This window comes from Oncorhynchus keta, chromosome 5 (assembly GCF_023373465.1).
Source record: "Oncorhynchus keta strain PuntledgeMale-10-30-2019 chromosome 5, Oket_V2, whole genome shotgun sequence".
Classification (NCBI taxonomy): Eukaryota; Metazoa; Chordata; class Actinopteri; order Salmoniformes; family Salmonidae; genus Oncorhynchus; species Oncorhynchus keta.
In genome coordinates this window covers 13,319,792-13,391,880 of record NC_068425.1, presented here as the reverse complement: position 1 = coordinate 13,391,880, position 72,089 = coordinate 13,319,792, and the positions used below count along the sequence as shown (strand labels likewise).

Genomic DNA, 72,089 nt, shown 5'->3' with positions numbered 1-72,089 from the left:
GTTATAATCTCTACCCGGCACAGCCAGAAGAGGACTGGCCACCCCACATAGCCCGGTTCCTCTCTAGGTTTCTTCCTAGGTTTTGGCCTTTCTAGGGAGTTTTTCCTAGCCACCGTGCTTTTACACCTGCATTGTTTGCTGTTTGGGGTTTTAGGCTGGGTTTCTGTACAGCACTTTGAGATATCAGCTGATGTACGAAGGGCTATATAAATAAATTTGATTTGATTTGATTTGATTTGATTTAGCTCACTAAGCAAATTCCGTATAAGAAAGTCACGAGGATGGATATTACTGTATTCAGTAGTGACTACCCACAGACGTCAATACATTTGAGTCATTCTTATCCAGAGTGACTGCACACATTTTTGTACTGGTCCCCTATGGGAATCAAACCCACAACCCAGGCCTTACAATCGCTGTGCCCTTACCAACTGAGCCACACAGGGCCCTCAGTCAACATCTATTCCATGTGGGTTCAACGTAATTTAATTGAAATGACACGGAAACAACGATTCAACCAGTGTGTGCCCAGTAGCTAGAATCAACAAACACAGCAACACAAGTTGGGTTATTCTTACTTTTCTGCTCTGCCAGGCCTGTATTATAAATGCCAAGCACATGCACCTGCCTATAACATCCATAATATATCACACTCTCCAGTAGCCAGAGCTCAAGGTTCTGTCCAGAGCTCAGTTGGTACAGAAAATGAGGCTTTGGCCTTGGACATCCTGATCCACACATGAGGACATTCATCCTAGCAGTCATTACCAGACATATCCATCTAGGCACTTCTGTTGATAGGATTTTGTTCAGTGACTTTAACTAGGCTTTACTGCACATTATGGATGAAGAACAAAGGCCGCAGAACATCTAGGCTTTATAGTAAAGAACAGGTATCTGAGGCATGGAGAATGAAAGAGAACATTTGAAATGAGACTGAAACAATTGGTGTCTGCTCCCGTGTTTGAATCTTTATGAAAAGAACTTGTATCCCTGAAACTAAAATAGTATGGAGTTTGTAATGTCATACAGCATTGATTTTGTGCTCAGAACAACTCCCGCAAATCCGTAAACAGAATCGTAAATCAATTCAGTTGTAAACCCTGAGAGCTATTTCTTAGCCTGAAATTACATCATTATGAGGCATTTCTATTCATGTGGTGAAACACCAAGAAACTCACTTTCTCCCTCCGAGAATAAGACAACTATTTAATGTAGCTATCTTTTTAATAATGCATTGCTCCTTGTTATAGACACACTGGCCAAACTTCTCTTTTATAAGCAGCGCTTGTTTTTCTGTTCATGAGTGGAAATATGGGAGTGAGTGTGTCCATGAAAAGACAGTCGGCTTCAAATGAGAAATCCACCACTATGGAATATTACCTGATACACGCACAGAGTACAATATAAAACACTTGTGTGGCCAGAGGTCTTAGCACTTGTAGTTTATTTTGGCAAAAAAGGGGGTCTTTGAGTGTTTGTCTCTGTGGTCAGACAATGTCGATGTCTTCATTTGTGTACATGGCGGGGTAATGTTTGCTTTGAATTTTTGCCGTAGTGGATCTGTTTGACGAGTCTCTCTGATGTAGTGAGGGCGTCATAGTCAGAGAATGTGCAGGGAATGCTGGAAGGTGGCAATACGAACAAAATCGAACACAATATAGAGAGGACAATATGTTCCTAAAACACCCATGCACACACAGACTATTTTGTAAAAATGTGCATGTACTATAATGGTCACTTTCACCAAAGGAAAGGTTTGTAGACTGTACTTTGGCTCTAGATTTATTTTCTTCTCTAATGCATCTGTTCAGGTAAAAATACAAAAAAATGCCAGGCGAAACTTTCGATCAATTTTCCTCTCTGTAGGTTTGCGTTGCCCTGGGGGAGCGTCAGAGAGAATCTGCAGGATGAGAAAAAAATAAGACAAAATCCTTGTGTCCATGACAACTTACAACTCATCTTCGATGAAGAGCGAGGTAAATAAAATCTTTCTCCCCAAGCCAGGACTTGACTGCTCCAACATTTCCCCCCTCCCGAATATTAATCCTGGCTCTCCTTGATACCACTGGCCAGCTGTTTGTCCTGTGATGCTCTCTTCTTTTTAAGAGTTACATGTCTTGGAGTGTTGTAGCTTCTCTTGTTTCTATTACAGATGCTGGCCAATGTGCCCGAAGAAGCGAAAAGAGAACCACTGAAATCAAGCGAAAATCTGAAAGTGAAATTTGTGTTACTGTGGCGCAATCAAGGCAAATGCAAGTGGCAGGCGACACCATGGATGTTCGTTGGGGTAGTGTGAATGGACAATCGGTCATTGTGGGAAGGGTTTGCTAAATCTGACCCTGGCTGCTACAAGACAAGCAAGTGTGAAATTCATATGAAAGGTAAGCAGCTGATAACGCTATACAACAAAGGCAATAATCATCTCTCCCCCTTTTCCCCAATGTTCTTTTCACTACTCTCGTCTGCTTATACCTCTTCTCAGTGGCTGTTGTGTGTTTTGTGGCATTTCGCAATCTTCACTATCCATTAAACACATGCTAGCTTTGATCTAAAAAGAACCAAACTTCAGGTTTTTATAACAAAGCACAGCTATTTCCACCACTCTCCATGGCTAGAGAGTTTATTTTTTTAACCAGACTGGATAAAACCAGACTGGATTGCGGAAGAGGACTCCGTACAGCTTTGTTTGTTCAAAGCCACTTTCATTTTTGTAATTGTCACCCCTAAGTCTTGTCACAAACTGTGGTCATATCCGCTAAGAGTAAGTGGGCTATTTCTAATGTTTACCCAGCAATTAGGAGCAAGTCACTCATGCCTGCGGGGTCTGTTGCTATAGTTACAATAGGATTCTGCAGACTATCATCTGGTCCTCGCATCCTCCAATGGGGTTGCAGTGAAGAAGCTGCAACATGAAGTAAAGATGCACATCTTTCAGCAATCCACTAGTAAGAAACAGAAACAGGTTCATGAGTATAAGAAAGTAATCTAGAGTGGCAAGCAGGCGACTGCGCCCAGTCATGGCGGACCAGAGAAATCAGAACCGACGACACACTCAGCAGGAGAGCCAGGTGAGAGCATCGACCATTTTGAGTCTTAACTGGTTATTGCACGAAAAAAAAGTACTTTACGGAACAAACAAAGAACTGTGACAGTAAACAAGATTAGCCTTAAAATCGAGTCTCCGACCATAAAAGGGGGAAACGAGTCATGTCAGTGGGGTGTCAGAATGGATGAAGAGCATCGTCGGGATGAAAGCAACAAAAACGTAGTCAAAGGCCTCTCAGAATTGTTTTGGTTTCAAATGGCGCGATCATAGAACTCCAGCTGAGCCCTTGTTTACTTACGATATGTTTTTTTGCTCTCGATTTTTGTACATCGGAAGAACGGAAGAACAACAAAGTCGGATTGGTTGGATCAAGTGTTTGTGTCTCTAATACCTTTGTTATCCGTAAAATATGTGACTGAGACAGTACGGGTGACAACAAATTGGCCTAGATCAATCAAAGTCCTCTAAATCTCATTACTCGGAACATCTGACAGAAAGATGTGTTCAATAGACTCTATTGAGGAGCTTTGAATTCGGCCTTCCACACATCAAAGGCCGCAGTGCTGAGATTAATTATTGTTTGGAATCGCTATTTTTTTGGAGAAAAACTAGAAATGTGGTCAGTGAATGTGCGGCGAGGTAAAGGAGAGCGGCCAATGCTGCTTGTTTTGAGCTGCCCCCCTACCAGGCGGCACATGAGCCTGTCGATATGGCGGTTTGATGTCAGTCAGAAAAGAAGAACCCCCACAACAATCGCAGAGGGGGCCGGGACGGAGAGACAAGAACAGAGTAAGAGAGGGGAGAAAGGAAAGAACCATCGACAGATGAACTCAGTTGTGATTAAAGATGGCGGCTCTGCATACCGCAGACTGCGCAGCGCGGGACGTGATCCACAGCAAGACAATCGGAGCCGTCGGCATTTCAGCAGAACAAAAACAAGCATCGCGTAACAAGGTAAATTCAAATGGAAGTGGTAGTTATGCTGTCTGCACAGCGTTGAACCTTTGAGAGCGATGGCTGCTTTTGCATTGTTTATCGGTCCATTTCTTTGTCATTTCGAAACCGTTTCCGTTTTTTTTCTTTCCCAGATGATCTCACTACTGTCACGGGCCTCCTTGTTTGCCAAGGCAGAGCACATCAATTGTTTTGACTGCTTGAAGTGCATCTCAAGCCCAAAATACTGGGCATAATGACAAGCTTTCATGCCTAATTTCATGTGCATTTGTCCAACCCAACAGATCTTCTATGATCAGAGGACTTTCGCCATTGGGTGCACGGCCACCGCTACATGTCTCTTCAGGGTTCCATTCCATAACAAACAAAAAGCAGCCTGAATATGTAGTTATATTATATGCATGTTTCGAAGAGTAGAAACTATAAGTAGTAATATAAACTCAAGGCGGCAAATGGTTTAATCCTATGTGCCTAATCCACTCTTGGGTTTGTTAGTCACGATATATTCAGCAATGACAAAGAACATCAGCAGGACTCCAGAATACATTTTCGGACAGTCTTTCGGGGTATTGCTCTTTTAAGACGTTCAAACACTAAAAAGAGCAGCATATCAATACACCAAAGAGACACTCTTTCTTTTAAGTCCCTTCTATTCAAGCAACTTAATTATTCTTAACCAAAGCTTGACCAAAGCTTGCACTGTGGTTCACAGTATCCTCAGCCGAAGAAAAAAAACTCAGCCGCTGAAAACATTTGTGCGTGTTTTATTTCATTGAGTCTTGTTCTATACTTTTTTTTAACGAGAACCTTGAGACGTACATATTTTATTTGTCGCTTTTGTTCTTATGCCAACTTCATTTTTTTTGTGAGTGACATGAAAACGACTATTGTCAAGTGAAGAGGCCTCTCCAGAGATAAGCCTATTTCAAGCAAGGCCTACAAAGGGAGTGAAAATCCACATTGGCAGCTGGAACAAAAGGAAATAGAAAAGAAGAACCGGGGATGTATTAAGTTGTTACGATTATTCTATGAAAGGAAGCTTGCATCATTCAATTAGATGATTTCTGTTGTTGTTGATTGCCATCATCTTTTATCCTGTCACGAAGGAGAGGAAACACAAACCATTCTGATTAAGGTGATTTTGAATTCTTCGTCATTCGTTTTCATTGTCTGTATTTTAACCTCAAAACCCCATCATTTATCTTGGTTATCCTGATTCAGTCCGGTGATAATGCAAACAAATTAACAACGTCAAGTGACAAATGTGAAATTAAGGATTTGTTCATGTTTATTAAGAAAAAATGACTGTGTATCCATTGTATGTATGCTTCGTCCATCCGTCGCTGCATCTTAAAACTGTCCCTAGTGCAGCTAGAATGGTGGCAATGACTATTTTACAGTAGTATTGAGTCGATGCCTATTTCGAAAGATCTCTCTTACAGCCAACAGTGGTTCTCCAGTGCAGTGTGAAAGGAAGTCAAAGGAACATCTGCAGGTCGCATTCTGTTCCCTCTCAATCTCAATCGGCCGTTATGGCTGTCATTGCCTGTTTATTGAAAGCTTGAGCTGCATATTATTCAGTCACAGCCACTGAAATAGTCGGAACAGAACTTCAGCATTTTGAACGGGTACATGAATTCGTGACATACAGCTGAGAGATCAGAATGTCATTTGTCTTCGCTCCTGCTGATTAGGATGTAGGAGTGATTGCCCAGCATGTCCACAACGGAAGCAAGAAACTCCGAAATAAAAAGCAATGAATCAAGCAAAGTGTAAAGCACATGTGCACAGTATCGTCGTAAATGCCATACACAAAATAGGAGTTTATGTGTCTGGACTTTTGGCAAAGTGGTATATAGCATGTTGGGTTGGCAAGCATCATGTAAGTTCAGATCCTATTCTCAGTACTATCCACGTTTCTACAGCAGTGAATAATGTGTGACATGCTGAAGTCATTTAGAGAAATAACTCTGCAGTCAGTAAATTATCCCAAAAGGGAGTGAAATTGCAAAAGAAAGGCATGCCCATTGTTGCTTCATTACATTTCATGGGCTGTTATTCTGGGATGTGACCTTTAACATAGTCACTGTCAAACTTGCACATTGGTCGTTTTTCCCCTCACCAAGGAGACTTTACTGTCTTTAAGCAAACACAGCTCTCAGATGTGCAAATTGGATAAAATGGGCAGGACCGGGGGGAGAGCCCTGAGATTTATTTTGGATTTACAGGAAATGTGTCTGGAAAATGAGAAGCTAAGCAATCTTAAGGAGAGGAGGTGAGGAGGAGGAGACGAAATTGAAATACCACTTGCTATGCAGAAAGCTCATTTAATTTAATCACAGTCTAGGACAGTGCATGAATTCCCTGCGTGGCCCAGGCTCCATTCTTGTGTGATATAACTCACTGGAGGGATCCATGTAGAAGCATTTTCATCTGCTGTAGGTGAGCAGATGGCTGGGTCACAGACAACGGAGAACGTTAAAGACACCTAGAGGCTTGGTTTAGGTTACCTTATCATCTTCGGCAGCTGTGAATTGCAGCACAGGAAATCAAGTGCGCCATAGCCCATAGGTGGCAAATGTTTAAGCTGCTGTTAATTCAGATACGAACATTTTGACTCCTGGTTGATGAGAGACATAAATAAAGATGGAGTATTCCATTGTGTGTGCCTGTTCGTTCTATTCACTTGTAACAATGGATCTTAGTTCAGTGAATATCTGACAATGGGCTCAATTCAATCAAGCTCACATTGCAGTAGCATGAACATGCTTTTCCACATTAGCCCCCCCCCCCCCACACCATACAGGTAAATGTTTACAATATTCAAAACAAGACTTGTAGTCTTTGGTGGAGAAAAAAACGATGCAATTCAATGTCCGGTCTGATTGAGTCCCAAGTTTTACTTGGATTTTTCCACTAATGCTAAAAGGCCCCATGTTAAATTATAACTCAATTCATAACACGTACTATGTTGACGGTAAAGCAGTAGGATGATTATTTGACCATCAATATTCTCTTGCAATAAAGCAGTATGGTGTTTTGCATGCACAGCACAGCAACTTTGTAAACCTTGCACTTTCCACACCGCATGCATACAATATGTTGATAGTGTACCAACAGATAATACATATTACTTGGACCGTTACAATGGATTGAAGGAATCCTCCATGCGTATAATATAAACATTGCATTATTGTACCCAAGGGTTTGTCTCCTGATAATTCAGAGAGGAAGACAAATTAAAGCATAGCTGAAACCAAGATATATTCCTCTGTATTGCATCACTTTGCATTGTTTCATGTGTACAGAAAAACCGTCAACATTTGAGACGTCATTGAACAAAGGCATTCAAAAGGAAATCCTTCTCATGTACAGTACATGTCCCTGTTTCAGGAGCTAACTACCACCACGATGTAATGATGTCAGGTTAATGTGTAACGTAGAGGGTATGATAGGGTTGGGATTACCACCCTGAACATTGTATCTGATGTCCTGACCTCCTTACTCATGATATGCTCTAGCTCTGCTACATGCAATGATAGGATATTTGACGATTTAACTTGTTTGTTGATCTTAAAGTGATTATATTACAAGCACCAAAAGGATAACTTTTTCCAATTATACTTATGTATAATAACGTGTAATATTGTTATGTGAAGTTATGTGAATACTTATAAAGGAAGTGACATCATTAGTTACAAGTGGAGATAGTTGGATGGCATGGTGTCAATAAGAAAGAGAGAGCAAATGCTTGGTTAATGAATGTTTTTTTTTTGGTTAGATAATAATACACTGCAGTGGATGACATCATTGTACACGATGGGATCTATTTTGACAAACTAACCTCTGACATAAATCTAAGCGCACTCAAGTTGTGTGTGTGTCAGAAATATTTTTTATATTTTGACAGTGGGAATTATGGGCGCATGTTGTAGGTGTTATGAGGGCTTGACCACTCACTGGCCAATGAAAAACTGCTCCAAAGCCTTTTGTGGTTGCTTTAAGTTGTGTATTTACGGTGTTTGGTGTTCCGTTGTCATAAACTCCGGCGGGAGAAAATGGATGTTCGTCCTATCCGTGAAAGATAGCGCTAGTAGTTTATTAAATAGCATAGAATATAAATAATATACAGTAGTAACCCTATAATAGTCATAGTTATAACACATGTTTATGTATCCACATTTTCATATGCTTTTTAAAAAAGGTAATATCCTTCAACGTGGGAATGTTGCATTCAAATTTCGGTAGCCTATAGCCCAAATTGCATTGCATATCCGAACAAGAGACATTGACTACCAAATGTTATAATAAGATTAGCCTACCTTCGCAGTGATATGGCCTGTATGGTGACTTTGCCATGTGAAGAATTTTACAGTTAAACAAACAGTCAAATATTAGCCTCCCTATAGGCCGCGGGGTGGGTTGCCTCCCACAATGTAACCACCTCGGGTCGGGGTTACCAAACTATGCTAATATTAACACAATAGCGGATTCAGCAACACGGACAACATTCAGAAATCCTGCGATTTGACATCAGCAGAGGACAGTGGAAGATTCATTTGTCAACAAAATGATAAACGAGAATCAAGCAGACTTAACTACTTGATGTTTCTAAATAGGCTTCCTACACATAACTTGATGTTTCTAAATAGGCTTACTGACATATTTCATTCAATGGGCATCGCACGTGTCTAAAGTTTTTTTTTACAGGAGCTGGACATAAATATTATCGAAAAACTGCTGCCAAAAGTGATATTTTAATATACCATTGGCGATATGCTATTCTATTGATTAGGATACCGGGTGCCTCCACAGGCTAAATCCATGCCATAGACAACAGCCCTACTGCTAAAACCAGTTTTTGGTCTGTCTCTAATATCACCTCAGCGTAAACGAGCTGATATAAAACAGGTAAATTACCGACCCTGGCGCAATGCTTTGAAAAGAGCAGAGTGCCTGCTTTAAGAGCTTGAAATGGCAAAATATTGTGCATTTGAGAATCGCGCTGGGTTAACTGCAGCCGAAAATAGAGCCCTACACCATTACGAGGCTGTCGTCGTGACATGTGCTGTGTCACGTACCATTCTGTTCCTTAGCTGAGTTTATGGTCAGGGATGCCCTTGAAAGCTAGTTAATAACACTTGAGACAGATAGACTGTGACATGGTGTCATGATTTTAAAGGTCAAGGAGAGACCTTTAAACTCCCTAAGTACAGTGGGGAGAACAAGTATTGCATACACTGCCGATTTAGCAGGTTTTCCTACTTACAAAGCATGTAGAGGTCTGTAATTTTTATCATAGGTACACTTCAACTGTGAGAGACGGAATCTATAACAAAAATCCAGAAAATAACATTGTATGATTTTTAAGTAATTCATTTTATTGCACGACATAAGTATTTGATACATCAGAAAAGCAGAACTTAATATTTGGTACAGAAACCTTTGTTTGCAATTACAGAGATCATGTGTTCCATGTAGTTCTTGACCAGGTTGGCACACACTGCAGCAGGGATTTTGGCCCAATCCTCCATACAGACCTTCTCCAGATCCTTCAGGTTTCGGGGCTGTCACTGGGCAATACGGACTTTCAGCTCCCTCCAAAGATTTTCTATTGGGTTCAGGTCTGGAGACTGGCTAGGCCATTCCAGGACCTTGAGATGCTTCTTACGGAGCCACTCCTTAGTTGCCCTGGCTGTGTGTTTCGGGTCGCTGTCATGCTGGAAGACCCAGCCACGACCCATCTTCAATGCTCTTACTAAGGGTAGGAGGTTGTTGGCCAAGATCTCGCGATACATGGCCCCATCCATCCTCCCCTCAATACGGTGCAGTCGTCCTGTCCCCTTTGCAGAAAAGCATCCCCAAAGAATGATGTTTCCACCTCCATGCTTCATGGTTGGGATGGTGTTCTTGGGGTTGTACTCATCCTTCTTCTTCCTCCATACACGGCGAGTGGAGTTGAGACAAAAATAGAGCTTTTTGGTCTAATCAGACCACATGACCTTCTCCCATTCCTCCTCTGGATCATCCAGATGGTCATTGGCAAACTTCAGACGGTCCTGGACATGCGCCGGCTTGAGCAAGGGGACCTTGCATGCGCTGCAGGATTTTAATCCATGACGGCATAGTGTGTTACTAATGGTTTTCTTTGAGACTGTGGTCCCAGCTCTCTTCAGGTCATTGACCAGGTCCTGCCGTGTAGTTCTGGGCTGATCCCTCACCTTCCTCATGATCATTGATGCCCCACGAGGTGAGATCTTGCATGGAGCCCCAGACCGAGGGTGATTGACCGTCATCTTGAACTTCTTCCATTTTCTAATAATTGCGCCAACAGTTGTTGCCTTCTCACCAAGCTACTTGTCTATTGTCCTGTAGCATCTCAGCCTTGTGCAGGTCTACTTTTTTTTCCTGATGTCCTTACACAGCTCTCTGGTCTTGGCCATTGTGGAGAGGTTGGAGTCTGTTTGATTGAGTGTGTGGACAGGTGTCTTTTATACAGGTAACGAGTGGAGAACAGGAGGGCTTCTTTAAAAAAACGAACAGGTCTGTGAGAGCCGGAATTCTTACTGGTTGGTAGGTGATCAAATACTTATGTCATGCAATCAAATGTAAATTAATTACTTAAAAATCATACAATGTGATTTTCTGGATTTTTGTTTTAGATTCCGTCTCTCACAGTTGAAGTGTAACTATGATAAAAAATTACAGACCTCTACATGCTTTGTAAGTAGGAAAACCTGCAAAATCGGCAGTGTATCAAATACTTGTTCTCCCCACTGTACATGGTAATGGTGGTACGTAAAAATCATTTGCCACCCCAAACTTGATGTGTACCCCTTCTTTATTTTTGTTGATGCACTGTGCTTTCCCTTGCATATCAACTGTGTATTCCAACCAAACATTGTAAGGCAGATGACAAGATTTGCCATACCTGCAAAGCAAATGTGATTTCGTATAACACAATGGTTTGTTGGACCTTCACTGTACCTTTGCTGCTGAGGAATTGGCATTGGTCAGAAAAGTTAGACTGATGCCGGTTACACTTGTGATTACACACTCAGTGGAGTTTTCCTTATTCAAACTTTTTCTAAGGGCAGCTCTGCCTTGAGGGCGGGACAGAAGACAGCCCTTACTGTCAATAACACACCCACCCCTCACTAGCTTGTCAGCTGCCTTGTAGAGGGGGCAGGTACTAGCAGCCTGCACCTGTCATGTCATTTGTCAATCAGTCCCAAGGCCAATCAACAGGTAGCTGATTGGCATCTACAGCTGCTAGTCGCAATCCCTACACATCAGAGTAGAGGAAAACTGTCAAACACAGCTGTCAAATGATTCTAATAGTTTGCTCTATGGGGGGAACATGATGTCCATACGTTATGTGCAGACATCGATATAATGTCAAATGAACGTGGCCACGAGCCAAATAAAATTCATGTAAGGGTTAACGATTATTCGAAGGCAGCTTCAATGGCTTTATGTAATACTTTATACAAGACTGAGCAGAATTGCAAAGGTAGTTCCTCAATCTGTGTAAATCGTATCCATTCACTTGGCACTACGCCCAAACTTCTCAGTTTTTTTTCTCTTGCTGGTGAGCTGGTGTTGAGCTGAATTGGTATTCCCTGGAATCCCGGAGGCCTGGGGTTTGTTCGCCGTGGGGGGCCCAGCGATCAAAGCCAGGGCCCAGGAAGGCCAGGGAGAGGGCTGTATATGCAGCTGCTGGTGGCATCTGATGGGAGATCTGCTCTGGCGTTTCCATTCAATTGGGGAACACTGCTACAGACCTTGTGTTATTATTCACCAGGTAATGTTGAAATAGCTCCTTATCTGGATGACAGTGCTACATAGCTGAGAAATATTGAAATAAACACAGTCTTGAGTTTTTTAAAAAGGGTAGGGGGCTTCTGCACAGCAGTTCGTCTCCTTCAAGGTGCTGTTTCTGGCAGGTTTTAGATATTATTTTGAGATGCTGGTTTATTCTCTAAATAATGGCATACATTTATGTAATGTGTATGCATTTCTTCACTTTCTATTTGAGTGAGGTGTCAAAACTTTGAAAAATAAAAGCACAAGTAAAATTTTACTTGGCATTTCACATCCTCAGAGCATTGTTGACAAATTGAAAATATTTTATATTTGGTGATAATGCAACCAAATGTTTTCTTGTTCCTCTGTTTCAGAACCGAATGGATAAAAAATACATCCTGGTATGGCAAGATTCTCCATGGGCAGGCACCTTCATTTTGCTAGTATTGAGAGAGATGTTGTCTTTACTGGCACCTGATTTATCCAATGAGATTGCAATGGGAGCCTCAGCAAATGGGTGTCAAATTGGAGGAGAGAAATCCATTCAACAATGGAGTAACATTTTACTGAAGGTAAGGCATGTTGCTTTACATAATTAAGACATATATTTTCTTATTTTATTTCAGAACGTGTGGCATTTTTCAATATCGAGCCTATTCATCATGTTATGTCTTCAGTCACATGGGCCTGCAGCCTAAGACTTGAGCTCTTATTTATAATGAGACACAGATGTCAGGCAGATACAGTATGTCTGTGAGCAGTGCTGCATGTCCTCCTCTCTATAGAATAGCCCATGGTTTAGGTGTGGTCTTTCAAATGGTTTTCTTCACCGAGAGAATAGAGCATTCTATTACTAGCACACCACTCTGCTGCTGCTCCTGTATCTCTTCTGAACATATTTCTTGGAAATGTTACACACACCGCACACTGCTTGCTGTGCAGTCATGTGTAGACAATCCATGTAGACACTTCATGTAGACACTCCATGTAGATTCTCCAGATAATAACTGCTTATACCATGGCAATGTTTGAATACTCGTTTCTGATTGGCTTGCAGGGCATTCCAGAGTATGCGTTATTTCCCTATGGCGCGCGGTAGAATTTTGAAAACAAAAGTGAATTGAAAACATGAATGGCATTGTTGAATTTGATTTTCATAATAGAAAGCTAGGACCGATGGTTTGGTTAGCTAAACTAAGAATACTGTTTGGTTACCATCTAGTAGACTTGCAAGCTACTTCCGTGGATGTTAAACACATTTCTAGCAGCAAATGAACACGTCTAGCGGCAAATGTCTTAAATTACAGCCATGGTATAGAAGGGACAATCAACTCATTGCTCTATGCGTTCTCTGGAAAATAATGCAACTCCGTGGAAGGTCAGTTCCACTCCGCCAGTGTGTCGTTCATTCGTTTCCATAGAGTGCATAGCCTCCTATCCCTTATATAATGAATACATGTACATGTGTCATAGAGGAGGTGTGATTAGCGCAGGGGCACTGCACTCCAAGTCACTCTATGTTGACAGACAATTCCTCTAGTCAGACATTCTGTGTCATTTGAGACCTCTGGCATGCTGTGTGCCCTTGTGGCTACAACGGTTGAATAATAGTGCACTTGAGTGAAACTGCAAGGGCTTCGTCAGGAAATGTTCACAGAGGCAATTCTCTATAGGAGGAGAGAGAAAGTTCTGACTTGAAGAAATGTATGTCACTGTAGTTTACAACTTGTCCTCATTGTTCATGGCTGGTTCCAGCATGATGGAAATGACATTTGCATGAAAAATCAACAACTTTAATGTCTCACAGAAGGGACAAACAAAATATAAATTAAACTTTTCATGTGTGTGTGTATAGTATCCCTTGGGGTGAGCGTACATCCTCTAAAAGTGGACTTCTAAATATTGGCATGTTGGAGAAATAAAGATAATAAGAAGGGTTATGGATGTTAAATGAAATGGACACACTTTTTGGGGAGACTGATGCTGCGCATCCTGAGTGGCACAGCGGTCTAAGGCACTGCATCGCAGTGCTAGCTGTGTCACTACAGATCCTGGGCTCGATCCCAGGCTGTCACAGCCGGTTGCGACATATACAGCTTTCCTCCAGTGTTAGTTATGAAGATGAGATGTTAATGAAGCAATACAGACCCGTTGAATGTCGACACAAATATGAGATGTTTTTGTATTTAAAAAAAAAAAAAAGAAATATTGTAACAAAGAAGAACAAGCAGACAAAATGTGGTGGATTCACAAGCTTCTGAAGCTAAGGCTGTGAACATCAATATCTATCCCATCCACAACCGTTATGGATGTTAAGGATATCATTGCGCTGAAAAAGGATACTCCTAATGAAATGTAAGAACCCAATTATAGACCATATGAAACCTTGTTGAAAGTTGGCTTTAACAGAGGAAGTTTCAAGATGATCCAATGTATGGTGCATGTTTTACAACAACAACAAAAATCCTGGATGGATGTTACATTGCCTGTCCCAGTCACCCCACTATCTTTATAAGATAGTAGAACATAAAATAAAACGTTGGTCTGTATTGCTGCATTAACATCTTCAAAACTAACACTGGAGGACAGCTGTGAGTGGAACAAAAATATGCTCTGTGAGCCCTTTCTGAAAAGCCTTTTTTGAGACTTGGCAGCCTACTCTGTAATGGTCCAAATTCTGGCAATTTTTCCTTCATAAACTGGTCAAATAAAGCTTGAACTCCAACATATAGAATAATTATCAACGTGGTTTCATTTGGAAATGACTAACTTTATTTGTACACGCTCAGGTTGACCTTCCCATAGAATCACCCTTATCTTATTTGTCTTGCACAGTGGTGTGTTTTGAAGCACACCATTGTTCCATAAAATCTACATTTCAAAGACAAGACTCAAAAGAATATAACAAGAATTGAACCTTCATACAACTTATTTCTCAGTGTCTTTCGTATTTGTCCATCTTACTTTTTTTTTAAACAATAAAAAATGAATTGACCTGATAAGAAGAGTAAAAAAAAAAGAAAAAAAGATGACATTTTTCTTGCCATTGGAGGTGAAAGAGTTTATGAACAAGAAAAGATCACTTGAGAAATACCAGCAAATAGCTTGAGCAAGGTCCAAGCACGTTTGTATTTTGTAAGTGCACACAAAATTCAGCCCGATGAGAAATTATTTTGAAACATTATTTTTTTCAAAATAATTATTTTTGGTTGACAAATGTGTCATTAATTGAATAGAAATGACAGTTGAAGTCGGACGTTTACACACACTTAGGTTGGAATCCTTGTTTTTCAACCACTCCACAAATTTCTTGTTAACAAACTATAGTTTTGGCAAGTCGGTTAGGACATCTATTTTGTGTACGACACAAATCATTTTTCCAACAATTGTTTACAGACAGATTATTTCACTTATAATTCACTGTATCACAATTCCAGTGGGTCAGAAGTTTACATACACTAAGTTGACTGCCTTTAAACAGCTTGGAAAATTCCGAAGATAAAATAAAGTGGTGATCCTAACTGATCTAAGACAGGGAATTTTTACTAGGATTAAAATTTTTACTAGGATTTAAATTTATTTGGCTAAGGTGTAAATGTATTTGGCTAAAGTAAACTTCCGACTTCAACTGTACACCTTAGCCAAATATATTTAAACACAGTTTTTCACAATTCCGGACATTTAATCCTAGTAAAAATTCCCTGTATTAGGTCAGTTAGGATCACCACTTTATTTTAATAATGTGAAATGTCAGAATAATAGTAGAGAATGAATTATTTCAGCTTTTATTTCTCTCATCACATTCCCAGTGGGTCAGAAGTTTACATACACAATTCGTATTTGGTAGCATTGCCTTTAAATTGTTTAACTTGGTTCAAACGTTTTGGGTAGCTTTCCACAAGTGTCACACAATAAGTTGGGTGTATTCTGGCCCATTCCTCCTGACAGAGCTGGTGTAACTGAGTCAGGTTTGTAAGGCCTCCTTGCTCGCACACACTTTTTCAGTTCTGCCCACACATATTCTGTAAGATTGAGGTCAGGGCTTTGTGATGGCCACTCCAATACCTTGACTGTGTTGTCCTTAAGCCATTTTGCCACAACTTTGGAAGTATGCTTGGGGTCATTGTCCATTTATAAGATTCATTTGTGACCAAGCTTTAACTCGATGACTGATGTCTTGAGATGTTGCTTCAATATATCCACATAATTTTCCTACCTCATGATGCCATCTATTTTGTGCACCAGTCCCTCCTGCAGCAAAGCACCCCCACAACATGATGCTTCCACCCCCGTACTTCACGGTTGGGATGGTGTTCTTTGACTTGCAAGCCTCCCCCTTTTTCCTCCAAACATAACGATGGTCATTATGGCCATAGTTCTATTTTTGTTTCATCAGTCAAGAGGACATTTTTCCAAAAAGTACGATCTTTGTCCCCATGTGCAGTTGCAAACTGTAGTCTGACTTTTTGATGGCGGTTTTGGAGCAGTGGCTTCTTCCTTGCTGAGCCGCCTTTCAGGTTATATCGACATAGAACTAGTTTTACTGTGGATACAGATACTTTTGTACCTGTTTCCTCCAGCATCTTCACAAGGTCATTTACTGTTGTTCTGGGATTGATTTGCACTTTTCACACCAAAGTACGTTCATCTCTAGGAGACAGGACACGTCTCCTTCCTGAGCGGTATGACGGCTGCATAGTCCCATGGTGTTTATACTTGTGTACTATTGTTTGCACAGATGAGTGTAGAACCTTTTGGCGTTTGGAAATTGCTCCCAAGGGCGAGCCAGTCTACAATTTATTTTTCTGAGGTATTGGCTGATTTATTTTGATTTTCCCATGATGTCAAGCAAAGAGGCACTGAGTTTGAAGGTAGGCCTTGAAATACATCCACAGGCACACCTCCAATTGACTCAAATGATGTCAATTAGCCTATCAGAAGCTTCTAAAGCCATGACATCCTTTTCTGGAATTTTCCAAGTTATTTAAAGACACAGTCAATTTAGACTTCTGACGCACTGGAATTGTGATACAGTGAATTATAAGTGAAATAATCTGTCTGTAAACAAATGTTGGAAAAATGACTTGTGTCATGCACAAAGTAGATGTCCTAACCGAGTTGCCAAAACTATAGTTTGTTAACAAGAAATGTGTGGAGTGGTTGAAAAACGAGTTTTATTGACTCCAACCTGAGTGCATGTAAACTTCTGACTTCAACTGCACATTTCCCTCCACGTGGGCCAGCCTACTGCCAATTGGAGTTCTAGCCAATGAGCTCTAGCCCCTTGCATTTGAGTGACAGCTAAGAAGAGGCCTGCCCAGCATTACCCAATGAGATTGCAGGGCATGCCCAACGGCTCAGTGGACACAAGAGAGAGAGAGAGAGCAATTACTTGTTGCACATATCTGCACATGTGTGACGTAGTACGCAATTTTCGGGGACCACTTTTGGCTCCTGAGTGATACTTTCAGAACTACTGGCTAAAAAAGTATACAAAAGTACACAGAGAATCTCCGTAATAAAATGTTTCTTGAAGCACATACAGTCAGTCATATCTAACCTCAACCAGGTTACAACAACACTGGGTGTAACTAAGTATACCTCAAGATGTTGTTTACTCTGATCATTTTACACAACACCAGGACCTCCAAATCTTGAAGGGCTGCACATATGCCAGATTTATGTTGGCTCGTTCTGTTGCAGTGCAGGTGTCAAATCTCCCCTAAAATATAACGTAGTTGAAAAATATGTACAGTCATTCTCTGTACTTTTTGAACGATCTAATCTAATCAAACCATCAAGACCAGTAATGGCTTTCTGCATTCCAATGGCCTTTGATCTCAGTACAGTAAAGCCTTGAGATTACAGACCTGATTGTTTGCAGGAATGTGCAGCTAGTTTGCAGGTCTAGATCAACACACCGCGTGTGATACACAGTCAAAACACACATTGCCCTTGCAAATATACATTCCAGTAAAAATACATGTTAATTCTTACTCCCTTGTGCATTTCTTAAAGGGGGCTAAATATTCGAATAGCAAGTTGAAAGGCACCTGCATGAACTTTTGTCTAAGCATTTCTCTCCTTTGGTTCAGGTGGAGGAATACAATCACAGGCATAGCTTTGATCTTTATCTCTTTACAAGCTGTGAGAAGGGAGCTGGAAGAGTTAAAGAGTGCCATCATACCACCCTGCATTTCTCTTTGGTAAACTCCGACAGAGCTGATAGAATTAAATGATAAGATACAATAATTCATTGGCTGTTGTAATGTAGTGGACATATGGTGATAATAGACCTCTCTCTGGCTCTCTTCTTGTCTGACATTCAAGGTAGATAAGCTGCACTCCACGTTCATATTCCCCGTGTGTTGATATTGATGTTTGACGGACATTTTCAACGTGAACTAACCACAGTACAGTGGCAGCAGGCAAACACAATAACTCCATTCTTCATTATTCTGTGCCAGTCATATACATAAAAGAACAGGGGCAAAGGACAACCACATTAAATTATTACTTGCCATTTTGAATCTACATTCTCAAAACAGTTCCTTGGCAACAGTTCTTGTGAAAATATTGTAAATAGCATTCGTATAGAGACAGGTGGTTGACTGTCTCTTATTGCCACATCATCTGCTTTTACATGCGGCATTGTTCCTCTCCTCACAAATGTTCTGTTTATCTCTGTAAGAATATCGCTTATACATCCCCCCTTGATACGAGCGTTTTCATTCGACCCTTTTCTGCCAAAGGATTTCCAAATAACGGTATAGATGTTTCGCATTATCATTCTAGGCTATTGATTTGTTTAGGTGGTTTGATCAGGTTGTCTTTATTATCATCAACACGTGTGATAAAATATATTGTCGTCTGGGTAGAGAAAGCCTAGCTACACTATAGAATATTTGAAGAGAATACACATCATCCCTCTCCCTCCAGTTCAGGTCCCCCCAGTTCAGCCCCCCATTTCTTCTACACCGCGGCAGTATGTTTTTTGAACGCTCGTGGCGCTGTACATCTTCTGAACCACCACACAGACAGGAGTGAGAGACAGCCATGGAGAGGTGGAGAGCGGACTGTTTTCTTTGTTATTTTTAAACTCTTCCCATTCGCATCTATGACACGATTCACAGTGAGCTGTACAAGCAAAGATTTCCGATGCACTCGAAAACGGCAAGTAGGTTTTCACAGGTGAAGTACAGAGTACTTTTTTTCAGCTCATGGTTTGGGATTGCGGTAGCCGGAGATGATATGTGCCATCGCTTTGCTGTGTGTGTGTGTGCGCTAGTCAATTCCGATATCGAGTGTTCTATCTCTGCTGCGTCTTTTATCGATTCTGAATGATGGTGGGGTGTTGGTCGTGAACAACTCTGAACATTCATTACCTAAGATACTTTCATTTTAGTAGGCAAATAGTGTTGCAAAGTTGTGTACTAGTCGGTCGGCTGCGGAAGGGCCTGGCTGTGTGTACGGAGTTTGTTTCTGCCTCCCCTCCCCCATCTGTTTCTGCTGCTGTGCTGCTCATACTCAGAGGCCAAGACATGAATGCAATGAATGTGGTGATCACTTCAAAGCATTAGGGATGGTAGGGAATGGGTGTAGTAATACAGTTATAGTAGCGACAGATTACACTCTTTGGAAATGTACGTGCATATTACGAAACTGAAGACCGCAACACAGTATTTGTGAATGTGCGCATGATAATACTTGCACGGTCTACGTGTTCACGGTTGGAATCATATCACAGCCTGTTCTTGATAACGTGATCTTGCTATTTTGGTAAATGTGCTACTACGTAGGCTACATTGTGGTTTAATAGAATTTCAGCATCAATATTGTTACTTTTATTTTGTTCCAGTATAACGTCAGCTTCCTAACGTGTTTGTTACGTTGTTGCTGGAAGGCTATGTTGCTAAGTGAATTGATTCCAACGGTGTTGTTTTGGTATTGTACACAGTGAAAGTTGAGAATGGAAAAACGAATCCCACAACGAATTCACACCTAAGCTTTTCCCCCTGAATTTGAGCCGTTTAATTGATGCAGTAAAGAGGGGAACTTAGATTTAGGGTTTGATATTGACATGACCAATTGCTTATAATGATTGCACAAATCATTCTGAGCAGCCTGAACTAATGCCCAGTGGTCAAAGCAGTTGCCATTAGCTAACGTCCACACCTACTGTGTCTATAAAGATCAAATTCTTACTTTACAATGAGACCTCTCAGGTAGCAGGCGCAGCACGTATAACACACAAATAGGTGAAACAATATCATAGATGCAACAGTCAAAAGTACACACAATGCCCAGTCAGCAAGAGATTGAGTAATGTGCAGCATTTAATTAAGAGGCACTGGGAAAACACATGCAGTTATCGGTTAAAAACTCAGACAGTTTGTTTTTAAAAGTACCAGTTGGCTCAAAATAGCATAGCTTTAGTGTTTCTTTTTTTGTAGCATGGTCCAGTCTCTAGCAGCAGGTAATTGAACAGCATTTTCACCAAATATACTGAGTGTCTTGGGGATTGCCAGGTTGATGTAATTGCTGGATCTCAGGTTGTTGTTGGTGGTGTGGAGTCTTAGTATAGTGAGCTGAGATAAAGGGAGGTCTTGCCGAGGAGGGATTTGTATATCATTGTGAGCCAGTGGGTTTTATGTCATACATGTAGTTAATGAATGACTATAAGTCACAGTGATGGGTTTGGAATGGGGCACTAGTGACAAAGCTTATGGCAAAGTGGTAAAGTACATCCAGTTTATTGAGGGTGGACTTTGGGGCCATATTGTAGATGACATCACCACTATCCAGGATGGGAGTATTGCCATTTGGACCATGGTGTGTTTAGCACTGTTTGTGCATTAAGATTTGTTCTGGTAGAGAAAGCCCAGTCTGGACTTGACCTTTGCTTGAAGATTATTGATTTGTGTATGGAACGATAGTGCACAGATACCCAGGTATTTATATGAGCTGACATTCTAGGTCAGTTGGTGTCTAGATATTGAGATCCTTGGAATGTAACATTTAAAGAGAAGTACTACTCCTGCTACTAGAATTGAGCATATCACATTTTTGTGTAGATTCATCGTCTCTGTCAATGTGAAAAGGAGAGATTGAGTATAGTTAGTGTTTCCTTGCACTGTGATGTGTAAAAGACCCTGTCTGTCCACTCCATAGTTCTCGGACAGCCACAGGGGAGGGCCACTTCCTCCAGGTCTCAGCAGGGACTGAAAATATTTGACTCAAGGTCGTCCTCTGATATGATCAGTCGGAGTGCCTGCCTGGCTGCATTCACCACACACAGCAGCCATGGTCACAGTCATGGCAGATTGGGCTCTGCCTGCACCCCGCAGTTCCTCTTTTAACCTCCAGAACGCTCTGCCCTTGTCGCTCTATTTCATGCTCAGGGTCGGCTCCTGTAGTACACTGCTCGGATCTGTGTCTGTCATCAGTGGCCTCAAGTGGAGTTTTTGTTCTCTGTGTCCTTCACGTGACACATGTCAAACATGCACGTTTATTTTCTATAGTGAAGAGGGGTCGATTGTACACATCTGTCTCTACTTCCAGGAAAAAACAACAAAATAAGAACCTGACAGTTTTAAAGAATGGAAGGAAGAGGCACCCTACTACTCGGTGTCCATAACCCTTTTCCGTTCAGTTATTTTCAGCCAAGCATTCCAAGTCAGAAATACATTCAATATGATTGTGATGAAGCAGTTAGGCTATATCTGAAATTAGTGTTCTTTATTTTCACAACCGCTGTATTTTATAGAATAGATTTCATTCACACTAACATATAGCCTAGCTGCAGTTCAGAAACCCAACAATACAAATATATTCTAGAATCTTCTGATGTTAAGGTATTGCTGTAGGGAGTCATTAATGGAAGGTGCTAATCTGTGTGAACACATGACACGCGGATCACTTTTTTTCGTGAGTATCGATTTCTTCAATGCCCTTTGCTTTAGGGGATATTGAATTTTATTTCTTAGTAGTCAAAATATTTTTTTCAACCTTTTAAATGGGTGCTATCGATGTGAGCAATGAAATAATTTATGGCATCTCTGTTTTGGCAGGATTTCTTTTTGAAATATTAGACTTGTGTGAATTCTATGCTTGGACATAGATATTCAGTCTGCTTTTATTTTCTCCGTATTGAATGGATTTCCAATTGGTCTCAAACGTTTGTTCTTTTTTACTAAGTTGTCAAAAAGAGATAATAAACGTCTGAGTCATTGCCTGTGAATACGTTTAAACGTGTGTTTAAAGCTTCCACTCATTGTTGTTTGTTTTTGTATTTTTCTTACAGGAGAAATTCTTTCACGGTGGCATAAGTAGAGGGGTGGATCTGATAGTTCTGCACGGTGGGCTGTACCGGGACGGGGTGTATGGACGCTGTGAACATGAGCGTGGGCGACAAGTTGGGGGGTTACCTGGTGGATCTGGGGGGCAGCTTCACTGAGGATGCCCCCAGACCCCCGGTCCCTGGGGAGGAAGGAGAGCTGGTGTCCAGCGATGGACGGCCCTACAGCCACGGCTTCTATTCTTTCAAGAGCCTCAAGAACGAGGCCTCCACGGCCACGCCAAGACGACCTGACCTGGACCTGGGCTATGAGCCGGAGGGCAGCGCCTCCCCCACGCCGCCCTACCTTAAGTGGGCAGAGTCCCTGCACTCTCTCCTGGACGATCAGGATGGTATCCACCTGTTCAGGACGTTCCTCAAGCAGGAGGAATGTGCCGACATGTTGGACTTCTGGTTCGCCTGCACTGGCTTCCGGAAGCTCGAAGCCAACGAGGGCCAGGGCGGGGAGAAGAAGCTGAAACTGGCGAAAGCCATTTATAAAAAGTACATCCTGGACAACAATGGAATAGTCTCGAGACAGATCAAACCGGCCACCAAGAGCTTCATCAAGGACTGTGTGATGAGGCTGCACATTGACCCGGCCATGTTTGACCAGGCTCAGACTGAGATTCAAACTATGATGGAGGAGAACACCTACCCGCTGTTCCTCAAGTCAGATATCTATCTGGAATACACCAGGACTGGGGGGGAGAGCCCTAAGCTCTACAGCGACCGGAGCTCTGTCTCTGGGGGTGGGAAGGTTTTACCAGGGTATTTGCCCACGCTGAACGAGGACGAGGAGTGGAGATGTGACCACGAGTTGGAGGAGCAGCAGGAGAGTGATCCCACTCCCAGCAACCGGCTCACTCAGAAGCTGCTTCAGGAGACAGCTTCCCAACGCGTCACCAGCACCAAGAGATTCCAGGACAGTCACGAGTACAGGTAAATCCTCTCTTTCTCTCTCCAGTCTCTACAACTATCTAGCTTCTCTGTGCAAGTGCTGAATTAGAAATAAACTTGTCCTCCCCCCTCTGTCCGAGTGCTGCCTGAAGTTGGACATGAAAAGTGGCTCGAGTTTAGCACAGCGGACAGCTTAAGGTGAGAGGAATGCAGTGCAGGCAGAGGCCTGTAAGTACCTGTGATGGCGAGGCAGGGGTCGAAGGGAGAGCATTTGCTGGTTGTTAGAAGGTGGAGGCAGACGCTCTTTGTGTTCCCCACGCAGGTGTCCCGTGAATGGCAGGCTTTTCTAGTGGAAGAAAGGTTCTCTCAGAGAAAAGCTCGACATGATTTCTCTTTTGACTGTGGAAAATGGAGAAGTCTGGTTTAACTGCAGCCGAAAGTCAAAGGAAGCACTCGCGATATTTCTCTTCTGGATGACTAAAATAGGACTGTAAAAGTACGGTCTTGTTTATCTGTCTTCCATTCTTTAATCAATAGTAATATGATGCTTATGTTATATTTGACAGAAACCTTTGTGTCACAGCCTTGTGTCATTTCATTTGCGCAGAATGGGATTGTGCGATGTGACTGACTACTTAAAACTCTAATCCTCGTCCTGTTGGAACAGAAACAGCGCCTCTGGGCTTTTTAGTCCACTATGCAAAGGATTAGGCCTCCAAATGTTCCTGCCAAAGTCTGCGAATTAAATATCAATCTTTTTTTTCAAAGACATATTCACACATCTCTGAATTTGTTCCATATTGGTCACTAAGCAAAGCTGCTATCATCACCAGTTGTGAGAAGGATACGCGGAGGGATTTTCCAGATTTATTTAGCCTTGCTCTGAAATATGTAAGAACACAGCATTTTTACTTTTCAGATGGGCTTAAGGATATTCACTGTTGGCATTGTCTGGTGCAGAGATTGCAGAATTCTATCCCTGGAAGTTGACCCACTTTTCTATCAACAGTCTTCGACAAACCTTGACATATGCAGAAGATTCAGTAGCACTCTGTGCAGAGAATGTGTTGAAGAGTTGTGGTTGCAGGGCTGAAGGACTTGAAATCCGTCTTCAATTAGCCTGACTAAAAAAGTAACGTTTCCAAGTCTTTGTTTTAGTTTAGGACTAGTGTTGTGATTTTGGAAATAGGTCTACTCAGAAATAGCACATTGTTTAGACGATTGGCCTATGCTAAGGAATATTGTTTTGTCTGACTTCAGTCTATTTGAATGCTCCGAACAGTGTTTTTAGTCTAGTTATAGTGTATAGGCCTTTATGTTGCCTTTCCTCATTTCCAGCTGGCCTATAAATGTGACAAAATGAAAGACTAGGCTATTTTAAAACCAAAAACACTCCCCACTCCACCCTGCTTCTGATTGTGTATTCTATGGCCCCTGGATATGATTTGCTTTAATTAGTGAGAGCAGTGCATTTTTTGAGGTTGTTTTCAAATGACTATTTCATTAGGTCTGGTATTTGGCGGAAATTACACAAATATTACCCTCCATTTTTAAATAGCCTTTTAGCATCACCCTTCGGGGTTTTGTACAACTAAATTTTGCAGCAGTCAGATGTCTTTTAATGTGTGAAGACCAGAAGCCATGGAATTAAAAGGGAGCAGCTCTGTAGTGATGATGAATATGGAGAAAAACATTATTTTTTTTTCACAGTTGTGTAGTAATGCACAAGAAAAAATGTGGCGGGATATTTGTGCGTTGTTCTCAGACGAGCAGGTGATGGCCTCATCCAGTCACTGTTCTTGTAGAGACAAAGCTCTCTGAATATGTGTACGTGCTATGACGAGCATGAATACACATTTTATATGAACCTGTTCATTCTGAAAGACTCATTTCAACCTGTCTGTCAACTCGTTCAATTCACCCCTGACTCATTTTCCACCGGGAACCTTTCTCCTGGTGCCCCTCCTCTCTCCAGGTCTCCCTCGGAAAGTAGTTTAGATGGTTTACCTCAATGACCATTTCTGGTATGAACAGGTTAGATATATAACCTCCATTTTTATGTAACCATATCATCTTCAGAGTAATTGTAGAGAGAATGTAATGAGTAACTTAGCTGTTAGCAGGTCTGATTCCTTCACCTACAGTCAGAAGTTTACGTATCCTAGTAAAAAAATCCCTGTTTTAGCCAAATACATGGTGATCAACTCAGCGTTTTATTTTTTCACACATTCCCCGAAGACATTAAATCCTAGTGAAAAAAAAATCCCAGTTTTAGGTTAGTAAGGATCACCAGGTGCATTTTAAGAATGTTAAGGTGTCAGAATAATAAAAGTGATTATTTTCATGCATTTGAAGCATTTCTTTCATCACATTCCCAGTGCATCAGAAGTTTACATACACTCAATTAGTATTTTCAGACATTGCCTTTTAAATGTTTTAACTTGGTCATGATGCTTTTTGATGTTTTAGCAGTGGCTTCCTGCTGAGCAGCCTTTGAGTAAGCTTCCCAGGACTTAACTGTGGATGAATTTTGTCCCATTCCTGGCCTGACAGAGTCCTTTGGTGTAAGAGTCACGTTTGATGAAATGTCATCCACTTTACAGTTCTACCCACAAATGTCTATAGGATTGAGGTCAGGGCAGAAATCCAATACCATGACTTTGTTGTCCATGTTGGCAACTTTGAAAGTATGCTTGCGGTCATGTCCATTCCGAAGACCCTCTTTGCTCTGTCATGCTTTAACTTCCTGAACATTGACATCATGGATGTTGCTTCAATATATCCAGAATTTTCTAGATCATGGGCTTGAGTGCACCATTGCCTGCAGCAAAGCAATCAACATGATGCTGCTGCAGTGCTTCCGGTTGGGATGAGTGTTCTTCAGCTTGCAAGCCTCCCTTTTTCCTCCAAACATGGCAATGTCATTATGGCCAAACTGTTCTGAAATAAATCAACCATTTTTGGCTTAGACCAGAGGACATTTTTCCAAAAAGATGATCTTTGTCCCCAGTGCAGTAGGACCGGATGGCTCACTTTTTGATGGTTCAGGTTCTGGTAGGAGGCTGCCATTTTCCTGTGGTGCCCTGAAGAGAGAACACAGACTTGTTTTTGTGGAATTGGAAGCCCTGGTTTCTAGGAGGCTTTGCTGTTGGGGAAGCAGGCTTCCAGGTCAAGGGGAAACCCTGGTAGAAAGGAGGCTTCCTGCTTGGCGCTCGTCCCCTGCCGTGCACATTGTTTAAAAGATGAACTGTGACCTCCTGAAAGCTGGCCCTTTCAGTTGCATTTCCTCTCGTAACGCTCCTTCCTGTAAATGAATCCCACTCATTTGAAACCTTGGCCATATAACGTTGTCGTTATCCACAACCACGTTGCACCGCAGCCACAAAATGTACATTTCTATGCATTGACGGCTCGTATTGGTTGGACTTGTTTTTGTTTGATAAATGTAGCATGAGGGATGCCGTCATGGTGTGGGTTTTGTTCCTCAAAGCAGTTTTTTTAGAGCATCCGGAGCAAAGAAGTGTTCTCCTCAGAGTCTCTGTTTTGAGAAGTGAATCGATTTTATTTTTCTTTTTTTTTTACTACTCAACTTTTTTATTTTTTTATATTGAGTCATTTTTGACTTCAATGGAAACTCACTTTTTTTTTGTAAAATTGCTGACTATTCCAAATGAAGTACTTATCTGAGCTTTTTCCCTTTTCTTAGTTGTTCACGTTATGACATTTCATGTTTTTGTTAGATTTGGGTTGTAAGCTGAAAGCAAATGTCATGCATGTTCGCCATGGGTAATTCAGTAGACTTCCTTTGAAGGGCAGATTATGTAATGGCTTACAGCTGACAGTGCTTATGGACCGAAAATGTAAAAAGGCCATAAGCATCATTTAATGACTAGAGTGCTTTAGTATTCAACTGTAATCTCTTTTCCAGTGATAAAAGCTGATAGGACTTATGGTTGATGGACAGGACTCTGTTCAGAAAGCATGGCTGTACACCTGTTCTTTACGAAGATTAGACCTGTATTTATTTCCATGTTATGTTGAATAGGAAGTGAGGCACGTTTCTGTCTTGTTTTTTTTTCTCTTGGGGAAATTTGCCTCCGGGATTGTCGAGGAATAGTCTCTTACTTTTATTGCTCTTTGCCAAATAGTTGAACATCGCCTTGATATGATCCTGTCGGAATGTGACGGCAGTACCACTAGCCTCGGTCCTGTCATTTATAGCCAATAACCACGTTTCCATCCATACATTGTATGTGAGTAAAGTCATACAGTATTAAAAAAAATCAAATAACAGCTGTGATGGAAACAGGAAGTTTCAGTACAATTTTCTAAACGCTGACAGATACGTTGTTAGTTTGACATGGTGGGATCTTTTTGTTTCAGTAAAAAGGTTATTAGGTGAGAAATGGTGGTGGAAATGCCTTTATGTGCAAATGTGTAATAGCCATCATATCAAAGTAAACTTGGAGTCACTCGTTCACGTGTGTGTGTGTGTGTGTGTGTGTGTGTGTGGTCCTCCTACTACGACTCAGGAAACAACACACTTTTTATTAGGCTACTGAGGAAATAAGTTACGATGAACTTCACAGGGAGGTGAAAGTGCACGGTGATCTTGATGCTCCTTTCCAATAAATGTCGAGGGTCTTATTCTGGTGACTTTGATTGATCGATGCTTTGACTGCCGTTTTGACCAAATAAAAAAGATATTCTCTGTGATATCATCATGTAGACTAGCCTACCGCAGAGCCTACTCGATGTTGGCTAAAGCATCAAGACCAGACTAGTCACATTTAGCTATTTAACGCAAGACGTTTTTGTGGCGGAACTGTCGGTAGAGTTGAAAATGCGATGGGAGGAATCACGTTAAACATTGACATTTTATCCGGGAAGCCGAAAATTGCATCTTTTTTGTGTGCACTACGTCATCATGCGCTGATTTTTAAAATGACATCCGTGACTATTCAGCTTGGTGGAAAAATGCACGTGATCACTTTGTGGATTTAGGAATATTCGCATGGAAATCTAGTTTATATCGTCATTTTATTCGATAGATTGGCAGTCTAGTTATGACACATATGCCATCTTCCGTTACGACTGCCATTGCTTCTCAAAGAGAACCAATTGTAATTTGTCATCTCTAGACATATTAGAATCTCATCCCTTTACTTACAGAATGTAGAACGAAAAGACATTCTTCAACCGCTCTCCATTCTTCTCTTAATCCCAAACTGATTTACCACTTCGCAAAAGATTTTCTTTCTCTTTTGTTTGGGCTAGAATATGGGCTGACTGATAGCCAGTCAGAAGTAGCCTGGGTTTTGGTTTGGTCTCTGGTAAGACTGAGAGCTTCAGAGTTCCCAGGGAGGGACCACGCACGGACCACTTTAGGGATCTTTTTCAGTTTAAAGATGAAGAGAACAGAGGCCTACCCAGATCTATAATGCATGTGAAGGGAGCAGTTGAGGGAGGTTGAGTCAACGATGGAGGCTGTGGTGATGCGATGCCTCCAATAAGAGTTAAATCATCATCTCTACTGTACCTACCCGTAGAAACCCTCTGAAGGATATTCATTATGTCAATATGGGTGGTTTGGTGTGAAAGGCGTGTATTACTACAGAGATACTACAGAGATACTACAGTAGTCTTATTTGGAAATGTTCGTTTTGTTTTATATCTAAATGACATTTACATTGTCACTCAGTTCTTATCGGCTCTTATCCAGAACAACTAACAACGTCCTTCCCTTTTAATGCTATGATAATACAGTGCAATAATCTTCGTGAAATGTACTTGCGTGTGTCTCATGTGAACCTGACTCTATTGTTTAATGGTGCTAATACACTCTGACATCATTGATTGTGTTATATCACGTGCTGTGTATTGTTAATGACTTTGCCTTAATGCTGTCTCTCTGAATGTTGGCGTTTCTTCCAGACGCGTGCCGTGGCGGGAGCCTGTCAACCCGTACTATGTCAACACGGGCTACGCCATGGCCCCTGCCACCAGCGCCAACGACAGCGAGCAGCAGAGCATGTCCAGTGCCAGCGACGTAGACACACTCTCCCTGACCGACAGCAGTGTGTATGTACTCGCACAGCCTCCGCATCACCTCCCACTCACACACACACTCACACACACACACACACACACACACACACACACACACACACACACACACACACACACACACACACACACACACACACACACACACACAATCGGTCAAACTGTAATAGTACATACCAGAAGTAAGGGCAGATATCCTTCGAGAATGAAGGTTAGCTTCCCTGTTCCTTGCTATTCAGCATGAGGACCGTCACAAACAATTTTATGGCATGTGAGTGTGTGGGTATAGAAAACAATAGTGAGAGTGTGTTATTTTCAATTTCACCCATGCCCAGTATATCTGAGCTCTACCTGGGTCGTATTCATTAGGGCACACAGTAGCCAAATGTTTTGCCACAGAAAACAGAAACCGGTTTCTCATTGAACAAGTTCAGGTAGTCCCTCTTTTTGAGTATGTTTTCTTCCGTTTGGTGCCGAATGAATAGGGCCCTAGTCTGACTAGTGCCTCCTGCTGCACGCAGACTGGTGCCATGGTGCCATTTCCGCCTGTCTGTCTGTGTGTCACTGGGAGCAGCAACACATCTCTCTCTGCTCCTCTCCTCAGAGAACAGCCGTCTGTTCATTACCCACGCGAATGATCGCTGCTAAATGTCATTACTTATGCTAATTATAGAGCTATAAACTGGGAGGTATGACAGGGCCAAAGTATTTGGAGCATTTGAAGGCATGGACCTGTTACCCTTTTTAAATCAAGTTTCCCGGAATTCTGAGGAAATGGTGGAGAATTGACGGTAAAAGGTTGAGTAGATTTTGACAGGCTCTCATAATTGTGTTAAAGGAGTCGGTCCACAATGAATAAAAAATCAAATGTTATAGCCTACGTCTTATATGACATACCCACATTGCCTGACAACGGTTTGTTTCAGGGTAAATGTATAAGCAGCACCTTTGGAGGATCCCATTTTGGACACAAGCTGTTATTTAGCGCAGCAATCCTCTTTCTTCCGCCTTAGCGGGAAGCAGACTGTTTCCTTTTAGAGTAAATCGAGCTAGGATGTGTTGGCAGAGGGAAGCCAGAGAAGACCGGAACAGGTGCTGTAAGTTCAGAGATGGCGCGGGGGAACGCATGTTCAAGAATCATCAAAGGCTGCTCAGCAGGACAAAAACGTGTGTCTGAAGCAGGTTAGATTAGAGGCCATTATCTGCTGTTTGTTCCACAGCTCCTGGCACAGACGAGGCAAACCCAGCAGGGCCACTGAGACTTGGGATAAAACAGTTCTTCGTGTTGGTGTCCACACCAGCTTCAAAATAACCTATGAGTTTTCTAGTTTTGAATATGTGTGTAAAATTGTCCTTTTTGTTTTTGTTCCAGAGATGGGGTTCCACCATACAAATATCGCAAACAGCATCGACGAGAGATGCACGAAAGTGCCAAAGCAAATGGCCGTGTGCCACTACCTCATATTCCTGTAAGTTAACCTTGGTTTACCTGCACCCCCCTACACAAACAAGTACGTACACATACCTGCAAGAACCCCCTCGCTCATCAAAGACTGCTGACATGGCTGTAACCTGGTATTCTAGAACCATCAGTCTCTCTCAAATGTTCCCATCTCTCCACCTTCCTGCGTTTGTAAGATGCCTGACTGCATCTCTCTCTGGGCCCGTGTAGGTTGTGTGAATAGCTCATAGTGAGGCTTGTGCTTTCTAAACTGTGCCTGGTGCTGTCCCCCGCCCTCAGCTGTCTGTCTGTGTTGAAGCTCATCAGACAGCAGTGTTTCTCCACTGTGGCAGTCCCGCCTCCCTGCATTCCTCTGCAGCTCCCTACAGGAGAACTCCCATCCTAATTGGGCCTCGGAGTCAAGAGTCCTGTTTAACAAGACTCTCTCCCTCACATTAGGATGCATTTATGTTTTTGTGTAGAATATATATATTTTTTCATCGACTTCTGTTTTTCGGAATACAGAATAATAAAGAAACGAACTATGCATCGCAGAATAATGGAAACGCTGTCTGTCTTGTCCTCGATTGTTCCATTTTTGTCTAATGGATTAGTCCCTGACACATACTGCAGTGGTAATGGAGAGACGTACAGTGCATTTGGAAAGTATTCAGACATTCCACGTGTTGTTACGTTACAGGCATGTTCTAAAAGGGATTAAATAGAACAATTATCCTCATCAATCTACATAATAATTACATTTTTGCAAATATATTAAAAATCAAGAATGGAAATACTTTTATTTACATAAGTATTCAGGCCCTTTGCAATGGGATTTGAACTTGAGCTCAGGTGCATCCTGTTTCCATTGATCATCCTTGAGATGATTCTACAATTTGATTGGAGTCCACCTGTGGTAAATTCTATTGATTTGACATGATTTGGAAAGGCACACACCTGTCTATATAAAGTCCCACAGTTGAAAGTGCATGTCAGAGTAAAAAACAAGCCATGAGGTCGAAGGAATTGTCCGTAAAGCTCAGAGACGGGATAGTGTCGAGGCACAGATCTGGGGAAGGGTATCAAAACTGTTGGTAGAAAAGAAGGTCCTCAAGAACACAGTGGCCTCTATCATTCTTAAATGGAAGAAGTTTGGAACCACCAAGACTCTTCCTAGAGCTGGGTACCCGGCCAAACTGAGCAATTGGGGGAGAAGGGACTTGGTCAGGGAGGTGACCAAGAACCCGATGGCCACTGACAGAGCTCCAGAGTTCCTCTGGAGATGGGAGAACCTTCCAGAAGGACAACCATCCCTGCAGCACTCCACTAATCAGGCCTTATGGTAGAGTGGCCAGACGGAAGCCACTCCTCAGTAAAAGGCATATGACGGCCTTCTTGGAGTTTGCCAAAAGGCACCTAAAGGACATTCAGACCATGATAAACAACATTCTCTGGACTGATGAAACCAATATTGAACTCTTTGGCCTGAATGCCAATCGACACACCTGGAGGAAACCTGGCACCATCCTTACTGTGAATCATGGTGGTTGCAGCATCATGTGGGGATGTTTTTCAGCGGCAGGGACTGGGAAACTAGTCAAGAATGAGGGAAAGATGAACGGAGCAAAGTACAGAGAGATCCTTGATGAAAACCTGCTCCAGAGCTCTCAGGACCTCAGACTTGGATGAAGGTTCACCTTCCAACAGGACAATGACCCTAAGCACACCGCCAAGATAACGCCGAAGTGGCTTTGGGACAAGTCTCTGAATGTCCTTGAGTGGCCCAGCCAGAGCCTGACTTGAACCCGATCGAACATCTGGAGAGACCTGAAAATAGCTGTGCAGCGACATTTCCCATCCAACCTGACAGAGCTTGAGAGGATATGCAGAGAAGAATGGGAGAAACTCCCCAAATACAGGTGTGCCAAGCTTGTAGCGTCATACCCAAGAAGACTCGAGGCTGTAATCACTGCCAAAGGTGCTTCAACAAAGTACTGAGTAAAGGGTCTGAATACTTATGTAACTGTGATATTTCAGTTTTTAAAATAAATAAAAAATAAAAATCTGAAAAACTGTTTTTGCTTTGTCATTATGGGGTATTGTGAGTAGATTGATGAGAAAAATGTAATACATTTTATAACAACTCTAACGTATCAAAATGTGGAGAAAGTAAGGGGTCTGAATACTTTCTGAATGCACTGCATACACTGAGTGTACAAAACATTAGAAATACCTATTTCCGTGACAGAATGACCAGGTGAATCCAGGTGAAAGCGATCAACCCTTGTTGATGTCATTGTTAAACCCACTTCAATCAGTGACTATAGGTGACTATAGATTATGTGGATTGTGTATATGTGCCACTTCAGAAGGTGACTGGGCAAGACAAATATTGAATTGCCTTTGAACAGGGTACGGTCGTAGGTGCCAGGCACACCAGTTTGGATCAGGAACTGCAACCCCGCTGGGTTTTTCACGCTTAACAGTTTCTTTCCTCTGTGTATCAAGAATGGTCCTCCACCCAAAGGACATCCAGCCAACTTGACACAACTGTGGGAAGCATTGGGGTCAAAATGGGCCAGCATCCCTGTGGATCTCTTTGACACCTTGTAGTCAATGCCCTGATGAATTGAGGCTGTTCTGAGGGCAAAAGGGGGTGCAACTAAATATTAGGACGGTAATTCCTAATGTTTTGTACGCTCTGTGTACACTCATCGCTAATAGAGGGTAATAGCCACAGTAGAGAAATAATTTCTACAGCCAGGTCTTCTAATGGCCATAAAGCTACTCTGGGCTTTTTGTGTGTAAAGCTTTGTCTGTGTTGGGTAAAATTAATATGAATCCAACTGAAACCAAATTCAAAGAGAAAATAGCAGTCAGAGCTGGAGAAATCTCCGGCTTTGTAATCAGCATGTGGACATATCCTGTGTGCTTCAGTGGGGCCCTGAGTAAAACGTCCCTCTACAATATTTAGGCTATATTACTACAACAATGCACCTTACAGGCTTGAGTTGTGTTGGAAATACCAGCTAAGAGCTGCATATTCCCAGCATCTTCCTTTTGATGAAAATGTACTTCACTCTGCTGCCTGTGATTTAAACATGAAATGATGGGGATTCTTTTGAATGGACAATCACCTTTTTAGAGATGAAGTCTGGTCTGTGGTGTACCAGTGGGCTTTCGCTGTGTTTTTCCAGACGTGGCGTGTAGCTCAGACGCTGTTAACCTTTATTTATCCAGGCAAGTGGGGCACGGTGTCACGCTGCGACGGGTCGATCTGGAGATTGATTTCGGCGTTTTTTGTTGTTGTTTTTTTTAACTGCTATTATAAGTCACTGACCAACAAAAGTTGTTTATGGCTGATATTTGACTATCTTATGCTTTGTTGAATGCCTGCGGCTCACATCATACATTCTGCGTAAGCAGCCTATATCCGCCTATTCAAAGCCGTAAACCATGTCAAATCAGCCCTTGTAGGTACCACATTAGCTGCTAAGCAGTAGTCTTCTTGACTCTGGTTTGAGGTTATTGTTTTGGCACCTTAATTTCCATGACAGGTCCCCTGTTAGCGTTTCCCTGATAAACCGTAGACGTGTTTGATAAGTCTTTCCTCACGTTTTTTTTTTTTCATTTTCTCCCTTCTGTTCTATCAACAGAACAGCGCCGTGGCAACGGGGTTTATCCTTCCCCCCCCCCGGAGAAAACGGCAACAATGTTATCGGCAAATGGCTACCGGTACAATTTGAAATGAACTGGAAATTGTGTGTTTCCCCCCTCTGTTAGCGCACCAACCGGATACCAAAGGACATTCACGTGGAGCCGGAGAAGTTTGCGGCGGATCTGATCAGCCGGCTGGAGGCAGTGCTGAGGGAGAGGGAGGCCCAGGAGAAACTGGAGGAGCGGCTGAAGAGAGTCCGATTGGTACGTTGTTGTCCACAGAAGTACCGCCATGCTTGTCGGTGTGATCCCCCTCCCTGGTGGGGCGCAATACTACTCTATACACCCACCCATCATCCTCTTAACAACCTCTTACCATGTTCTTCACAGCCGTTTGTCTGGTTGTCTGTCATAAGGTACACTGTAATACCTCTGTTGTTTGAAAGGACCTGGTTGAGTCATTCAAAGGAAACCGACATTATTCCATTATGAATCATTGATAGAAGTGTGGCTCTGTTATCCTGGATCCCTTTTTGTCTCTGGCATCAGATGGAACACCTGTAGACAGCCTGAGCCACTTTTGAGCCTGGCGCACTGTAATGACTTTGTTTGAAGTCAGTTGGAGCGTGAAGAAATGCCTGCGCTCACCGCAAATGGAATCTCTTTCGGTACACAGAGCCAGGTCTTACGTCTCAAGGCAGATATTTTATGTCGTTTGGCCCATATGTAAGAGGAGCCGCCATCATGGAACAGTAGGTTTCTCTTTATTAAGAGCTGGTGGCAGACGGGAGTGTCAAATAGTGACTCTATTAACTGATATTCTTACCTAAATCAAAGATAAGCTAGTACCCCTTCCATTCCTCTCCACTGCTCTCTGACCTGGTAATCATCCACAGACTTACACCCTGATCTCGCTGAATGTGGCCTCAATCCAATGTTGATTGATGGAGAGGTCACATGCGGTCTAGGCATACTCCCTCAGTAGTGTCTGAAAGGAACGGGTCAATAGAGCAGGATAGCCTGTCATATTGCTGTTGACTGATGAAATAGTTAGTCGTAAATTATACAGAACCTTTAGGATCAATGCATTGTTGCCACGGATAGAGAAATAACTTAATAGGCGTTTTTCACTTGACTTTTCAACGCTCTGAATATTGGCCCACCTAATGTATAATTTACATGTTCAATAGCAGCAGTACATTCCACTTCCCTGAGGTGAGAGTGAGTGAGAGAGACTCGGTACATCACATTCATTAGTAGATGCCTTTTAGCAGGATGGGCTCAGCAGGTCTGGATCTGGCCTCATTTTGGCACGAACAGGGTAACTGAGAGTGCAGAGCAATGGCCTGCACAGCTGCTCTGAGCCAGAGACCGAGAGCCAGGCCAGTATCTGCTCGCGCCAGTCAGACCCTCGTCAAAAAGTCCTTCGCTCCCGCCCAGGATTCCTCTACCTGGAGTGAGCATCAAAGCCTCCACCACATAAATTGCCCACTGTTATTTGCCACTGATTCCCACGTTGAAATGCCATCAAAGGTGTGTGGGAAGGGTGAGGCGGTGAGGAGCCAATGGGGGCTGATGTGTTTTAGTTAGGGGAGTGGAAGACCGAGTCCACAAATCCTTAGCAATTCAGTTTGTTACAGAGACAGACCTGGTGAAATGGCTGTAGGTGTCATACAGTTAGTTACTATGGCTGTGTGTGCCATACAGTTAGTTACTATGGCTGTGCGCGCCATACAGTTAGTTACTATGGCTGTACGCATCATACAGTTAGTTACTATGGCTGTACGCATCATACAGTTAGTTACTATGGCTGACTGCGCCTTTTGTCTAGGAACTAGTACATAGCAATATAATAGCTTGAAATATATCGAGCTATTTAATTGTAGTAAAAATCAAGGGTCTATTGAGCGGTAAGATTATGCTGGCAGACGTGATGTAGAGCGAAATAGCTTTGCACCACAGAGGAAGAACATTGCCTCTGCAGCAGAGCCGTGATAATGCCACGGCACGTGTTAACACATGGTCTCGTGGAAGTGTGCCATCTGCTGGTGTGACTGATTGGAACAAATTGCCTTTTGCCTTTTGAAATGACTTTAGCAGTTGTTCTTTCACAATGTGGTGAGTTGGGGCTCCATTTATTTTCTTGGGAAATGACCAGACACTGAAGCTCATACATGTGGGTTGTAATTGCGATATGTCTCGATGTACAGCACAAATTAATGTGTAGGATATATTTGTGTATTATATACTGACGTGGTCTCTGATATGTCAACTTGTAGTATTGCTGTTGAGTTGGGTAGTAACCATCTGCAGTATATTTAATGATCATTTATTTTTCTTTCTGGAAGGAGGAAGAGGGTGAGGATGCAGACATCTCCACATCCACCTCGTTCTCCAGTCACAGACTGCCCCCTGGTGCCCACCCACAGCACTACAACAACCCCCGCTACTCTGACATCGGCTACAATGGCCTGGCACTGCGTCCTGACGCCCACGAGGAGAACCCCGAGAGCATCCTGGACGACCACGTCCAGCGAGTCATGAAGACCCCCGGCTGCCAGTCCCCGGGCACCGGCCGCCACTCTCCCAAGTCCCGTTCACCCGACGGCTTCCCTGCAGGTGGCAAGGTGCCCGGACCTGGGATGCCACTGCCCACAGGCCCGGGCAAACACCCAGCTCGGCAGGGGCCCAAGGGAGAAGCTGCCAGCCAGCAATACCACCACAAACACGTGCACCACATCCACCACCCGGCCGGAGGGAAGCCCAAAGAGCAGGTGGAGGCTGACGCAGCCACGAGGGTCAATGGTAACTTCCACTGGGGGATGGAGCAGCACAACTATGGGTCCAAGTCTCGCAACTATGCTGACGGCATGGGCCCCAGCCCGATTGATCCTATGGGCTACAGGTACACACAGAGACACACAGCCCCTTCATGTCTCTTTGAATTATGTTTTTAGTTCTTCCATGTCTCCGATGTTTTTTATTATACTTTTTTTATTATTATATATTTTTTTTACACTTGCCATTAACGTCATTGTCATTTTTATCACGCAATTTCCGTAGTAGCAAAGGTAGCACGCTATCGAAGCGGCCGTTTAAGAAGGCTGAGGAGGTGCGGACCTTTGAGGTGCCCGTGCCTCCGGAGGACGTGGAGAGGAACCAGAAGATCCTCCAGTGGATGATGGAGGGAGAGGCGGTCCGTAACAAGAAGAGCCCCTACGGGTGAGTTCCGGCTTTATGGGTCTTCCCCACGTAGGGAATCAGTAACGTACAACCACAGTGATGCAAGTCATTTGAATTAACACTGATCTGTATTATGGGGGTACGTGTACATTTGGGTCAAACAATGACAAGGATGTCTCCCAGGAGCACCACAGGGTCCAAGAAGACCCCGTCGAGCCACGAAGTGTCGCGGCCCAGCTCTGTGGAGCGTCCCGGGGCAGTGCATCCGTGGGTCAGCGCCCAGCTGCGGAACAATGTGCAGCCCTCACACCCCTTCATCCAGGACCCCACCATGCCCCCCAACCCGGCCCCCAATCCCCTCACCCAGCTGGAGGAGGCTAGGAGGAGACTGGAGGAGGAGAAGAAGAAGACGGGGACCTTACAGACCAAACAGAGGTGAGTCTGCGTTACCTGGGGAGGAAGGGGGATGTTTCTGTCACAGCCTGGTTCTTCGGGTCATGTCTAGCCATCCGTTGTATTGTTGTAGTGATTGTGGCAGCCATGTGACTGAATCCCCAAACTCATCCTTTTGATAATACAGGAAAAAAGGAATAATGTTATCGAAAAGTAATGTTTGTGCTGAAACAGCAAATGTTGGGGTGAGCTGAGGCATGACGGGGTCTCAGACCTCTAAAGAATGAAATATTCTTCCCTTTTTTTCCCCTCTTCACATTTCTCACTGATCAAACCCCATTTTGAGTAGCGTGATGCACTGACCAACCTGGTTTGACGTTTTCATTGCACATCCGTGCATGATCCCTGGTGTGTGTATCCTGGTGTGTGTGGCCCTGTGGCTGGTCCGTGTCTAACTCCCAGGGTTGTTGGGTCCTTCAGGTATGTGAGGGAAGTGATACAGCGGGGGCGCGCTGCCGCCAGGCCCGCCCTGTTCCCACCGCTCGCCGTGGTGCCTGCCGTCTCTGACACGGAGCTGTCCGAGTACGTCCACTCTGGTTTACCCCAGTAGCCCTTAACAGCCACCCCATTGGTCACAGCAGCACTCAAACCCCCTTCCCATTGGTCACAGCAGCACCCCACCTCACCACCTCCCATGTCTATCACCAGCAGCATCCAGACCCGACTGCTCTGTATCTGCACAGCCAAGCAGAGGCCTGTCTGTATGACTAGACTCCATAGAGATTAACAGAGGCGTATATGTTTGATTACTGGCATTAATACTTGTATCCCCATAATCTAGTAGTAGTTTCCTATACAATAACATATGTGTGTAGTTTAGTTTTTTGTCAATTAGAAATTCATCTTTGATCTGATTATTTGCTTACGTATGGGTGGGGATTAGAAAAGTCAGTCTCGCCTCTTCAACCATTTCTTAGTCAGACTGTAATCCATAGCTGCAGGGTGAGGGTGAAAACAGTGGATGACCGTGAGAATGATCATACCTTTGGCTTCACACTGGTGGGACGAGAGGGATTAGAATGACATTAAGTGGAGAGAGATGGGGAAGATAGAACTGGAAGACAGGGAGGGAGGTAGTAGGAGGCAGCAGCTAGGGAGAGGCGTGTACTGTAAGCTGCGTGGGGCGAGAACGCAGAGCTTTGATGTTCTCTGTGCGAAGCTGCTGTTTGTTTGATGTCCCGTGGCTTCTTCCTCCGATGGACAGTTTTTAGTGATGTAGGGGGACAGGATAGCTGCAGTAAGGAGCAGATGAAAGCTGGGCTATCCTGGCATAGCCCCTGGGCCTCTACAACCCCATCCTATCACTGGGCCTCCACCACCTCACCCCACACCATCAAACCCAACAACAGGCCCAGGGGCATGCAGTTGGAACACTACTTACTGTAGTAGCCTGCTCCCTGCTGGTAGCATTTGGGCATAACACCTCTTCATCACAATCTCATTTAAACTTGTGAGCATTTCCTTGCTGGAACAACATTACCCCCAATAACTCTGATAAATGAATACTTTCCCTGGACAAGGTCCTTAGGGCAATATTACCTGTACCGGGAGTGCTCAATTTGATAGCATTTTAGAGGAAATCAATGCTGTAAAGTCTCACATTGTGGCTCATGAAGTATTCCAATCATGAAACCGATTTTTTGAATTTGTTTGTCAAACAAATTTTTGCATTTATTGGTTGTCTCCTTTTTGGCAGACCTCTGGAAATCAAACTAAGGCCCCCCACTAGGGGTTCCCGGCCCCCCTGGTTGATTATGCTTCGCCCCCTAAACAGTCATTCACTGCATAGCAACTCTGGTGGCTGTCACAGCCAAAACATTTCTACGTTGTAAAGAGGGAGGATGAGTGACTTGAAATCTTGTTTTCTTACATCAGATTCTGACTGAGAGGAAAGGAAAACTTGACCTGACAAATTGAATGAACCTCTTGCTTTGTTTGTTTGCAGACATAAAGTGACGAAGAAGCCCGCGTGTGAGAACATTACGGTGGCCTACTACTTCTGTGGGGAGCCCATCCCGTACAGGACGTCGGCCAAAGGTCGCATGGTCATGCTGGGCCAGTTCAAAGAGCTGCTGACTAAGAAAGGAAGCTACAGGTGAGGTCACTACTCTACCTGGTGAGGCACAGGGAACTAGATTTACAGCATGACGTTATGTAACATTTTAGTCTATTGAACTCTGAAGTCCTTGAAATTGAATATCACGTTTTTGTTGTGTTTCTGGTCACCTGGAAAAGGATGAACCACATTCCAAAGTCAATTTTTTTCGTCTTGTGTAAATTTGGTGCATAATAAATCACGCTTTTTCAATGAACTTGAACTGACAAGCAACTGTTCTCTATCCAACCGACTCTAGGTATTTTTTCAAGAAGGTAAGCAATGACTTTGGGGTGGTGTTCGAAGAGGTACGCGAAGATGACGCCGTCCTGCCCGTCTTTGAGGACAAGATCATTGGGAAAGTGGAAAAGATTGATTGACATGGAGGTGGAGAGGAAGGAGACGTTCACAAAGTTGGCCTGCGGCGGCGCTATCGACGGATGAGCTGTTCACTTGAGAGAGACGGAGAGAAAGTGTTTGACTAGAGGGAGGATTGGCAGGGGAAGAAAATGTACGGAGCAAGTCGCTACAGGAGGGAATGGATGAAGGGATGAGAGAATGAGGAGACGAGTGCGCAGTGGTCACTGTGGTAGACCCTTGTGACTCCCGAGGCTTTCATATCTGCTCCGTGCCACTGCATTGTGCAGGCAGAGTAGGAAAGCATTGGACAACAACAACAACAAAAAGCTGACATTCTCTCCTTCAGTGTCTTTCTGAGTGTAATGTAATGTAGCATTGTACAATTTGACTAGAAGAAAAATGCTATGGATCTGCTTACTAAAGCAGCATATTATTTTTGATATGACGTATCAGAAGGTATCCTTTCTAATGTAAAAGCGTGTCATTTTTATGTGTGTTTGGTACCAGATGTGTACAGATTGTCTGTTTTTAAAACATAACGATAAAGTGTTATATTACCTATTTAAATATTTGAAAAGGCGGTCGTTTTAATCCTATTAAAGCGGTGGCGCTGTTCCAATTCGACGAGATCCAAGTGTTTTGACAGGGCTGTTTTTCAAGTATTGTAGGAACTATTACACAGCCCCCATGTTCTACCAAGTGCTTTTAATAGGAACACTCAACCTTTGCCAGTCCTCTAAAGTTAAGTGGCATTGAGTTATCGTGCTGCACTTATCATTGTATTATGCATTAGTGTCACTGGCGCAAAATGAAAAAGGAATGCCTTCTTGAGGTTGCCCTTAACTGATTCTGCATTCATGTTTTGCGTTTTTCAATTAGGAAGCGACATCCCCAGCAGTAGCTCGATCTGTGTCCAATGTACTGTACTCTTGAGGTCTATTAACTTTGCCCATAGTGTACGTATGTATGCACATTAAATACATGATTATTCCCATACCTGCAGACATCTGCCAACTTAAATTGATCCCCACTATGTTCAGTAACTTAGAATTTTCCTTCATTTCGGCCTTAATTGTAGCAGATCAGGGCAGAAAATAACGTCTTTGATCAGAGATAATCACAACCATTTGTGTACATGCTACTGACAGTTCAGATCCAGATTCTATTTACAGCCTAGAGCTTTTGTTAGGCATTTTAAGACCAGAGCCCATAGTAGAAGTCTCCTGAAGGTTCATACACGGGTGTCTGTGTCGAGAAAGGGTCTGTGTGCGGAAGCTTGTCACAAAGTAACTACCGCGCTCAATAGAGTGTTGATCGTCTAATGTGTGTTCACATGTATCCAGAAAGGCTCCTGACCCCATGGTTTCACACTGGACAACGAAAGGACATAGTATATGTTTACCTAGTAAATATATCACAAATACAGCTGAATAATGACTTGTAGCCTTTCATAGCTCTATAGAGCTACATTTGGTGCCTGGCAGAAATTGTCTCTAGAAATAACTTTAGTATGGAATGATCTATTTTTTTTTTTTTTGATAGGTCACAATACACCAAAGAGAGCAGTAGAAGTCGATGTGTTTGTCATCCCCTTTTCTCTTCTTTATTTACCCTCATTCACATGGGTACTCTTTTATTATTCTCCAAATCCCTGTGTTGAAGTGGAATTCTCTTGTACAATTTTCTAGAGCAGGGCTCTCCAACCCTGTTCCTGGAGAGCTACCCTCCATGTAGGTTTCCACTCCAACCCCAGCTGTAACTAACCTGATTCAGCTCATCAATCAGCAAATGACTACAATCGTTTGCGCTAGATTAGGGTTGGAGGGAACCTGCAGGACGGTAGCTGTCCAGGAACAGGGTTGGAGAGCCCTGTTCCTGGGCGTTGTGCCTGGGGGTCAGTGCAAGGCGGAATGTGCCAACAGTTGTGAATTAGGATGGTAAGGACATTTTTCATCAGAGTGCTGTATTGCTGGGTGTTGTTCTGTATCAACACCACGTATAAGAGGACGATCTCCTTTTCTGAGATGCTGTTTTTGTATTTATTTAGATGGATATTTTTAAAGAATCTGTATAAAGTTAACATACGTAGTGGACAACCCTCTATTGTTCCCGTGTAAAGATTTGAATAACCGTACTTTATGGTTTTATAGCGAGAGGCATTTACTCCATGATCTTTGACAATATTGGTACTCAGCCATCATCTGTCACGCTACAATGTAGAATTTGTCTCACTTGTTATAATTATTATTAGATGTTCACTGTCTGTATGTATTACCAATGGAGGGCAGTGATTCTTACTGTGAAAGCCCCAAAGTGAACTCCCCCCCCCCCCCCCCCTCATGGTCAATGAAATGTATATAACGACCATCACAGAGTGCCTTTTATTGCCATCCTCTCATGTCATCCGCTACGTGATTCTCAAGTGTTACCAAGGCCTTGCTTTTATATTTTTATTTAGCGTCTTACAAACCATGTTCTGTTCAACTGTTTCCTATGTCACATCTCACTTTGGATAGAAACGTTTTGTGTAAATATGTAAAAAAAAAAATAATAATAATAATAATTTGTACATGTCATCAACCAGCAATTCACTTTAGGAGATATTCAATACCCCGGACCTGTTTCTTAGTGCTGAGTTGTGCGGTTATCATTTAAAGGTACTTCAACAATGAATACATGTAATAAACCTGAACTTCTCCATTACCTGTAGTCATTCAAATGTGTTGACTGATTTTAAATCTAACACTTTTAACACTATAAACTAACAACACTTTATGAAATACTTAATATCCTATTAAACTATACTTCACTATAATGTGTTACCCACAAAGTAGAGTTACAATAAATAAAACATCTGCAGTGTTTGACTGGCACAGCTTCAACTGAAGGTGGCAGTCTTAATCCGCTGGCATTGTGAGCGTTGCTTGAAGTGGGCTGGTTCTCACCCGTACTGGTACCTGCACTTCAAGTGTTCTACTGCTTGACCACTGGGAACCTCTTATAGAATATTGGCTCTAGAATAGGACACCTAAATCAGGCCTGTAACCTACCTAGTACTGCAGTCCATGACCAGCAGAGTGAGAGAATCATTTGCTCGTGTGAGGAGGAGATTCTCAAACCTGGTTGTGAGATGACAGCAGTTTCAGACAAAGCCTTTGATAATGGTCCTGGAGGTGAACTTTGGAGAGTGTGGCTGTTGTCTGAATAACAGTTCAGGCTTCCAGATTGAGGTGATTAATTGGAACATTACTACAGAATCAAATCTTGAGAATCAGAATCAAACTCTTGATTGACTTGTTGTGGATTGTATTAGAACAGCTTTGCTTTTTTTGTTAATGAGTTTGAATCAAGTTTGAAGTATTTCAAGTCTAACTACAAAGGAAGATTTTGCAGTTCACTCTTGTCAGTGAACAATCCTTAACTGTCTATTGACACCCGCGAGTCAATCTAAGTAACACCATTTTAAAAATCCCCATCAAAATCCGTAAAATTAAGCTCGAGGTAACAGTTTGCATTGGCTGAATCTCAATCCAATGATTGCGCCTGTGTCGGCCTTCCGCATCTGCGGTGGAATGTAGTCGAGCTACGGTTTGTCCTGCAAACTATGACCCCCACAAGTGTCACGGGAGTAGTCTGAAGATAACCCATACAAATGAATGGAAGTATGGAGGTAGATTTGTGTCCCAAAAATATGGGGTTTAATTATGTGAGAAGAAAACAAATCCGGAGCTTTCTTAAATCTCCTAGATATAGGACAGACACTTCAAAGCCTTATTCCTTATGAGTACATTTTTTTTTTACATTTATGATTGTGCCATTCAATGCATTTCTATAGGCTATAGTATATATTTTTGGGGATACCGAAAGGGGTCGTAAAATTCCAAATCAAATAGCTAAATGATCTATGGTATGACCATCTAAAACAATTGTATATGTTAGCTTTGTACCCCAACGACCTTTAGAGGTTAACCTGGCCCCTGCGCATACAGACACAAGTCAGACGTAAGCGCTAACATTTAACGAATGACAGACTTGATTGATTCACTTTGATGTAGACTTACGAAGGGATCATGTTGTGATAAGAGTCAGATTCAAGTACATGCAAGATGGGTTTGTATGTGAATACATGTTATTAAGTTAAGATGGTTTGTGGAAATGCTGGACGTTTGTATAAAGCGGAAGCAACGTTACATTTAAAACAAGTGTTCTCAGAAATGACAGGGTTTTCAGATCAAAACTGATTAGTGCATTTTGTAGGACGTTCTCCATCAACCTTCAATGACACTCTTCAAGTCTCCCTGCCGTGTGGGTGATTAGGCATCGAGCAATCTCCTTATAAAGAGCTCTTCATATATCTGCACATTAGCTACTGTTACTGCTCAGAAATATCTTCCTTTGTCTTCCAATCCCTAGTTTGAGGCTTAGTCCCAGACAAGTGTTAAAAACACTGCTGCTAACACACTGTCGGTTAATTGTGTTCTCGCTCACTTCTTTCCGATCCAATAGCAGTACCGTGAGGCCCCTGCTGTTTCATCCCAACAGGCCCCCAGCTCATATAGACTTGTAATTAGTTCTGGAACACAGTGTTGGGCTCCGTTTAGAGAAGCAAGCAGCTTAATTGAAAAAGTCAGATCATTAGTGTGTTCTCCAGCAGTGCCTAAAACTAGCCAGACCAAATCAAAAGAAATAGGCCTTCGTTAGTGGTCGCCACAGCTCCAAGATATATATATAAATATACTGTATATTGTTTTTGCAAAAACTTTGCTCTTCGCACCCTTTTGCAATGAACATCAATTGGAGGTTGTCTGTAATGATCAGACGCGTGCTTTTCTTCTCACTTCTGATGGAGACTCTGTGTACTTCCCAAGCCGGTTTGATCTCTCTTCACACCATCCCTGTTGATGACTCGCTTTGTATGATGCTGTTATGTCCTTTTCCAGCATCCTCGGTTCTTTACCATGTACTAGTGTAAGTCTACTGCGTTTTGTCAGACCATAGTGTTCTTCATTGTCTTGACACATGCACACAAGCAGCAGGATGCACCTGCTTAAAGCATGAACATGCACTGACATGCACTTCCTGTACCTAAAGAAAGGCCACACTGAAACGTTGGCTAGGCTGGTGACTTCAGATACAGCTATATCAGTACGTCATTGTACACATTGTACATGCTGTGCTTAGTATGGAGACCTGCACTGGACTGTACATCAAAAGTCAGAAATGAATGTCAGCCTGTCAGGTCACTATTGTCCAATGGCCCAGGCTAGCGGAAGGTAAATGCCAGTCCAACCTCCTTTCATGCATAACCTTCCACACTGCCTCGCGTACTTTACAGGGTCATAGACCTATAAATGGAACATATCCTTTGTGTGTAACCCCCAAGTAGGCAATGTTCTGACGGAGAAACCTGTATTGACTGGGAGCAGTGTGTGAGAAACAGAGGGAGGAGGGAGGGATAATATATTTTAATTGCATGCAGTCCTTGTATTGCTGACTAATTTATACGCGTTTTAGATTGCAGCACAGCAGTCAATAAATCCCACTGAACCCGAGTCTGAAATCCCCATGGTAACCGAATCTAAACACTCATATTTTATTTAATCACGATACATCCTTTCGAGGTAAACGTCAATATGGCCCCCATCAAGATACCAGGGTGAAGATATGCTCCCCTTGAATCAATTATTGCTTTTCGTTAGACTGTGCCAGGACTCCCACTCTACATTCAGACAGTTATACAGTCGCTGTTGCTGTGTGTGGGGGTGTATCCAGTGTTGATAATCACTGGAGTCTAAAGCACACATAAAAAAGCAGCTGGGCATGTTACTCCCACCCAACAGAAACAGTATGCCTAATTAGACTCAGTCAATTCATCGTGCATGGCCGAGAGGAATGCGCAGCCAGCAGCACATACAGGATGTCCCTCGTGTAGAAAATGCACCATTACAGTACTTGTTGTTTATGACATATTCTGCTTAACGTTTGTGGGCAGCTAAATAGAACCATGCCAATGATGTAGGTAGGATAATCATCATATAGGTGTCATTAAAACTGTCAACTGTCTACGAGCTGTGTTCTATGGATATGACAAAAGAAAAGTGGGAAAAGGAATGAAGAAATGTCAGTCAGGTTCTGTGCTGGTGTGAAAAACAGCGTTGATGAAACCACATTGTAAACGGGCAGACCGTGAGCCCACTTCCATGTGGTCAAACCAGTCAATAACACAATGGATGTGTCAAACGAATTGCAACATGCATCTTTTCTAACTGCGCCATAGTAACAGTCGGTTCAGTTGAGCTATTTTCTGCTGTATATTTTCCCACTGCATGGGGTTGTGTTAATTGTTGTGAGAAACGTCTTAATGTGACTCAGCTCAGCCCCTTCATTTCCTCCCCACTTACGAGACTTGTAACATGAATTGTTGTATTTGTGTTTATTGTGGATTCCTGGGCTCCAGCAACATTAAGGCAGTTATATACAATAACAAATATTACATAACACTTTTCACAATACATTAGGTGTGTTCCCTCAGGTGCAACAAAACTAGGGCCTGTAGGACCTGCCTTGATGAAAAGGAATCCTAAATCAAATAGTATGAACATGTTAAGATTTTGTTGTATATTCATTCGACCAGAACACTCTCAGTTCAGGATACTCTGTTCAAAGTGCAGCACTCTGGCATATCACACATTTCTCACAGCTTGAGAAATGTCAAATCAATTAAAAACACCACTGGTGTCCTGGATACATCATGAGGGTAGGGGGCAGCATTTGGAATTTTGGATGAAAAGCGTGCCCAAATTAAACGGCCTTCTACTCAGGCCCAGAAGATAGGATATGCATATAATTAGATCTGGATAGAAAACACCCTAAAGTTTCCAAAACTGTTAAAATAATGTTTGTGAGTATAACATAACTGATTTGGCAGGCCGAAAACCTGAGAAAAATCCATTCAGGAAGTAGGATTTTTTTGTTTGTTGTAGTTTTCTATTCAATGCCATTACAGTATCCATTGACTTAGGACTCAAATTGCAGTTCCTATGCCTTCCACTAGTTGTCAACAGTCTTTAGACTGGCTTGTATTCTGAAAAATGAGGGAGTAAGAGCAGTCTGAATGAGTGGACCCTGCCGTGTCACAGAGCTTTTTCATGCGCGCGGCAGAGAGAGTGCCTTTCTTGTTTACCTTTTATATTGAAGACGTTATTGTCCGGTTTAAATATTATCGATTATTTAGGCTAAAAACAACTTAAGGATTGAATATAAACATCGTTTGACATGTTTCTAAAAACTTTACGGATGCCATTTTGATTTTTTGTCTGCCTGTTGTGACTGCATTTGAGCCAGTGGATTACTAAAGAAAACGCGCAAACAAAACAGAGGTTTTCAGATATAAAGAGAGACTTTATTGAAAAAAGGAACATTTATTGAATAAATTAATGTCTTCTGAGTGCAACCATATGAAGATCATCAAAGGTAAGTGATTCATTTTATCTCTATTTTTGACTTGTGTAACTCTTCTACTTGGCTGGTTACTGTTTGTAATGATTTGTCTGCTGGGCTATGTTTTCAAATAATTGTAAGGTATGCTTTCGCCGTAAAGCATTTTTAAAACACCGTGGTTGGATTCACAAGAAGTTAATCTTTAAACCTATGTAAAATAGTTGTATCTTTTCTGAATTTTTATAAGGAGTATTTCTGTATTTGAATTTGACGCTCTGCAATCTCACTGGATGTTGGCCAGGTGGGACGCTAGCGTCCCACATACCCTAGAGAGGTTTTAATAAAGAAAGCAATTTGTGGAAGGTCTGTGACAGTGTTTCCCAACCCTGGTCATCGAGTACCCCCAACAGTATACAGTTTTGTTGTAGCCCTTGGAAACACTGGTCTATGAAATCAGGTCCCTCGTAATATCGGGGATCGGATCGAAGTTGAGTCAGATATTCTCAGGGATCCATCGATTCTTAGAGAGGTCATGTAAAACATTTATAATTGTGTTATAAACCAACATATCACATCAAAAGGGCTTTAGTCACTGGATGTCATTAGTGATGGAAGTGATGGCTGTGACTGACATTTCACCTCCACTATGTTTTTCATACAGTGATGGCCATCACTTTGTTTCAGACTATTTGGTTGTCTGATCACTCCTGCAGTCATAGCTGCTGCTGTATCAGTCTTAGCTGCTGCAGGCTATTGAAGCGATACAGAATCAAGACTACTCCTTTGCTTTCATCCAGACTACAGCATGTAAACCACAGGTGTGTTTGAGTGCTCGTCAAGGGTTGTAAGTGCTATGAATTTTGCCCTCTTCGTTCCACATTATCTTTCCCACTGATGTTGCCATATTTGGATGTTTAGGGGTAATGTTTGTAATCTGATGAAGTGTCACATCCAGGCCTCTTACACCTATTGCTTTGTTTAATTTTTTGCTGTTCTTTTTTTAGTGCGCATGGTATCCCTTCTCAATCTAATCATCTTCCTAAACCACTGTAGAATATTGATTGAGCTGTTATCACTCTCTCTCTCGCCCTCGCTCTCACTCCCTCTCTCGCTCTCACTCTCTTTCTCTCTCACTCTCTTTCTCGCTCTTGCTCTCGCTCCCGCTCTCTCTCTGCCTCTCTCTCTTCAATCCCTCAGCACTTGAGCTGCAGTATTCCAATGCTTTCCATGCTTCATTTCCACTCCATCTTAGCCCTCACCACACTTTCTGCTTCAGAATACTGAACATCAAGAGCTATCTTCTTTTACCCCATCTATCTCCTCTCATTTTCATTTCTTCCTTGGGATATTCCCATGTGGCACACAGAATGGCTTCAACATTTTTACTCTCAAAGCTCTGGTTTTCAGTCTTGCTCCTTAATGTGTAGCCAGTGTTTCAATAGATATAGAGATGCTTTCTGTTCTTAAATCATAGTCTGTCTTGAATATACTTGTCATGGATCCCTCCGGGAACTTTCATCACGCACACCTGTCCCCGATTCACACTGATAAGTATTTGTATAAAAAGTGCCCTTTGTTCACCATGGTGCTATCGATTATCGTTACAATGTCCGTTGGTGCGTGTGAGTAGCTGTGCTGTGTTTTGGGCTTTCCTGCCCTTGTGGATTGCGTAGATGATTACGGGTCTCGTCCTCTGTGATAATCATCGTGCGCTTGTGTTATTCATTTGAGCTACTCCTCGCTCTTTTGTTTGGGTTTCAACCCTGTGTTTTGTTATGTGTTTGTTTGGTCTTCGTCCCTGTCACGGAATTCTAGGAATGGTGGGTGTATAGGAATGGTGGGTGTATAGGAATGGTGGGTGTAGAGTCAGGCGCAGAGAGCAATACTTCCAATCGATGCGTTTATTTCACTTGGTCTAGTCAACAATCAGGCAATGACCATAAATCAGGTATGTCTCCAAAAACCAGGAAATAACATACAACAAATGACCCAGGAGAAAAACAACTTCAAATAGACCATTGATGAACCAAGATAAGAAACAGGTGAAAACAATCAAGACAAAACTAACAGAAAAGAAAAAGGTATCAGTGGCAGCTAGTAGACTGGTGACAACGACCGAACAGGAGCCACCTTCTGTGGAAGTCCCAGTGCCTTTTGAATTATTTTATTTATCTGTTATTTTACCAGGTAAGTTGACTGAGAACACGTTCTCATTTGCAGCAACGACCTGGGGAATAGTTAGAGGGGAGAGGAATGAATGAGCCAATTGAAAACTGGGGATTATTAGGTGACCATGATGGTTTGATGGTCAAATCACTGTACTGTCACAGATCACTCCGGAACTTTCATCACGCACACCTGTCCCCTATTCCCACTGATTCATATTTGTATATATGTGCCCTTTGGTTTCCATGGTCTTGTCGATTATTTTACAATGTCCGTTGGTGCATGTGAGTAGCTGTGCTGTGTGTTTTGGGCTTTTATTGCCCTTGTGGATTGCGCAGATGATTACGGGTCTGTGTGTTAATCATCGTGTGCGTGTGTTATTTATTCAAGGTACTCCTTGCTCTTTTGTTTTGGTTTCAACCCTGTGTTTTTGTTACGTGTTTGTTTGAGACCAAACAATACTCTAGAAATCATATGGAGGTCAATTATACTACTTTATATGCTGTATACTGCATGTGGCCTTCATATGTAAATAGCGGCGTTATGGTAAAGCATACTTTTCAGATTTTATTTTGTGTGGATCCCCATTGAGGCCTTTCCTCGCGTTCATCAGAAATGTATAGATATGGCTTCCAGCCTGTTGTCTGCAGAATGCATTCATTCAATTTGCGTGTGTGTGTGTGTGTGTGTGTGTGTGTGTATTTTCCTCACCATGCCGCTGCCTTTGATTTTCACAGTGCTAGAGATCCAGACAGAAAGAAATCAAGGGCTTTGGGATGTCACAGCCATGTCTAGGCGAAAAATGAACAGTAAAACATGTCAAGTGGAGAATTGGGAAACGTGAACATCATCCAAAATTCTGCTTGTCTAAAACATTGATACTCCAGCCGTAAACTGCATTCATCTGGGTTTCTTTGCAAATGTATATATAAAATGTAACATCTGCTCAAAATTCTAATCTGTGACTAGATTTTTATCAGCCCATTTGTTGTCCTCAGTATACAGTAATCCTACACTGGTATCTTGCTCAGAGGTGAAAGGGAGAGACCACATGCAGCATAAAAAATGCATAATCATTGATTTGTGGACCTGTAAGTAACTCGTACTCCCTGTGAAGACTGCAGCCTTCACCGTATAAAATAGAGAAAATACAGCTACTAACGCAACTCTTTTCAATTCTCTTTAAACAAGAATACGTTTCAAAGCGATGGCAGGATCATGCCGAGAAGAATCCAAAGCCTTGTACAACGGAGAGCTCTGTCAATATTGCACCTACTGTTGTTATTTTTTAAGTGATTTTTGAAGAATGTTTTTTTTTATATATATATATATTTGGGGGGTGGTTGATAACCTTGAGCTACAACATCTGGTGTTAACCCATGGATTTACAGGATTGACTATGGCAAGTCTGTTTACTTGGCTATAGCTAGCTAGCTAACATTAGCTGGCTAATCTAAATTTCAATGATGAAATTTCCACCTGCCCAGGTTTCTGGAAGGACTGTGAGGGGATGTCAGAGGCTCGCCTTGTGGGAGACTGTTGCTGATTACTGCTGACGTGTGGTGGTCTCTAAGGCGCTTATAGCTGACGAAGTATCACCCAGGTGGGTGCTACACTTTTCAGTGGTGAATCTGTTCCGACCGCGGAGGAGGAGTCGCTGTGAACTTCAGAGACAAAGGTGCCTGATGAATAGCTCCTGCCTGTCTGAATAATCTTACTCCCTAGCTGGCCCATCGACACCAGCTTGACTCAAGCTTCTCCTGTACAGAACTGCATTATCATCTAGCTGTGGAAGACCAGCTCCCTGACCTCTTTTTTTTTGTGTGTGTGAATGAGAATCTGTACGAAAAGTGCTATTATTATTATAAAGATCCGATTAAATTACTAGAGGAGCTATGTTATAAACCCTCAAAGTTCCAGAATGGTATGAAAATGGCAGCCATTGTGGTCAGGCAGAAATCCAAACCAGTCTAATTGGAATGAATGGCAGTAGAGGCATAGGTGATCCATTCCTTCTTTTACTGATGCAGGGAAATAAAAGCAAGGCATGTGCAGGGGTGTCATTTCAGCTAAACCTAGGGTATGGCAGGGGGTGGGGTTTATAAAGTTCAAGCTCATTTACTGCATTTCTACACAATTCAAAACTCTAAAATGCATTTTGGAGAACAAAAAAAACCAACCCAAATTTACTCCAGCCATTATCACCTTGGCTACTGTAACTTCATTCACCTCAGTCGACAGGAGACTTAACATTCTACAAACCCGTCATACAGCAATTCTCTGCTATGCGCACTAGCTCAGCACCGGGATCAAAAAGTCTAGTTTCATGTCAAGTCAAACAGCAGTTATCTAGCCATCTAGAGACATCTTCCAGATCTGCACTGCTTTGAGAGAAAAGTTCACTCACTGCAGAGCTGTGTCAATGCGCTCTCCATAGGCCTAAAGCCAGCTCGCCGGCCAAACGACCTTCCCGTCCTGCTCTGAGTTATCCGCATGGTCCATAAACCAGCCCACTATTACTGCTAAACTGCATTTGCCTTTTAATCGGGATTGAAATGATTTTAGTAGCCTTTTTTAAATTGTTGGTGCTGAGCTAGGGTAAGGCGACTGCCATCCTTTGCCATACCGAAGTGACACCCCTGGGCATGCGATGTATCAGAAATTGTGCTACAGAATTATTGTCAAGCAAAAATATTGTCATATCATTATAAATGTCTCAATGTTTGTTTTCTTGAAAAGCTGTGTGTTGTACTATGATGATACAATATTGATACTTGTTGCATTTACAAGTTTTCTAAGTCCTGTCAACTAATTTCAGCAGTGTATGGCTGTGGATTGACTCCATTGTTTGTATGGAATGTAGGTCATTAGATTTTTGGGGGGGAATCATTCCACTTAAACCTTCTGGCTAGATAGCAAATAAACATGAGTTGTTTTACATAGCATCTTATTACAGCACTGGCTGACCAATGGCTTCACAACTCCCTTACCAAAATGTCTGACCTTTTATATCATCATAACGAGGTTCCTGACCTAGTATTCTAGTATTCTAATTCCTAATTCTAAAATAATTCCTCACGGTCCTTAGATTAACCTGTGCTTTGTCAATCTCAAACCATATATCCAACTCCCTGGCATTACCCACTCTTGACCCAACCATTGATTTCCCTTTAATAGCTGATCTGTCCATGCCAACCTTGCCTATTAGTGCTTTCAATATTCTAGATATTTGATAGTCAAGAGGGACTCACAGCACCACTATCAGCAAGTAGGGGTTAAGTATACTGTATTTCCTTTAAGGGTCCGTAGGCACACGTGGCAGCATTTTAAGCCTAAGCACATTCTTCAAGCTCCGTCCTTCAGCCAGCCACGTAGTTCTTGTTGGATTGTTGTTGGATGTTTCCACAGTCCTTGTTTGATTTCACATATTGGATTGAACAAGCACTCTTGCCCAGAGAAAGTTTTTAATTTGTGAATGTTTCCTACCATTTATATGGCTGGTGCCTTTCTAATTAGGCCTACATCTGTTGCAGTAGGACAAGGCTTCTTTTGCAGGGAGCGAGGAGGATAATAAATGGAATCCGTGGGTGTGGATTACATCCCCTATGCAGACACCAGCCCTGAGCTGGAATTACTAATGAACAGACACAACCAGAGTGGATATATTAGGCCCTGTGTTGGAAACTGTTGGAACACCTGCTCATATAACCATTACGCGCAGGACGCGCAGTGGTCGTAGACATAATTACAGTGACCTATTTCAAAAAACAACTTGCAAACCTCTAATAATTTGATATCAATGAGACAGACACATGTAGTAGTCACAGACAATCGAATGTATACATGTGTACAAAATGACCAAGTGGAGACCGCTATAAACTGTCATATACCAGATATAGGATTATCAAAAGCAGAGATGGAGCTTGCTAACTGCATGCTGAGTGTTGGAAATGATTAAGTCCCTTATTTTAGAGAATTAAAGTGTGTGTGTGTCCGTGCATGCGTGTGTGTAGTCTGTTCTGCCTGACTTTCTTAGATCCATGTCAAGCAAAAGGGCTTTAAAAAGAACAGTCTATATCATGCTAAGAAGTAACTGGGGTGAGTTTTTTTCAAACGTCTATTTATGTTCCAAATTGTTATTAGAGTTAATTCTACCCTGAGTCATAGCAACCGGAGGCTGAAGTCTCATAGATCACGTTTACTGCTGCTTGACACCCACAGGTTTTGGGAACGGAGGGGTGTAAACAGCATCAAGGCCATGACTAAAGCACCACTCCTCTAGACTTTCTGCTCTGCTATGATCATCTTCACAGGAAGTGTCTACACTGCAGATGGGTTCTGGGGGAAATGGAGGTTATGGTTTGTCCACTCACCTCTATGACTTTTCCTTGGATCATCAGTAATTACAACACATTACTACGTATTTCACATCTTCTTTCAAGAGATAATCTAACAGCATATTCCCTATATACACTTAGGGTATGTTTGTAATCCACCCAGTTGGCCCACACTTTATCACCCAAGCTAAATAAAGTCCGTAATGCTCATGAGAGAGGAGAGACTGTTACACAAGAACAGATTCAATTCAGTACAAGCCTGACACCTATACAAATGAAACTATTAATCACTAACCACTAAATTGTTATTCAAGAAAAAAGGTGTCTGAGGCTTAAAGCAATAAGGGTAGCCTGATATAAAAACTTTAAGTGTCTTAAATAAGGGTCTTGAGGAGTTAGTAACTCTCCGTGGTGAGAGACAATGATGTATTTTTCAATTAAAAAGACAATTAGATGGAGTATTGACCTGCTGGAAGATAAAACAGTTCATAAAATTAAAGACCAGACATTTTGCCAGTTTGTCGGAACACATTTAATTTGTTTGTCACAAATGTTTCAATTATCCTGCTTCTAGTTTGGTAATATTGAAGGATAATGGACATTTTAGGATACCAATGAAATTGTCTTTGAAAGATAACTCATTGCAGTTGTATCATCTGCCCACAGATTGAAGTTTGACAATGTCAAACAGTAAGGCACTTGATTCTTGACTCAGCTGGTGCGTGGACATGGATTTGAATCTCTGTCTTTTTTCAATATACAAATCCAGGACATTGTGTCCGAGCTGCGTCATTCTGGGATGGAGGAAGTCTCCCGCACAATAGAGTTCTCCCAACAATGAGTCAGGGAACACATCTCAGGGACGAATTCGTAGAGACAAACCACTCTCTATTTAACTTCAAATCTTGTACCACCACTGTACAATTGGCAGATGTTCGTCAATTACCGTGTGCCAAAATAAAAGCTTTCATCCCAGTCTTAATTGCTTGCTTTGCGTTTTGAGTGTGACAAGCTACATTTCCGATTGAAATGCCTTACAGTGTGATTACATTAAGGAATGCACTCCCACCATGATGATGATACACTGATGAGTCAAAATCATGCTGTTCATGCATAACGTTGCTTTCGTGTAGCACACATTGGCCAGAGTCATTCTGTAATGTCTATGCATGATAATTACATTTGACTTTCTTCTTTTACAAGCTTTATTCTTTAATCAGGAGCTCCTTCAAAGTGAAGCAGATGCAACTCCTGTATGCAAATGCTGCCTGCTCCCAGGTCAAATTCCAGAGATGCAAGGATCTCTGGGGGCTCCCTCTTTCTCCCCTTTCTTGCTCTCTCACTCTCTCTTGCTGCTTTCCTTGATATTCTACTACAGTATCAGTTACTTCCTAGAGGAAAAGGAACAATCTGCCAAGAACAGGTAGGCCTAAATCAGTGGAGGCTGCTGAGGGGAGGACGGCTCATAATAATGGCTAGAGTGGAGTCAATGGAATGGTATCAGACGTGGTTTCCATGTGGTTGATACCATTCCATTGACTCCATTCCTGCCTTTACTATGAACCGTCCTACCCTCAGCAGTCTCAACTGCCTTTAATGGAGAAAAATAATCCTCTTTTGTGTGCACGCACAGCACTGTGTGCTCTATCTTCACACAGTTTCATATTTATTCAATGTGGTCAACGTGGTCAGATGCATTCAAGGATGTAACACTACAAGGTGTGAAACAGAGGAGGGTAAGCGCTCTGAGGACAAGGGAGGCTGCAGGCTTATTGATTGGTTGCCACAACAATTCAGAAACAAGTACTGAGCCTTATAGAGCGTCATTGAAAAATCCTTTAAAAAATCACACGACAAACAATGCCTTTCTATAATCCTATCATTGCAAACAGAGAGCCTGTAGTTCAATAATTATATTTACTGTCTGTACTCATAGTAATGCCAGTGAATGAAACATGGGAAATTATTGCCTGCCACCGGAAGAATAGGATCAATGGAGTAGGTGGATGTATCGAACCACTATTTGGAGAGACAATTATAAAATGTGTAGGATGGTGAGCCAGACTAGAAAGGTCTTAGAAAATGCTTCATAAGAATTGGGTGAGACTGAACCTGTGACTGTTACTATGACAATAGTCATTTTATTAGACATATAGCATACCTGAAATGGGATTTAGCTAATTGAGGCTCCTCACATCTTGCAATGTAAATTAGCTCTACTCTTGACATGATAATAGATGCTGTCTTCTATTGAGATCGGATTAGCTCATTATATTTTCCAACCTTCAGAATACATGATGTGTGATACTGACCACTTTAGAGCATTGTTGTCCCTCTACCTTTTTACCAATGAAGGTTCTCAAAACGAACACACAGAGCGTAATGTGAAGTGTGTGTCACGTGTATCCTGCTATTATTAATGGGTGAACAAGAAAAGGATACATACTCCATCCTGACTTTTAGATAGGCAGTGTGCATGTTGCCAAACCTACCATAGCAAAGAACACAATGAGCTGTGATGGGACTGTTACAACTCCTTATTGCTTTTCTAAACGTCTCAGTAGTGTACTTATGAATACTGATGTAGGGACTGAAATCCCATATAAGGATAAAAAGCATTTCCCATGAAAGTAATTGTTATTTCCCCCCAGGCAGAATTTGCTTTTAATTAGTCATACTGAGAAGTTAGACGTTGAAAATCTACAGCATATGGGCTAAGATACCCACGAGGTGGTTAGCTATTTGTTTCATGTTAATAAGCTGAACCAATTGAGCTTTTAAAGCATGGTCTGTTAGAGCTTGAATGTTTAGAACACACAATATTTGTTCGTCTTAGTTTAAACGCATTGCTTATGAATAGCTACATTACACGAACGTACCTTTCATAAAAAAACTACATAGGGATATGTCTAGGTTTAGGGTTGAACCCAGGGTTGTGCACATGAAGCTAGGATTAGGGTTTGATATGTTACCAATAATAGCATTAAATACCGCGACAAAAAAAACAACATTTTATTTGATCATTGATATTTACATCCACTTCTGAAATGTTTAGCCAATATTTAACCAAATACATAATCTCATCCAATACACATAAACAAGTTAGAGAAGTACATAAAGTACAGACATAAGGAAGTGTCACAAAAAAGGCGAAAACAAATCATACAGAAAGCACATTGCATTTTGACAAAATTGCCGGGTATGAAGGAGAGTTCTAAATATAAAATATATACTTTTCTGTTCTGGCCTTTTGCAGGAAAATCAGTCCTGCTGGTGGAAAATTGCATTTCTTGGAATTTCTAAATGAGAGGGAGGGTAAGAACATGAGAGGCAGGGTAGTTTAACACAGCAGTGAGGTAGTATACAAGCTTTTAAGGAGACTCGACTAGAAAAGGGGAAACTAGGAAAGTGAAGAAAGCAAACAGAGAAAAGAGAAATTTGACTTCATAGAGTTTAACAGACAGATTAGATAATACAAGTGAATAGAGGCCATAAAGTATAATATAGTTAGCAGCATGGAATTTACAACAGCAACACAACTCTTAAGTGACTGAGTTCAGTAAACATCAGAGAGAATCATGCAAAAAATACAAATATGTGCAAAGCAAAAAGATAACAGCACCAGCCTAATACATTTGAACCTATAGAGATCCTATTCGTAGGTTGCACCTCCATCACCTGGTCGCGTCATGCCATTGTTATGAGCATTCTCAAGCCGCCCTCTTGAGATTAAACGCATTCATTCTGAACGTAGGGAAATGACTGCTTCATCTAAATTACAATGACGTTGCAAATATTTAGTAGGACACAACTATGCCATCATTGTCACTTCATAAAATGTACTTCAGACAGAGGGTAATGTTGTCATTAGCTCGCAAAGTTTGTTGAAAATAGCTAGCAATGCTAAACCTAGCTAGCTAAAATCCGGTGATCTCCACTCAATCTTAGCTTGCTAGCTAACGTTATTCTGCAAGGTCATCTGATGACATCAAAATTATGACAAAAGGTTTTCCTACTAATTAATTGCCTCATTTTGAAATGTAATTGTATTTCCAAGCCATTGTAATGCACTTGATGATATCTTCCTCAGCGCTCATTGATAATGCATAGAGTAGAATGCTCAGTCGGCACCAGTTCTAAAACAAATGTTCAAACCAATATCGTGATGAAACATAGGTGCAACCCATAAATTAAATGACTAGTATTCTAATGTATAATTCTCTATTTGAACCATTCTCATGTTTGTTTGTTTTAAGGATCATGCTCTCTTTACCCTCTCATCAAATTCTCAGTTGTCACCATCTCAAGAACCGAGATACTGTCATCATTGAGTTTCCCTTTGAGGTTGGAAAGCAAAGTCTTTGTGATAAGGCAATCTGCACAGTCCTTTACCATAGGCCTCATCATTCAAGGCTGTTTCTGGAAATGGCTTATAGTTGCTTCCCTCGGCTCGGCGATGGGCCGGCTGCTCATCTCACAGTCATTTTGTCGTACATTGTCCTCATTCATTTGTGACACTTCTGTGGACCCCGCCTGGAACCCAGGCACTGTGTTGGCTACATGTACCACATGCACTTTGTTCCTGCCGTTCTTACTGAGAATGCAGCTGAACACCTTCTTGAAACCTTTGCGAAAGTGCTTGGACACCAAGGCGTACACAATGGGGTTGAGGCAGGAGTTGGCGTAGGCCATGCAATGAGAGAGGATCCTGAATGCGTATGTGGTCTGGTTGAAGGGGAAGTCTCCGTACAGATAGCATAGGATCACCACATGATAGGGCAGCCAGCATAAGCAGAAGAGCACTGTGACGATGATGATCATTTTGGTGACTTTGCGCTTAGCCCTCTTGGACTCTGACATCCCATCCAGAGGGTCCACAGCAGTCCACAGGTACTTGATGGTTCTGGTGTAGGACAGGCTCACGATGAGCACAGGGATCACGTAACCAAACACAAAGGTGCAAGTGTCCAGCACCTTGCGGTTGTACTCCTCCCAACCTGGAACACAAACGTTACTGTTGGCGTAGTCTATGAGGTCGTAGTAGCTCAAATACGGTCCTGCAAAGATCAATGATAGTCCCCAGATGACTACCATGGCAACCACGGCATTACAGGGCGTTCTCAACTCTCTAGAGCGAAGAGGGTAGCGAATGGCCAGATACCTAGACCAAACAGAAAGACTTAGTTACATATTGTATTAAAACATAATGCCATGAATCAATATACACTGAGTGTCCAAAAATGAAGTAACACCTTTCTAATATTGAGTTTTACCCCACCCACCATTTTGCCCTCAGAATAACCTACATTCTTCGGGACACGGACTCTACAAGGTTTCGAATGAGTTCCAAAGGGATGCTGGCCCATGTTGACTCCAATCCTCCCCACAGTTGTGCCAAGTTGACTGGATGTCCTTTAGGTGGTGGACCATTCTTGTTACACACAGGAAACTCATGGTCATGAAAAACCCAGAAGCATTGCAGATCTTGACACAAACCGGTGGACCTGGCACCTACCGCCATATCCCATTCAAAGACACTTAAATATTTTGTCTTGCCCATTCACCCTCTGAATGGCACACACACAATCCACGTCTCAATTGTGTCTAGGCTTAAAATCCTTCTTTAACCTGCCTCCTCCCCTACATCTACACTGATTGAAGTGGATTTAACAAGTGACATCAATATAGGAGATCATAGCTTCCACTTGGATTCACCTGGTCAGTCTCTGTCATGGAAAGAGCAGGTGTTCCTAATGTTTTGTACACTCATTGTATGTTGTTTGCTTTATATGTGTAATTGCAAGTCAACTGGGATTTCATTACACTCCACCTTCTAAATGGAATTAATTGTTTTTACTGTTGTGTTGCTTGCACAAAGACATACAAATATTATGAGCGCTTGCTTCTGGGGGTTAATAGACAAGAGGCACATTGGTGCTGCAAATGGACCTAATGAACGGGCAAACAGTGTGTGTGTGTATTGCTCATCCCAAGCTGGCAGTGAAATAATTGCTGCTGGGTATTCTAGGTCTCAGCTGAAGCCTGAGTGGATGCTCATTTTTCACATAGAGGACATCTATCAAATGAATGTTCCCCTACAAAAGGTAAACAACACCAGGGTTTCTGCTCCCTTATTTAATGTAAGAAAAAAAAGACCAGCTATTTTCACTACTCTGAGCATAGCGAGGGCCCTGCAGAATCAACAGCATCCATTTATGCAGGAAAGAAGAATATGTCCATTTCATGTAGGGATAACACATTAGTGGTATTTTACTGTATTCAATCACAGATTCAGCCTCGATTTCAGGTCAAGACCTACTCTTTCATTTCCACATTTTAATGCAGATAAAATGCCCTTCCCTTGATCACATGAATACTGGGTTTCAATTAACGTGACCAACAGGGTTGCCAAAAAAGAAATGCCTGAACAGCATTCTCCCTATCTCCCTGTGAAAATGTTAAGGTTGTTTTGTAATAATGACCAATGGATGACTACAGTATAGGTTACTGCCGTGTGCTTTGCTAAATGAGCGTTACATGAGCGTCCATCCTCTTCTGTAGAGAGAGTATTGGGCGCTTGTATAGAGAGGAAGTGTGCTGGACTTTAATGAGGTGAGGGAAATAGTGACCTTGGCAATAGAACTCTGTACTATAATTGGCATTGACCTTTAGAGCTGCAGCACAGGTTATGTCTCTGTGCTTTCGGTTAGAACTCAACCGAATATAAATGACAAAAATATTTCACAAATGAAGTATATTCCTATCAGCTCCTCGTTATGAGCCATAAAGAAGTAGTTAACCCCTAAAGGATAATTAAGATCTTCCTTATGGAATTTGTATGCATGTAGAAAAATGTGTATAGAGTATTTCAATGGTTTGAATTTAAAAAAAAAAGTTAAATGAGACATTAGCCAACAAGAGCTGCACTGTACATACCTGTCAACCGAGACGGCGGCCAGCGTGAAGCTGCTGGCGTACATGGTGAGGTTGATGAAGAAGTGGACCACCTTGCACATGAAGGAGCCGAACACCCAGCCCTCCAGGGAGTAGATGGTGGCTTGGAAAGGCACGCAGAAGATGATGAAGAAGAAGTCGGCCACGCTGAGGTTGAGAATGAACAGGTTGGTGGTGTTGTATCCCACCTGGCCGCTGCGGAGGAGGACGGCCAGAACCAGACTGTTCCCAATGGTCCCCAGCAGGAATATGAGCGAGAACACAACGGGCACGATCACACTGGTGGGATTCAGCTGGTAGCTGTCCGATGTGTTCCAGGGCCCTGCTGTTTTGCTGAAGTCTTCCAGATCTGACATTTTGAGAGTATTTTAGAAGTTCTGGAAGAGAATGAGAGAAGTACACGATGTGGTTAATGCTGTTGAATTATGACTACAATGGGGCTACAGGGACTTTAGGGAACACAATACTGATCATTTATGAACGTATATATTCACAAATGTTTTAAAACCAGTTCATTCAAATGTTCAAACCACGAGGATAGGGAGGAAAGTTTGTTAAATATTTCTCATAACACATCAATTTGTATTATGTCTCATGTCCTGAATCCCACATTGTGCAAATTTGAGCAACTATTTCCTTTTGGATGTTTTATTTGACAAGAATGGTGGATTGTGTTCCAACTGTGAGGATAAAAAAAAAAAGACAACCATGTATTTTCATAACAGGGAGCCGATGCATGCTCAGACTACCCAAGGGACCTGTCCACTCCGCTTGTGTCTTTTCTATAGCCTTCCCACCCAAAGTGACCTGGTTATCCTCTTGCATTCATCCTCATAGCATGAAGATGCACACATCCATTGGCTGCTAAGCCATACCAGCAGCAAGGTCTATTAAAAATTGAGTAGGGAGAGATGCTGATATATTCAAGTCATCATTTAAGCTTTGATTATTTGAATCAGCCATGTAGTGCTCGGGCAACAAAAAAAAAACGAGTTTGGGAAACAAGTTTTACATACTGATTAAATCAGCATATCAGATCACATGTGATTACAGTAGGCCTTGCCAGCACAGTGGCTTTGGAGTGTGCCTCAATAACGTTTCAACGATGCCCACGTCTTAATGGAAATGGTTGAAATGACATGACACACATACACAATCACTAATAGTATTCACATGCAGATTCAGATGAAACCAAGAAAGATGATGCAGAAGTTGATTTGTTAGTATGAGAGTGATTACATTGTACTGTATGGAAGCTTAAGGTAGGCCTATACAGTAGAGGCTTGTTTGAGTCTACAGTGCTGCAGTCATTATCTTATTTGGGAACTAAACTAGAAATAAACATACATACTGTACTTCCTAACACCATGCAGATAGTAAATCCGTCTATATATGAGGACCATGCCTACTGACATCATTGGACCATTCTCACTCTATTTTTCCTATTCAATGTTCATGTTGGACCAACGATGAGTGTTGGTAAATTGGCACTTGCTGTAAGTGCCACTCTGGACAAAGTATGGCTCATCCTCCAAAATACAGCAGAAGCTGCTCGTGCAATCCACCATTTCACTCACTGTAATTCGTATTTTTGCTACGCTATGTCACTATCGGGATATATCATGAAAGGAGTAAAACGTTGATGTTGTAGATTTGACAGTTATTGTGTAGGGTTCGGTTAAGCTAGTTTGCTCACCCTCCACTGAGGTCCAACACCTACTTGTTATCAGAGATTTGTTATCAGTTATACCATTACACCACAGGAAAAATAGGTTACAATAAATCTGTTGGCTTGGATTGTACTTGTCTAGCATCAACTTGACAGCTCTTAGAAAACACAGATTTCTCAAAGCAGAGCTGTACCGCCATACACCTCCACCTCATAGATCTCCATCAGCCTACGCCAGACCCATCGCTCCTCATAACAAAACTGGACCTGATCCAGCACAGGACTGACTGATCTCTACCGTACCGTGAACATGACAAGTCAGATGTCAAGACGACAGGTGCTGTAACCAACTTTAAATTGCCATGACAGAGAGTATTGTTTCAGCCAACTAATTGGCTAGGGATCCTATTAGGTTTGTGTCATGACTGCTAAGTCGGTTGCCAAGCTGACATCTGCTGTCATGATTGGTCTGATGCGACATTATTGTTGTTACAGTTTGGCATATTTGTGACAGAGGATTCAAGTCCCACGTTAAAATAACGACAACTGTAAAGGCTCTGTAGCGCATTCATATTGTCTTAAAACAAACGACTTGGATTCTTCCCAAATCGTTCATAAGTCCTACTATATCAAGGGTGATATGAAAGTACATCTGGTGATTTGTCCGTGTGCAGCATCCTGCCTTTCCCACCCTTTAAATGGCATGCCATTGGCTTGATCTCTGTGGGTTCATTTCGGGACCATGAAAGCCTTGAAAAATAATATTTTGTCAAATCACTGTCAAATTATATTATCACTGTCATACAGGAAACCCCTTTTAAAATGTCTCATTCACTGAATGCTTTCTGGCTGATAGGAATGGGAAACAGTCTCTCTCTAAACATTGTCTTTCTACCACCTATTAAATCTCTTACAGACTCCATATTAAATCTAATTGGAATATCTGGGAGATGACAATTACAGTGGCAAACACGGACTCAACCTGGGAACACAAACACAAAGAAGCAAACATAGTGGAACGAGCACATCCAAACACATCACAAACATACCTCAAATCTTCCATAATCAAATACAAAAGTTAGGAATTTTACATCACATTCTACTTTTCTGTTGCTGTGGTACCACAACAACATGTACAGTATTGTGCCCTTTTAATCTAAATGAGGCTTTTGGAGAACAGGATCAAATTGAATATACCCAAAAATGAAAACATAGATTTTCCTAACACAACATCACATTTGTAATCACAGTAGGCTGCTTTGCCCACTTTCCTCACACATTGCCAATATGTGACCTTGAATAATAATGAAAAAGCAAACTGTCAACATACCTCTGTGGCTAATGGCCGATTACCAAAAGAGGAAGAGCGGTTATGTGAAATACACCAAATGATTTAAAATAAACTCTGAGGTATCCTCAATGGAGTTGTATGAGACAATAAGTAAGTAGTTCTGGTATTTAAATCAATGCTCTCTAGCCTACCACTTTAGCTTTACCGCTACTGTCTATATTCCATTCCCAAGAGGCGTCTCATCACTCCTGTTGTCAAGAGTCAGAGCCCAGACTCTGCTCCTCAGCAAGCCAAACTCCCAGGGGGAAACAATCTTGACAGCCATGTCATTTGAGCTGGCTGACAGGAAGAGCAGCATGACAGCCATGTCATTTGAGCTGGCTGACAGGAAGAGCAGCATGACAGCCATGTCATTTGAGCTGGCTGACAGGAAGAGCAGCATGACAGCCATGTCATTTGAGCTGGCGGACAGGAAGAGCAGCATGACAGCCATGTCATTTGAGCTGGCGGACAGGAAGAGCAGCATGACAGCCAGCCTGAGAGGCAGGCAGAGAGGACGAGCTAGAAGAGCTATCGAGCTAATCCCTTAGCGTGTGTGAACCAACAGTTGGAGAGGATGCAGAATTTGCCTCTCGTCTTGAGTCATGATGATGGTTTTGTGTGGAATTACAGGAGTGTTGGACAATTGGAGGAGGGTAAATGACAGGATATAAAATAAACATACGATCTTCTGCTTTTCCTTGTCACGGATGTGCAATTGCAGCAGACGACCACACCGAGTTCCACTCAGCTAAAAACAAGAAGAAGCAGCTCCAGTGGACACGTGATCATCAACACTGGACAACTGAGGAGTGGAAATACGTTGCTTGGAACATGACAGCAAGTCCAGTTTACTTGAGTGGCCTTCTCAGTCCCCAGAGCTCAACTCTATAGGGCATCTTTGGGAAGAGATGGAATGGGCTGTTCGCAGCATGAGTATACTGCTGGCCCATCTGCAGAAACTGCGTGATGCCATCGCATCAGCATGGACCAACATCACTGTGGAGCTTTTCTAACACCTTGTAGAATTCCCCATAGAATTCAGGCTGTTCTGGAGGCAAGGGGGGTCCGACCCGGTACCAGATGGGTGTACCTAATAAACTGTCCGGGGAGTGTAGATCAGTGGAATAAATACGTTTATAATGAACAAATGTAATTGAACAAAATGAAGGTGAAGACACAGACAACATGTAACCAAACTTCTGAAGCACATTCTCATTGTAACAGTAAGAGTAGTTATCATCTAGCATCCCACATTCCAGTGGTCGGCTGTTATGCACCTCCTCACAACAGAATATGGTACATGGTAAATGCATTTGAAACCTTTAGAAGAATTGCTTTATACATATTTGAAGGCGTTTGTGTATGAATGTAGACACATCATGCAAATTAGAAGATGTATATTTTTACTTACCAGGATTACTGGCAAACGATATATCCGTTGTTCAAATGTCCTGTTTATGTTTGTTGTGTCCTGCTACCCTCAACAGAAAAACAATGCTGCTCATGCTAATATCTGCTCCATAGTCTGAGCTCTCTCTCTTCTCCCTCTCCTCCGTTGCACATTGATATTCTGCCTGGATATCTCTCTCTCTCTTCCTCTCCCTCCCTCCCCCTCCCTCCCTCCCTCCCTCCCTCCCTCCCTCCCTCCCTCCCTCCCTCCCTCCCTCCCTCCCTCCCTCCCTCCCTCTCTCGCTCTCTCTCTCAGTTCAACCCTTCCCTTTCCCCCTCTCACAAAGGCTCCTCCTCCACATTTAATTGAATGTTCACACTTCACTGCAGAAGGGGTGCATTGTGTTTTACACACTGCCATCCGTACTGGAGCAAGGCTTAACAACCACTGTTTATTATCAGCTAGTGGGATAAAGGAACAACCTCAAGCAATATTGTCAATCAGTCAAGCCCCTGCTGGACCCAGACTACGGCACTACGGCTGGAACTCATCAGCTATTAATGTGGTGCAAAGTTTTCCATAAATGCATCATTATGGCAACTTTGACTGGTAGCTTATTGTGAACAGTAGCACAATTACAGCTCTCTTGGATTGTTCTCACTAATGTGTTGGGGGTGCTTGTCTTTAGGGGCTTTGAACTTGTGAACTCAGAAAAGGATGATATATGAATTGTTTGGTTGTGGGATCAAGTTGCAACGTTAGGGAATATGGCTTATGCTTTATGCTTTTCTAAACGTAACCCTTTTGGATGACTATATACAGCAGCTTGATGAAGTTAGCCCCTATTGAAACGAGGTCTCTCATCCACATATATTACATTTCAATGTATTGGTCAAATAGATTTGTGTTGTGTGTGCTTTCGTCAACACGTGTATGCAAGTCTGTCTGCCCTGTGAGTGTTTACATCTAGGGTGACATGATATTGATATTCAGTCATCCGTACGGGCTCTCTTGATCTAAATCATCCATACTGTTAGCCTTAGATTTATACATCTGTTTGTAGAGTTCAGTCTCCAATCTTCCTAACATGTTGCTCTGTTTACACTTCCAACATTTTGAAAACATAATTACTCCCACCTTGTAGCCTGCGAGAAACACTCACAACCAGCTCGTAATTACACACAGTTGGCTTGGTGTGTGTTATTATGCATTACAAAAATAGTGTTATAGTATTCTTTGTAATAATGTCAACAGCACATTAAGCACATCTAAGTGGGAAATGATTCAGCTGAACAGGAATTAAAGCTTGACCTCCCAAAGCAGCCTCTTAACCAGTTGAGAAGGAGGCTTAATGATCTTGCTTACAAATACTGTGAATTATGCATATTTGATCATACCCCGTGCTCAAGAGTTGCTTTAAAGATCCAATGTAGCCATTTACATTATATCTCAATATTAAATAATTTCTGGGTAACCATTAAGTACCTTACTGTGATTGTTTTCAATTTAAAAAAAACATACATAGTTTCATAGCAAAGATGAGCAAACAGCAATTTCTCAAGCAATACTTCTGATAGGGCAGTCTGGGAGTGGTCTGACTGGGGAGGGGAAAACTGAAAACTATCTGTTATTGGCAAAGAGATTTGGAATTCTCTTTCTTATTGGTCTAGTAACTAATTTACTGCCAGGTGATTACACCAGGCACTCAAACTCCATCCCACCAAAACAGTCTTTAAAACAGCTCTTACACTAAAAGGCTATTATAATTTTCACAATTTCACAGTATTATTCCAACCTCATAGTGTGGAATTATATATACAGTGGGGCAATAAGGTATTTAGTCAGCCACCAATTGTGCAAGTTCTCCCACTTAAAAAGATGAGAGAGGCCTCTAATTTTCATCATAGGTACACTTCAACTATGACAGACAAAACGAGAAAAAAAAATCCAGAAAATCACATTGTAGGATTTTTAATGAATTTATTTGCAAATTATGGTGGAAAATAAGTATTTGGTCAATAACAAAGTTTATCTCAATACTTTGTTATATACCCTTTGTTGGCAATGACAGAGGTCAAACGTTTTCTGTAAATCTTCACAAGGTTTTCACACACTGTTGCTGGTATTTTGGCCCATTCCTCCATGCAGATCTCCTCTAGAGCAGTGATGTTTTGGGGCTGTTGCTGGGCAACACGGACTTTCAACTCCCTCAAAAGATTTTCTATGGGGTTGAGATCTGGAGACTGGCTAGGCCACTCCAGGACCTTGAAATGCTTCTTACGAAGCCACTCCTTCATTGTCCGGGCGGTGTGTTTGGGATCATTGTCATGCTGAAAGACCCAGCCACATTTCATCTTCAATGCCCTTGCTGATGGAAGGAGGTTTTCACTCAAAATCTCACGATACATGGCCCCCTTCATTCTTTCCTTTTCACGGATCAGTCGTCCTGGTCCCTTTGCAGAAAAACAGCCCCAAAGCATGATGTTTCCACCCCCATGCTTCACAGTAGGTATGGTGTTCTTTGGATGCAACTCAGCATTCTTTGTCCTCCAAACACGACGAGTTGAGTTTTTACCAAAAAGTTATATTTTGATTTCATCTGACCATATGACATTCTCCCAATCTTCTTCTGGATCATCCAAATGCTCTCTAGCAAACTTCAGACGGGCCTGGACATGTACTGGCTTAAGCAGGGGGACACGTCTGGCACTGCAGGATTTGAGTCCCTGGCGGCATAGTGTGTTACTGATGGTAGGCTTTGTTATTTTGGTCCCAGCTCTCTGCAGGTCATTCACTAGGTCCCCCCGTGTGGTTCTGGGATTTTTGCTCACCGTTCTTGTGATCATTTTGACCCCACGGGGTGAGATCTTGAGTGGAGCCCCAGATCGAGGGAGATTATCAGTGGTCTTGTATGTCTTCCATTTCCTAATAATTGCTCCCACAGTTGATTTCTTCAAACCAAGCTGCTTACCTATTGCAGATTCAGTCTTCCCAGCCTGGTGCAGGTCTACAATTTTGTTTCTGGTGTCCTTTGACAGCTCTTTGGTCTTGGCCATAGTGGAGTTTGGAGTGTGACTGTTTGAGGTTGTGGACAGGTGTCTTTTATACTGATAACAAGTTCAAACAGGTGCCATTAATACAGGTAACGAGTGGAGGACAGAGGAGCCTCTTAAAGAAGAAGTTACAGGTCTGTGAGAGCCAGAAATCTTGCTTGTTTGTAGGTGACCAAATACTTATTTTCCACCATCATTTGCAAATAAATTAATAAAAAATCCTACAATGTGATTTTCTGGATTTTTTTAAATCATTTTGTCTGTCATAGTTGAAGTGTACCTATGTTGAAAATTACAGGCCTCTCTCATCTTTTTTAAGTGTGAGAACTGCACAATTGGTGGCTGACTAAATACTTTTTTTGTATAACACAGGAAAATCAGTTTTTTGACTGCAATGGCCCTGAAGATGAAGATGTGTTGTTCCAGCTGGTATGTCCTTGGTATTTACTAGGGAATGGTGTGGTCAAAATGCATAATACTCCTTCTAGTAATTCAACACAATTGGTAATTAGCTGAGATTATAATTAACTGATACAAACATTTACATTTACATTTAAGTCATTTAGCTCTTATCCAGAGACTTACAAATTATGACATCCAGTGGAACAGCCACTTGCATCTAAATCTTTTGGGGGGGAGGGGGAGAAGGATTACTTACCCTTACTTACCCTATCCTAGGTATTCCATGAAACAGGTGTCTCCGGAAGGGTGATTGACTCCGCTGTCCTGGCGTCGTGAGGGAGTGTGTTCCACCATTGGGGAGCCAAGCAGCGAACAGTTTTGACTGGGCTGAGAGGGAACTGTACTTCCTCAGTGGTAGGTAACAAAGAAACAAATGTATTGTAATTACTAAGCAATAACATGTTAGCAAATTATAATTTTAAAATAAAGTCTGCCATCATGATTTTTTGTGATACATTTTTGTACTTTATTCTGTACTGTTAGGGAATACAATGCGTACGGAGGCAGTAACCAGACAATTTCAGGGAGATTACAGTGAGGAGATAGATGAGGAAAGCCAAACCTCAGAGGAAAACTCACATGAGACTCACAGTATTGACCTTTTATTACCTCAGCACCACTTTATGCCTGGTCTGAGCGCTCCAGAGCTTTCTGTCCTCAGTTACAATACACCATAATATATTACCAGAGCCTTTCACAGACCTTTCAGTGGGCAGGTGCTCAAAATGAGGAGAAAAAAGCCACCCAAGAGGCATGCCTCCCACTCTCCCCCTCCTCCCTTCGCTAGATATTTTGGTTGTTGATTTTCATAGTTCATATCTCGAAATTCATTTATTTCTACAACACACACTCACTCATCACAAATTGTAAGAAGGTGACAGGTAGCCTAGCGGTAGTTGGCAGGTAGCCTAGCGGTAGTTGGCAGGTAGCCTAGCGGTAGTTGGCAGGTAGCTTAGCGGTAGTTGGCAGGTAGCCTAGCAGTTAAGCGAGTTGGGCCAGTAATCGAAAGGTCGCTGGTTCAAACTCCTGAGCAGATTAGGTGAAAATCGTGTCAATGTGCTCTCGCTCTGGATAACAGTGTGTACGTAAATACAAGATAGTTACAGTGCATCCTAAAGACATGATTGACATTGGGAAAAGAGGATGGGCTATCAGCTGATTGTTGATGTTAATCTGCTAGTTAGCTTGCTCAACAATTTACTACTGAGCTGTATGGAATTGTTTTAAGAAGGTCATACCAAGGATCATTTTGAAATTTGATTTTAAGATCCTCCTTGAAGTATCCCCCCAAAAAACAATGATTTGATTAAACATTTAATTTGGCCTTACGGTAAACTATATGGAATTGTTTTAAGAAGGTCATTGATTTAGAATTTTAAGACCCTTGAAGTATATAATATTTTTGGGGGGGAATAAAACATTTTATTTGGCCTTACTGCTATTAACCCCTACAAACACATTGAACAACAGATTCACTACATGGAACAACTGATAATCCCTTAAAATACCAAAAGGAAGTTTGTCTCCATGTAAATACAGTGCATTCAGAAAGTATTCAGACCCCTTGACTTTTTCCACATTTTTTTTACGTTACAGCCTTATTCTAAAATGTTTTATATTGTTTATTTTCCTCATCAACCTACACAAAATACCCCATAATGACAAAGCAAAAACAGGTTTTTAGACATTTTTGCAAATGTATTAAAAATCAAAAACCGAAATATCACATTTATATACGTATTCAGACCCTTAACTCAGGATTTTGTTGACGCACCTTTGGCAGAGATTACAGCCTCGAGTCTTCTTGGGTAGGTAGCTTGGCACCTGTATTTGGAGAGTTCCTCCCTTCCCTCTCTGCAGATCCTTTCAAACTCTGTCAGGTTGGATGGGGAGCATCGCAGCACAGCTATTTTCAGGTCTCTCCAGAAATGTTTGATCGGGTTCAAGCTCTGGCTGGGCCACTCAAGGACATTCAGAGACTTGTCCCGAAGCCACTCCTACGTTGTCTTGGCTGTGTGCTTAGGGTTGTTGTCCTGTTGGAAGGTGAACCGTCATCCCAGTCTGAGGTCCTGAGCACTCTAGAGCAAGTTTTCATCAAGGATCTCTCTGTACTTTGCTCCGTTCATCCGTGCCTCAATCCTGACTAGTCTTCCAGTCCCTGCCACTGACAAATCAAATCAAATCAAATCAAATGTATTTATATAGCCCGTCGTACATAAGCTGATATCTCAAAGTGCTGTACAGAAACCCAGCCTAAAACCCCAAACAGCAAGCAATGCAGGTGTAGAAGCACGGTGGCTATGACAAACATCCCAAAAGCATGATGCTGTCACCACCATGCTTCCCCGTAGGGATACTGCCATGTTTCCTCCAGACGTGACGCTTGGCATTCAGGCCAAAACGTTCAATCTTGGTTTCATCATGGTCTGAGAGTCTTTAGGTGCCTTTTGGCAAACTCCAAGCGGGCTGTCATGTGCCTTTTACTGAGGAGTGACTTCCGTCTGGCTCCTCTACCATAAAGGCCTGATTGGTGGAGTGGTGCAGAGATGGTTGTCATTCTGGAAGGTTCTCCCATCTCCACAGAGGAACTCCTCTCAGAGGAACTCCAGAGTGACCATCGGGTTCTTGGTCACTTCCCTGACCAAGGCCTTTCTCCCCCGATTGCTCAGTTTGGCCAGGCGGCCAGCTCTAGGAAGAGTCTTGATGGTTCCAAACTTCTTCCAATGTTGGTACCCTCCCCAAATCTGTTCCCCGACACAATCCTGTCTCGGAGCTCTACAGACAATTCCTTCGACCTCATGGCTTGGTTTTTGCTCTGACATTGTCAACTGTGGGATCTTATATAGACACGTGTGTACCATTCCAAATCATGTCCAATCAATTTAATTTACCACAGGTGGACTCCAATCAAGATGTTGAAACATCTCAAGGATGATCAATGGAAACAGGATGCACCTGAGCTCAATTTTCAGTCTCATAGTAAAG

At 42.2% G+C, this 72,089-nt stretch overlaps 2 protein-coding genes across 7 annotated transcripts; one reads left to right on the top strand and one right to left on the bottom strand.

The window, feature by feature from the left end:
* The first annotated feature begins 12,185 nt into the window (after positions 1-12,185).
* Positions 12,186-43,003, top strand: LOC118365311 (axin-1-like). 5 transcript variants are annotated; one of them, XM_052518751.1, is made up of 10 exons: positions 12,186-12,381; positions 22,113-23,087; positions 28,980-29,126; positions 30,484-30,580; positions 34,336-34,473; positions 36,558-37,114; positions 37,273-37,431; positions 37,576-37,827; positions 39,791-39,940; positions 40,200-43,003. In XM_052518751.1, exons 2-10 carry the CDS (start codon positions 22,192-22,194, stop codon positions 40,318-40,320), a joined length of 2,517 nt encoding a protein of 838 aa, XP_052374711.1. In that variant the 5' UTR covers positions 12,186-12,381; positions 22,113-22,191; the 3' UTR covers positions 40,321-43,003. The 5 variants fall into 5 exon arrangements, with proteins under 5 accessions (XP_052374711.1, XP_052374710.1, XP_052374709.1 ...); XM_052518750.1 differs by lacking the exon at positions 12,186-12,381 and adding an exon at positions 18,821-18,982; XM_052518749.1 differs by lacking the exon at positions 12,186-12,381 and adding an exon at positions 18,823-18,986.
* A 14,228-nt stretch (positions 43,004-57,231) lies between these two features.
* Positions 57,232-71,020, bottom strand: LOC118384156 (galanin receptor 2b-like). 2 transcript variants are annotated; one of them, XM_052518747.1, is made up of 3 exons: positions 70,879-71,020; positions 61,180-61,574; positions 57,232-59,404 (listed from the first exon to the last, which is right to left on the bottom strand). In XM_052518747.1, exons 2-3 carry the CDS (start codon positions 61,551-61,553, stop codon positions 58,651-58,653), a joined length of 1,128 nt encoding a protein of 375 aa, XP_052374707.1. In that variant the 5' UTR covers positions 61,554-61,574; positions 70,879-71,020; the 3' UTR covers positions 57,232-58,650. The 2 variants fall into 2 exon arrangements, with proteins under 2 accessions (XP_052374707.1, XP_052374706.1); XM_052518746.1 differs by lacking the exon at positions 70,879-71,020 and adding an exon at positions 65,611-65,767.
* Between the last annotated feature and the right edge of the window lie 1,069 nt (positions 71,021-72,089).

Excerpts from the sequence above, each read along its gene's own strand:
- LOC118365311 (XM_052518751.1), top strand. The coding sequence starts at position 22,192 with ATGGACGCTGTGAACATGAGCGTGGGCGACAAGTTGGGGGGTTACCTG. Across the intron at positions 34,474-36,557 it reads GGCTGAAGAGAGTCCGATTG|GAGGAAGAGGGTGAGGATGC; the intron begins GTACGTTGTTGT and ends TCTTTCTGGAAG. Across the intron at positions 39,941-40,199 it reads ACTAAGAAAGGAAGCTACAG|GTATTTTTTCAAGAAGGTAA; the intron begins GTGAGGTCACTA and ends AACCGACTCTAG.
- LOC118384156 (XM_052518747.1), bottom strand. The coding sequence starts at position 61,553 with ATGTCAGATCTGGAAGACTTCAGCAAAACAGCAGGGCCCTGGAACACA. Across the intron at positions 59,405-61,179 it reads GCCGCCGTCTCGGTTGACAG|GTATCTGGCCATTCGCTACC; the intron begins GTATGTACAGTG and ends TGTTTGGTCTAG.